The sequence below is a fragment of the Quercus lobata genome, chromosome 2, assembly GCF_001633185.2.
Source record: "Quercus lobata isolate SW786 chromosome 2, ValleyOak3.0 Primary Assembly, whole genome shotgun sequence".
In the NCBI taxonomy this organism is placed as follows: domain Eukaryota; kingdom Viridiplantae; phylum Streptophyta; class Magnoliopsida; order Fagales; family Fagaceae; genus Quercus; species Quercus lobata.
Window position 1 is genome coordinate 92,299,866 of NC_044905.1, and position 71,504 is coordinate 92,371,369.

The 71,504-nt window shown below is 33.5% G+C and overlaps 5 protein-coding genes, 1 long non-coding RNA gene and 1 pseudogene across 14 annotated transcripts; 2 read left to right on the plus strand and 5 right to left on the minus strand.

The window, feature by feature from the left end:
• Positions 1–3,920, minus strand: part of LOC115973844 — a 7,385-nt pseudogene extending 3,465 nt beyond the window's left edge.
• Positions 3,921–13,355: 9,435 nt separating this feature from the next.
• Positions 13,356–17,001, minus strand: LOC115977210 (ADP,ATP carrier protein-like). Of its 5 annotated transcripts, none has more exons than XM_031098925.1 (4): positions 16,917–17,001; positions 14,859–15,363; positions 14,324–14,713; positions 13,356–13,992 (listed from the first exon to the last, which is right to left on the minus strand). In XM_031098925.1, the coding sequence occupies exons 2-4, from the start codon at positions 15,339–15,341 to the stop codon at positions 13,606–13,608; spliced, it is 1,260 nt and encodes a 419-aa protein (XP_030954785.1). In that variant the 5' UTR covers positions 15,342–15,363; positions 16,917–17,001; the 3' UTR covers positions 13,356–13,605. The 5 variants fall into 5 exon arrangements, with proteins under 5 accessions (XP_030954785.1, XP_030954787.1, XP_030954783.1 ...); XM_031098927.1 differs by lacking the exon at positions 16,917–17,001 and adding an exon at positions 16,733–16,888; XM_031098923.1 differs by lacking the exon at positions 16,917–17,001 and adding an exon at positions 16,672–16,888.
• A 13,905-nt stretch (positions 17,002–30,906) lies between these two features.
• LOC115976112 lies at positions 30,907–32,002 on the plus strand. The gene is made up of 4 exons (XR_004088257.1): positions 30,907–30,963; positions 31,180–31,249; positions 31,746–31,787; positions 31,951–32,002. It is a non-coding gene; the product is annotated as an uncharacterized LOC115976112 (long non-coding RNA).
• A 2,647-nt stretch (positions 32,003–34,649) lies between these two features.
• LOC115973845 lies at positions 34,650–37,153 on the plus strand. Its single transcript, XM_031094086.1, has 4 exons — positions 34,650–35,303; positions 35,373–35,768; positions 35,835–36,122; positions 36,686–37,153. Exons 1-4 carry the CDS (start codon positions 34,650–34,652, stop codon positions 37,151–37,153), a joined length of 1,806 nt encoding a protein of 601 aa, XP_030949946.1.
• Positions 37,154–40,203: 3,050 nt separating this feature from the next.
• LOC115977211 (ADP,ATP carrier protein 1, mitochondrial-like) lies at positions 40,204–45,533 on the minus strand. Of its 5 annotated transcripts, none has more exons than XM_031098933.1 (4): positions 45,163–45,533; positions 41,622–42,126; positions 41,083–41,457; positions 40,204–40,819 (listed from the first exon to the last, which is right to left on the minus strand). In XM_031098933.1, the coding sequence occupies exons 2-4, from the start codon at positions 42,102–42,104 to the stop codon at positions 40,436–40,438; spliced, it is 1,242 nt and encodes a 413-aa protein (XP_030954793.1). In that variant the 5' UTR covers positions 42,105–42,126; positions 45,163–45,533; the 3' UTR covers positions 40,204–40,435. The 5 variants fall into 5 exon arrangements, with proteins under 5 accessions (XP_030954793.1, XP_030954791.1, XP_030954792.1 ...); XM_031098931.1 differs by lacking the exon at positions 45,163–45,533 and adding an exon at positions 43,418–43,672; XM_031098932.1 differs by lacking the exon at positions 45,163–45,533 and adding an exon at positions 43,246–43,411.
• An 11,086-nt stretch (positions 45,534–56,619) lies between these two features.
• On the minus strand, positions 56,620–58,780 carry LOC115973846 (class V chitinase-like). The gene is made up of 4 exons (XM_031094087.1): positions 58,753–58,780; positions 57,970–58,103; positions 57,381–57,438; positions 56,620–57,269 (listed from the first exon to the last, which is right to left on the minus strand). The coding sequence occupies exons 1-4, from the start codon at positions 58,778–58,780 to the stop codon at positions 56,620–56,622; spliced, it is 870 nt and encodes a 289-aa protein (XP_030949947.1).
• A 3,196-nt stretch (positions 58,781–61,976) lies between these two features.
• On the minus strand, positions 61,977–65,674 carry LOC115957385 (class V chitinase-like). The gene is made up of 2 exons (XM_031075616.1): positions 64,531–65,674; positions 61,977–62,190 (listed from the first exon to the last, which is right to left on the minus strand). Exons 1-2 carry the CDS (start codon positions 65,618–65,620, stop codon positions 62,168–62,170), a joined length of 1,113 nt encoding a protein of 370 aa, XP_030931476.1. The 5' UTR covers positions 65,621–65,674; the 3' UTR covers positions 61,977–62,167.
• Between the last annotated feature and the right edge of the window lie 5,830 nt (positions 65,675–71,504).

Genomic DNA, 71,504 nt, shown 5'->3' on the forward strand with positions numbered 1-71,504 from the left:
TAATTAGCAACTGGCATTTTGTGGAATAATTCTAGTGTCACATAAAGAGAGATGCTATGTCTACAACAATTTTACAACAAATCACATGTGGTTAGTTGTTATTGGTTCAAATTTAAAACTAACACTAAGATTACTTTTTTGCCCTAACAATAACAACCAGTAACAACCTGTTACTTAGGATTTGTTGTAAAAATATTGTAGACATATCATTTCTCGTCACATAAATTGTCACAACTTTTAATACAACCAGACTCATGAGGAACCCAAATACCCAACAAAGGTTGCATCAAACCTGTATGATCAGTGAACAGTGAACTTTGAACATTTGGGGTGATTTGGTTATCCTTTTCCATGAACTTGAACAGAGACGGAATGAAACATCTAAAATTTAATAATCTATTCAAAAAAAAATTAATCAACCAAAGCATGTCAAAAATTCTCAGCGCGTACAAAAGTAACCTTTAAAGAAAACCAATCAAAAGTTAAATAGTTAATTAGAGTATACCAAACATAATTTAATCAAAATTAATAATACAAAAATTATTTAATCTTGAGCTGTAGTTCATTTGATCGGTGATAGGCGAGTTTTAACTAATTCCAACCATGATATAATAATTTAGTCACTTTATAATTTTAAAATTTAGAACATAGATGATAGATGTGGAAAAACTGGGACTTCTAAGAACTGATGGGACACCACACGAAGAAGTCTTAATCTAATATTTTCATTTCACTGTCATACTATTTGAAAGCTAGAAAGCGACACAATATAATTTCACAACATTTTTGTAACACCATTGTTTTGAATTGTTGTGAGTTTCGTTAAAATCTTTTAAATTTTATTTTGACTTATGATGGGTTTACATCTCACTTGTCGTGAAAATATTGTGACATTTTTGTCATGTGGTCGAAGAACTTACTATTATATTAGACTAGTCGCAGACCCACGTGATACGTGGGAATATACAACTATTTTGTAATGTGATATAATATATAATTTATTCTCTAAAACGTACTGGAGATAGTAATTCTAAAATTATTTTTCATCTCTCCATTCCTACAAATATATCATTATATATATATATATATATATTTTTTTTTTTTCTAAGAAAAAAGATAGAAATACTATTCTTTTTTCAAGCGATCAATATTATTCAAACTTTTGTATAGTGTGTTATGGTTTTTTTTTTCTACAACAAAAATTTTTAAGTTCCAAAATTAATTATTTGAATTTCTCATTTTCTTAAGAATATTATCATGATAACCAAGCCTCATCACAAATTTACAATTGATATTACTCAAATAATTTATAGAGACATTCCAATACATAATCATCTTACTTCTAAAATATCTAAAAATTAACCCAAACCAAAACTGTAAGAGGGATAGAGAGTGCATGTGATAAATAACTCAAAAAACACACCACCAAAGTGTATTATCCAAAAGTAGATACCAAAAAAAAAAAAAAAATCAACAATCTAAAACAGATTTGCAAGAGAGAGAGAGAGAGAGAGAGCAAATTATCCAAATAACAAAATTATATAAAAGAAGATGAGTAAAAGAATATTCAAAAGAAAATGTATAGTTGTAAACACCAAATTATCTAAGTCATGCTATGTAATAGAATAACATTAAATCATTTTGTAATTTCATGGGATAACATGTAACAAACAAAGAAAATAAAATTAAAAGGATAAAAAATTAAAATATATCCAAATCATATTAACCTAAAGTAGAGTTAAACATAAAAAGTCATCAGTTTTAAAGAATTAAACATCCACCAAAATAAAGAATATATATATACAGAGAGAGAGAGAGAGAGAGAGAGAGAGAGAGAGAGAGAGAGAGAGAGAGAGAGAGTATTCACTTTTTTGTGTGAGCAAAATATGAATTGAATGAAAGAGAAAATAACAAATTTTTATAGTAAAAAAAAAAATTTGGAAGAAGAAGAGTAAAAAAAAAAAAAAAAAAAAGATGAAGGGATGAAGAAATTGTAAAATTAAGATATAGAATAGTGGGGAGATAAAAAGGTAAAAATAAGTAAATGTAGGATAACGTGTAATTGTAAAGTGACAAATTAATAAGGAGAAAAAAATTAAAAATGAGAGAAAATATTGATAATAGGTTGATGATGTGACTTAACAGGAGCGTAGCAATGCTACGCTTCAGTTTTTAGATAGATATAGATTATCCTATATGGAAAACTGTAACTAACTGCTCATCATTTTAACATGAATCCACTACCTTTTCTCCACTACTCACAATTTGTCATGTAGTTTATTGTGGCAAAAGTCCTAAAATTTGAATGATGGGGAAGCCATTGACACTTTTACATGCCTTAGCCAAAATTTGGCATTATAGCCCTATCAATGCACTGGAAACAGAATCAGGCCTAGTGAATCTTTTTTCCTCAATTAAACACAATAAGATATCCAAAATATTGGTTTTTTAATTATTCCAACTAGGATTCAAATCCTCTAGATTTTCTATGGTACTCTACCAATAGATTTTTAAAAAATTTTAACCACTCTTTTATGATTTAAAGATTTAGATTTTGTCATGTCACCATTCTACTAACAATATTCTTAAAATAATAAAATAATGTTGCAAACAAAACAATTAAGATTATTGTTAATGGAATGCTGACATGATAGAATCTAAATCATTAAATCATAAAAAAATGGTTAAGATTTAAAAAAAAAATCTATTTAGTAGAAGACTTTAAGAAATTCAGAGGATCTGAATCCTTTAAAAATGTGGGCAATTAGATTAAATTTCTAGCAAGAGAAAAATTAATTTAAAGAAATAGAATACCAAGAGAGCATCTCCTACGTACCTGCTAAAGAAAGTACCCAATTATCATCAAATGGGACCTGTCACACAACGTAACCAAGTAGCTTCTTCTCTGTGGCATAAGAAACCTTCATTCTGATAGCCTCAACATCATCAAAGCCAATCCAAGTCGATCCGACTGTGCAGTAATTTACTACATATGTAGCATTATACATTATAGCAGCCCCATAGCTCTGAACATAACTCTTGATTCGATTATACATGATGGCTCCACCACCTTTAATTGCAATGGCAGCAGGACCTGTTGCTGGAGCACCTATTCCGTTGTCATTGGGGTTCTTTAGCGTCCACGCATAGCCATAGAAAGGCAATCCCAAAACCAACTTGCTAGCAGACAAGCCTCTACCAATCCATGCACCAATACCATAATCCGTGTTAGCGTTACTCGATGGGTCATATAAGGCTGCAGAAGCACTGGTATAGTTTGACCATCCGGGCGCATGGTAGTCATAAGCAATAACATGCACCCATTCCAGGTTACTCCGAATTGAGTCCACAGGGAAAGAAACTGAATTTAAATCTGGCGAGAAATGAACAGCAGCAGTCAAAATCAAGTCTTTCTGGCTAGAATTCTTTGCCTCAGAAATCACAGCCGCACGCCAATCTTGAAATAGCAATCCCATATTGGTCATGTCGGAGCTAGTGTTCGCCGAATTCCAACCAAAGTCTAGGCCTTGAAAGCCATAAAGCCTTGCTATCTTTATTGAAGAGTCTATGAAAGATTTTCTGTAAGAAGCCTTGCTGACCATATTTGAAAGGGTGGTGTGGTTTGCCCCTGCACCACCAATGGAAAGAAGAGTGGTGACTGATGGGTTCTTTTGTCTAACAGTGTCTGTGAAGGTGAAGAAGTATTGCTCATCACCGGATGATACAGAGAGCTCGTAGGAGGAAGAGTTTACATCAGCAAAAGCGCAAATAAGGTGAGTATAGAGGGCTGAGTTTATGTCTGAAATGGGAGATCCGGTGCCAGAGAACCAGTAACCTGATTTGATCCAAGTCTGGGCTTCTGAAGGCATCAATTCTGAATAGAGAAGGATATGGAAAAGCAGAATGACAATTTTGGACATCATGTATGTGGGTACTTGATTCTCAGGAGCAAATATAAGGTGCATATAGAAAAGTCATCAAGCGGCACCATTTCCGACCGCTTGGCAAGTCGCCTAAAATTATTGTATCATCATCACCTTGCAATCACCTTGCAATTACTTGAGCAAAGAGATGATGTAACGCCATCTTTTTCTACTGCCCCACGCTGCGTATCTTTTCGCCTTTATCACAGACAGTCTCATTTTTTCTGTTTTTTTAAGAAACCTAGTGTTGTCTTGTTTTGAATTTTCCTTTCAAAGTCAACAAACATGGTGTGAAATGGCTGGAGAATATTGATCAGCAGGACCCTAGACCTGAAAATTGCATTCGGGGGGTTGTTGGGAAAAGAATTACTAGACCTGAAAATAAAGAGAGTTTCACATTTACAATATTTTAAAAATATTTTTACAATAAATTTTAGATTGAAAGTTTTTATTGGTTCTAATTTAAACATGCAATTAAACTTATTTTTTTACCTACTAGTAATAGCAAGTAGTAATTTGCTATTTAAAATTTATTGTGAAAATATTGTGAATATTAAATTTCTAAAAATTGAAGGAGTTTGGAGTTGCAAACAGCTAAGAGAAGAAATTTATCTATTCTAGTAAAACACGAAAACTTAATTGGAGATTTCAAGAAGAGAAAAAAAATAATAATAATAATTATGGGCTCATGTCCTTAGGAAGAAATATTGCACTCAACAAAGATTAAATTCTATAAATAACAACCGACTTCCTTGCTTTAGTGTGAAAAGCAATGGGTTTTAGTTAGCTCAACTAATAAAGTCTCTAATGATTGAATAAGAGATTAAGGGTTCGATCTCCACCTACACCAAAAACCGATAGATGTTTTGATCTGATAATAGAGAAAGCTGCGAAGAAAGTGTAGATCTTTTTGAGAAGGGAGTAAAATGGGTTTTGGGGTGTGATAGCAACCTCCAAATCTGGGTTGATAGCTAGGAAAATTACGGATCGTTGCATATTCTGAGGCGAAGGTTGAGTACGATGGGCCTAAGGAATTGACTGAGGTGAAGGTTGAGTTTGCGAGGGACCAAGGCCTTGGTAGGCATTTATTTTTGGCCCTTGCGCATGACAAGAACTAGACCCTTCCTAAAATAGGTTCCTCGTCTATTTCTTTTAAACAACAATAATATAAATTGTGTGATTATTAATTGGCACATGAGTTTACACAAAAAGGTGAAAGAATAAACTACTGCTTTCATAGGAAATTATAATTTTCCAAAAATTTTCAAGCAAACAACTAAAATTTTAAAATTTCTTAAAAATTAAAAAGCAACCTCTCGAATTCCTACAAATAACACACATTTAAGTTTCTGTGTTGTATGAAACATGTTAAGTTGCTATGTTCAACAAGTGAATATTTGTTGAAAATTCAAATAGTGTATAAAACAGTCTTGAACGTTTAGACCCTCAATTACAAAATAACCAATTCAAGCTTTATGATAAACAACTAGTGTGCAGAAAATGAACACAAGCTATAAACAAAATTGGTAAATAATCTAAGCCAATTAAAATCATATCCACAACAGAAAATAAAAGGCAAAGATTAAGGGAAGGAAGATGCAAACACAAGGACAACACACGATGTGTTATCGAAGAGAAAATTGAAGCCCTTGGCGTAAAATCTCTTCACCGCCCTCTAAGCGGTAAGTAATCCACTAGAAAATGTAGTTGGGATACATGAACAATAATAGACCCTCCAAGCCTAATCTACCCAGTGTACCTAAGCCCTCCAAGCTTCTTGCTCCAACAAGGTTGCACCGAACCTGTTTCTTTTCTAGCTTCCCGGACTCTGCTACTTGACCATAGCATCAACCAATGTAGATTGGTTCCTTCCTAACTGCTTCCCAGAACACCAAATAGCTCTCTCACAGTAATGGATATGGTGAGAAAAGGTTTTGGTAAAAGACCTCTCAAGGGTTTAACAATGGAGAGGAAGAGAGTTGAGGAATTTGAAGAGTCTCTTATTTGCAGATTATGGATGAATCAATCTTGTTTTATTCTAGGGTTTCTCTCTCAAAATTCTCTCTAGAAGCTTTCATTCTTTTGTGGGTATAAGGGGTATTTATACTAGGGTGAGAATGGAATGTGAAGAGTTAGGTTTTTCAAAACAGGGCTGGCTCGCAACTTAGCCTTGCAGCTTGACTGAGTCGCGAGATCCAGCCGCGAGATAACAGAACGGCCAGTTGTCCTATTTTGTCCTGTAGTGCTCCAGCTAGCATGATGCTTCAACTTCTGGCATGCCTGGCACGTGTGTATCTTCTGGCGGCTTGTAGCCACGAGTCACCCGCGAGACCCAGTCGCGAGTCTGTTTTCTTGCACACTCTTGAGCATTTCAACACTCTATCTCATTCACTATCCTTACAACAATCCCACCTAAATACAGGGTTACTAATTACTAAAATACAAGCAAATTTGGTACGGAATAAAGCCAATAAGATGGTTGATTAAATTCAACCTTACATTTGTTAATTTAATAATTTGTGAAAAATGTTTGGTCATTGACATTAATCTTGTTAATTATATGTCTCACTTAAATCAATGGAATAAAATGCTGCTTAAATGAGTCATGAAATGAGCTGTGATTGTGACTATGCAATGTGACTGCAATGAGCTGTAATATCAATTGTAATTATATGATAAGTTTTAATTATCATGATACCCTTCTTTAGAGAATGAGAAATACGAATAATAAATTTGTAACCTAAAATTTTATTTGTGCCAAAATAAATTAAAAAAATAAAATGCATAATAACAATAGTTAGAAGAATATGGACCACTTCAGAAAATAATTATATCAATAAAAAAAAAAAACACCAAAAATTATAAAATTATATATTTGTAAAAATAGAACGATAGAAATTACTTTTAAAAATTGGATAATTTTTAGAGAGCACAATTTTATCTATAATAAAATTTAGAAAATAAATTATACATTATATATACCACATCTCATAATAATTATATATTCTCACGCATCACGTTAATTTGCAACAAGATATTATAAGAATCAAAACAAGTCTACCATTGGAGAATTGTATGACATAACAACTTCATTATTATTTTATTTTTATTTTTATTTTTATTGTTATTATTACTATGAAAACTTGGTCAGATTATTAGAATGTGATGCCAAATGAAGATAGTGATTGTCTTCACATTTATTTTTGAATAGAATGGAGAGAAAAGTCTTCTAATTAAACAATCAAAATTTGATTGCTAAAGACATGCACATTTTCATATATTCATCCATTTAACTCAACCATGCAGTTATTGTAAGTAGGGTTGTGAATGAATTGAACTATTTATGAATGATTCAGGTTTGGTTCAGTCTATAAAGCATCTCCAATAGTATTGGCAAACACAAAATCCTTTCTATTTTAGGGAGTCAAATCATAAAATAGTACTTCAACAACCTCTTTGAAACTCAAAATTTTTTTGTTAATGATCAGTCAGTCTCTCTAACTGAAGTGTTGCTATTCATTAGTAAAAGAATAAAACGCAATAAAAAACACAACCAATTAAAAGCGTACGTGGAGAAGAAAAAACCAAGAGGGAAAAAAGTAAACCAAAAGGAAAAAAAAAAGTTTTGGGTTGGGCTAAATTCATTCCAAAGCACAAAGATTTTGATAAATTTCAAGACTAAGATAGATTAGATAAATATCGAGTTATATAAAATTTTTAAAAGACTTGCACAAGACTAACATATATTTGATAAATTAGAGATATAATTGGATATGAGACGGGCATCAAATTCGGAGAAGATGAGAATCAAAGATAGAGAGACAGAGAGTCTGTCATGCGACAATTGTTAGTTACATTAAATTGAAAACAATAAGACAAAAATATAGAATGACTATCATTAGTGTAATTGATTCCATAGTAAGATTGGGGTTAAGTGAGAACCAATGAATTTTAATAGAATGACTGAATGAGCATATATATCATTTCTAAGACAAAAAAGTACAACTTTCTCCATAAATAAACTTTCAACGGGCAACAACTTGAGTGTGTGTGTGTGTTCTACAAAGACCTTCACATTCAACGTGCAACCACTTGAGTGATTGTTGAATCATCAACCGAAAACATTTCTAGCTGTAAAGCCTGTAATCTGGAGTTTTTTTGTCGCCTTCATCTCTTTTCGTTGAAAAAGCTTGCTTTTTGGGATTTGTCACAACTATGGTTTCATTTTTTAGCATCGAGGAAACTTCCAACATTGATGGCTTATCAATTGCGTTTTCCAAAACGCATAAAAGAGCTATTTGCACGCATCGAATTAGTTTACACACAATGAAGTTGTATCATCTAGGGTTGGATCCATAAATTCCATGCCTTTGCCTTCTTTCCACAGCTCATATGCTTGAAATATAGAATATCAACCACCATTTTGAAATGCGGAAGTAATACACAACAAAAAAAAACAAATTCAAGATTGGTTCTAGCAATGTTTGTTAAAGTAACTTACATACTCTAGGAACTAGGAGGTTTATATTCTTGTACAAGCCATGATAACAAGCAGTCTTATGATTTCATTGATTTGTAGAAGTAGAACTCCAAAGCTATAAACATCAAATTTAGTGGAGTATACACCTTTTCGAGCATATTCAGGAGGAATATAACCACTACATTGTTGAATTATCAAACAACATTGTTAATTGCTTAACAAGAAATCATGGGCTATAAAGCTTCATTAGGCAGAGGTACTTACTATGTTCCAACAATCCGATCTGTGTTTGCTTCATGTTCATCTTTCTTGAAAATTCTAGCCATGCCAAAGTTTGAGATCTTTGGCTTCATCTCTTCATCTAGTAAAATGTTAATACTAGATTTTAAGTCTCGGTGAATTATTATCATTCTTGAGTATTCTTGGAGATATAGAAGCCCTTGAGTTACTCCTTCAATATTGTCAATACATTTTTTCCAATCCAATAGTTCCCGTCTGATAGAGTCTATGACAAATTACATAATATTGCCACATTAGTTATATAATCATATTGGGGCTAATAGAGCACTAAGATGTGAAAAATTGCATTTAAGATATCTCAAATACTGTAATTGGAAATAGGAAAGATATTAGACCAAAGAGGTTTTTGTTTGGCATGTACTCGTAGATTAGCATTTGTTCATCACTTTCAATGCAAAATCCCAAAACTTGCACAAATAATAATATAAATATAAAACTACTCATCTCTCTCCCCTTCCATCTCTCCTCTATGTCTCTCTCTTTCTTAACCACTCCCATCACCCAAACTCAAACCCAGCTCCTCCACCGCCCACCAGCCAAACCCAAATCAACCTAACCATTGAAACTACCAACAACAACCACACCACCACCATACCCCAATCAACAAACACCACCAAAACCACAAACCCAAAATAACAAACCCATCCACCACCCACCACTCACCACAAACAACAACCACACCACACCACCACCAACACGCCACAATCAACAAACACCACCAACCACAAACCCAAAACAACAAATCCATCCACCACTCCACCACTCACCACAAACAACAACCACACCACACATATACAGTTAAAAAAAACTAAAACCCAATAAAATAAATGAATAGATAAATGAAAAATCAACTGGCAGTCAAACGTTGTGTTCTCTGTGAGTGTTTTCTTAGCTTAACACAGTCAATGACAACCCACTCTCATTTCTTCATCACCAATCTTTGTATCTCACTCACAAACCCATGGTTGACAATCAATGACCGTCCAAATCACAAACCCACTATCCAAATCACAAACCCATGGTTAATCCATGACTACCCCAAAATCAGCCACCAACCGTCACCACGGTGGCCTAAGGCAAGCAAAACCATGGTAGCCCACAGCGAGCAACGGCCCCACAACCACTCACGCTATCTGAACCAAGCCACAGCCACACACATGATCTAAAGCCACCCACGACCATCCAAGGTGATCTAAACCCACCCACGATAAGCCACGAGCACCACCAGCCCACGGCAATCTGAATCTCATACTGATTTGAAGCCTACAAGCTGATCTTGAGGGAGAGGAGAAGCTTTCATTGTGAGAGGAAGAGAGGAGAGAGCATGGGAGAAAGAAAGGTGAAGAGAAAAGAGAAGAGTCTAGGAGGAAGAGAGAGAATGTGATTTAAAAATGAATTTTTTCTTTACAATCCCATGAATAGTGAGGTTGCATATATGCAATCTCACTGTAGTCAAGATGTAAAACTTTTTAGGTTTGCATACTCGAATGGAACATGAATTTAAGGATTTAGTTTCGAAAATAGCAACTGTGGGGTTTTTACAACCCCAATGCTAGTGCTTTTGGTCCAACTGCTATTTTACACTCTATATGGGCCAAAACATGCTACAGCCGGGTCGTATTTCTAAAAAATTATACAACCCAGCTACATTAAGGTTGCCTTTGGTTCAATGTAAATCGAATTCTAAGTGTAAAATGAATGTAGGGGAAAATATTTTTGGGAAAGGAAAATATTTTCAAGTGTTTGGTTGCATTCCAAAAAGTGCTTTGGAAAATATTTTCTAGTGTTTGGTTGTGTTCCTGAAAATGCTCTAAAAAACCCATTTTTATCATGTTTCTCACATTTTCTTAGGATCCAAACAAATATTATTACAGAGAATCAAAATATATAAACAATCAAAGAAAAAAAAATCAAAACAAAAAAATCAAAATCCCAAAACCAATCGTGAGAGAGGGACTTAAGTGACAAAGAGAGAGAGAGATTGGTTCGTGGGTGAGTTGGTGGTGGCGATAGCAGTGGCAACATGGACACGGTGGGTCAATCTAAAGGTGGCGGCTCGATCTAGGAGTGGGTCACTCACTGGGTGGTTCGATTTAGGAGTGGGTTTCACACACGATGGACAAATCGGCTCAGGGGTGGGTTGCTCATGGTAGTCCGATTGGCTCAAGGGTGGGTTGTTCACTGGGTCGGTGATGACAAGAAATGGATCGGCGAAGTGGGATGGGTCAGTGAGGATGAGGGATGGGTCGGTGGAGTACCCTTTCCTTGCTCAGCTTGAGAGATGGATCTTCTTGCTCGATCGGGACCCATGTCTTCTTTCTCTTTACTCTCTTCTTGCTCTCTCTCTCTCTCTCTCTCTTAGGGTGTCTGAGTCCAAAAATCATTTAAAGGTAAAATACAAGTGTAATTGGTTTTCATGCGTGAGGTTGTTTATTTTACAGTCAACTAAAATTCATTTTCAGTTTGACCGAATTTTCATGTGCACCTAAACACCCTTAGGGGTATAAAACATTTCTCTGATTTCCTTTACCACCGAAACAAACGCAGCCTAAGTTGCTAGATTTGTACCTTACTGTTCACCGATTGTGAACTTAAAATAAACAATTTTATTCACTCATATCTCTCTCACTTCCCTCCATGTCTCTCCAGTCTCTTCCCAACAGTTTCTTCTCTCTCTCTCTCTCTCTCTCTCATGAGTTTGATTCTAGTAGACAGTGGCATGGTTTGGCTTGATTTCAGTGGTTGGGGCTTGTTTGAATTTGAATCGGTGTGGGTTTTCGGTGGTGCTAAGTTGTTTTGATGTGGGTTGGTTGTTTTGGTGGTGCTAGGATGTATACGATGGCTAGGGCTTCTTTGAATCGATGTGGGTTGGTTGTCTCGATTTCGAAAATTTTAGTAGTGGTGGTTGTGGGTTTTGGGTTTTGTGGGTTCTAGGTTTCAAGATCCTTTTTTGGGGTTTACGAGTTGTGGGTTGCGATGGGACATGGCCTATGGGTTGGTGGCCTGGGTAGTGGTAGGTGTGGGTTTGATGTGCGTGAATGGTGGGATGTGTAGGTTTGGCGTGGTTCGAAATTTTGGTTGTGGGTTGTTGTGGTTTGATGGTTGTGGATGTGTGGGTTTTGGCTGTGATGTTGGTTGTGTGGGTCGAAATGTGATTGTGTGAGTTTAATGTTGGCTGTGTGGGTTGGAATGTGGCTGTGTGGGTCAGAATGTGGTTGTGTAAGTTTTATTTTTTTGTTTTTTTCTTCTTCGTATCCCAAGTTGGGGGTAACAAAATGACTGAATCCTTCTCCTATCTATTTAGGCTTGGTTAGAGCATCCACATTGCACATTGGTTATTTGGCACCACAAAAAGCTATTTTATCTATTTTACATTCTCATTTTACAAAACACCCAACATCAAAGGTTTTATTTTAGCTTTCAACGTAATAAAATAATATATCTACTACAATAAACAACCATCACAACCACAATTGCAATGAGTGGCCTTCTATTTTTCTTCCTATTTGAACACATTACACACACACACACACACACACACACACACACACACACAATTCACAAAAACTCACAAAATTTCAATTTGCAAAACCCACAAAACAACCCAACATACCAATTCTGAAAACTGAAGAGAGCTGAGAGTTATTAGCTGAAAAATAGCGCGAAAGAGAGAAAGAGGAAAAAAAATAAAATAAAAAGATGAGAGCGTGCAAGGGAGAGAGAGCGTGGAAGTGTAATAAAACAGCTTTTTTGCTTTAGCTTTAGCTTTTTTGCTTTCTCGCTATGCACTGTAGCAAGAAGCTAAAAAAATTTTAGCTATGACACCACCATTGCAGCATACTTTTAAGTATTGGTGGTGCTAAAAATAGCAATATGGCTTTTTAGCACCACCAATACTAATGCTCTTACGTGAGTTCAATTGTGTGTTTACCGTTCAGCTTAATCCAAAGCACAATATCTAATGCTTGAATTGATAGCCTTTCTGTCTTCTTTGCTTCTTTTGACCCAAAGCACAATACCATTCAGCTTGATCCAAAAATGCTTTATAGCAATAAAAGTTCTCTAATGATCTGTGTATTAATTAATCGCCGAAGTGTGGAACTATTCCTAACTCTCCTATGCAGAGCCATATGCAATGGCAGATTCTAACACCAATAAGAAATCATTGCAATTTTCAATATCATATTTTTGTCAACACCAATCAAGAAGAAACTTTCAAAATTGATAAATTTAGGTAGTGCTAGAACACTTGCAGGCAAAATCATTCCTCACGGAGGTTGTGAATCACTTCAAGTTGCCAAATGTAATGAAATCCTGCACCCAGTGACCCCAGTGAAGTTTAAAACTAGTAAACTAGTCTTAAAAGTTCAATATACTTCTTTCAAGACTCATTCTGCACTGAGTTTAAATGTGTACATCAGTGAAAGAGCACTCATCAAAAATAAAATCCCAAACATTTTAGTTAACAACAAATAATATTGCAATAGAGGGAATGCACATGCTAAAAGTTTCTCAGGTGAGCATCAATTCTCATTCACACACTCAGATGCAAGTAATCAAAAGATGTAACAGATTATTGACTAAGAAAAATATTTCGATATGAAAGACAATGTATTAGACGATCTAATGCTACTACGCTTCCAGTAGATGTATTGATTTCAAGTGGTGGTAATTTGAGTATCCAATTTTTAGAAGTCAGCACAATACAAACTCATTTGTTTACTACGGGGAAGAGGTTAAGCTGGCCAGACTCATAAACCTAAGTACTGTTTTACTCACTATAATATCATATTACAGAAGACCTTTCTCAGACTGTCAACTGAACTCTAATTGTAAAGAAAATCTAAATAATTGTTCCCCTCAGAAGAGAAATTCCTGTGTGGGCCTCCACCACCGTTGCCCCTAGTCCTTCTTACCATATGTCCATTTAATGGTGAGAATTGATGCAGATTGACCACCACCAGCCGACCCATTCCTCTTTGCAGACACACCATCAGCAGCAGAATTAGACTTCTTTATTGACAAATAATCGGGCAATCTTGTGACAAAAACAGTAAAAATTGCAGCTAAAGCTAATGTTTTGAGGATGCTTGCACCTCCACCCTTATAAAGGGACTTAACACCCTCATTCCTGATAATCTCTGCAAATGCATGCATTGAACTCTGATACTTAACAACTTCTCCAGAGGTCATCATCATCCTCCTATTTACAGTGTCCAATGGGTAAGTTGCCATCTTTTGACAAACTGCAACTCCCACTGCCATTACTGATGCAGCCAAGAAGTCATCCTGCAAAAACAGCAAGTGTAATTCAACATAATTCTGTATCATGAATGGATTGCTATTTCACACTTATCAGCAATAGCAAAACCTTTAAAAAAAATCTCTGAATTAGATGAAATGAAGATGCCACTTAGACAATTAAAATTAAAAATATTGGGAAAGCCCAATGTAACCAACAACTAAAGAGAGAGCGAAACTAATTTGTCAAGAAACACTTGGAAAAAATAAATCAAGGGTGACCTTGTTTGTAAAAAAGCAATGCATGCTGGGTATAGGGTCTATGAATGTCATCAACGCAATAGCCCCAATGACACTAAATTCTCATGTTTGCACTGACCTGTGACCGGACCCTGAGTAACATAAAGGGCCCGAAGATTACATGTATGCCAAAGTAGACCCCAGTACTTAATAAGTTTCTACAACATGAGATAGCAAATCCACGGTAGAGTCCAGAAATGCCATCTGATCTTATAGTTTTTTTGTAGACATCAATCAAACCTTTGAATTGCCTTTCTTCAATCTTATTGTTTGTCTTGATATCATTAGCTAGGCGAGTCTGGGCATAATCCAGGGGATAAACAACAAAATGAGTTGCTAAATTAGCCAAAGTTCCTCCTGCCAAGCCTCCGAGTAACCATTTCCAGTAGCCATCTTCTTTTTTGAAATTGGTTAAAGTCAGACAATAGTTGTTAAAGCCAAAGCTGATTACCTGTTGTACATATAAATACTGCGGATTTAATAAACGAGATTAGATGAGACAAGGAAGAAATAAACAACAAAAACATCTACAAATTTCTAATGGTCAAAATCAAGTTTAAGAAGCCCAGTTAATGGACAATAAGTTATGAAAGACAAAATTACTGAAAATTTACTCCAATGGAAACGTCGCTGATGATTCTAGGGATGTAGCCTCTCCAAAGGGATATGAAGCCTTCATTACTGATTGTTCTGGCGAAGCAGTTCACAATTCCTTTATAAGGCTTAGGTAGTCTACCTGACTTGATCATCTCATCTTGGCACTGGATCAGGAGTTTCACTCTCCCAATTGGAGCAGTTAGCACCCCTAAAACACCACGGATTGATCCCCAAATTAAACGAGATGGAGCAGCAGACTCATGCTTTTCCAGTGGAGCTCTTACAAGTCCTGTCAGCAGAGGTGAAGCAAGATAGGAGGCAGAGCTAGCATATGCTAGCAGCAAAGATTTGTGCAATCTGTCGATCGCATATCCACCAGCACTGGGAATGTTTTGTAAGCTTGAAGTCCAGGCTTGATGGTTAGGAAAGTGCCTGATGGAGAGGTAAGGTTGCACTCTTATCTTCTGGATTACAGATGGAAGTTGTGGCCCATCTGCCATTTTTGCAACTCAATTTGGTAACCTGCAAGGACATTAACAAATCAGACAATAAGGAAAGCAAAATAAGGACAAAGGATAACTCTTAAAATCTTAATAAAATTTCACAAAGCTAATGAAAGCATAAATGACATGCATATAATTATGCAGATATGGGTGTAATTCTCTAGTATGCTAAAGACATTTGAATGCTTTTTATAGCTTAAGACACTCTATTATGCAGTGCGTGTTGGATTCCCTAATTCCCAGACCCAAACATTGGAAACATGAATGTAAGGATTTATGGCCTTTGATACAACCATACCAAGTAGAATTTACATGCATCACATCTACGTGCAACACAACAGAACTAGCCACCGGAAGTTACAGATTACATTGAAATTCAATTTTTACCTCCAGAAAGAGGGCCAGTAAAGCAGACCCAACTAAGCTTACAAGTTCTATTGGCATAAAATCAAAACTAGACATAAATGAAGGGTCTGGAATAGAAACCACAATGCATTTGTTTCTCTCAACAAAAGAAAACAAGAAGTAAAAATATCAATACATCAGGTTCAGTAGCATATCCATTTCACATATATGAGAAAACTCCTTAAAGATTCAATAATAATATTCAGAAAGAAAAGCTTCCATAGAAGCCAAAACTGAGTCCACTTTCTGGGTCTTATTTTCCAGATTGAGATTGCACATAAATTTTTAGATACTCATAAAAACAATGCTTGCATCATGAACTGGAGGAGATATTCAAATGGGAAACAAAACAGAGACTTAAGATTTGCCTGACTATTTCTAAGACACCATTTAGTCATTTACACATTAAAATAACTAGACTACTACACTAGAAATACTTTTTTCCGCACCAAAAAAAAAAAAAAAATCATATCAATGTGGTCATACATTGGCACATTCTTTGGATATCTGTATGGGTTGGCCATTTCACTATTTGCTTACATTGACCAAAAACTTGTGAACAAAATCAGTGCCATCAAGCATCAAATTCTTGTGTTGAGGATATAACATCTTAGGGAGACTGCTTCACCTAAAAGCTTAAACTTATGGTTTTAGTCCCGGCTATATGATATTAATACCTCTACTCCCATCACCCTTTTCCCTTAAACTTAAATATTCTCTAAATCATCTTAATCTTATTTAATAATTTGTTCACCTCTACATATTAGATTTTTTAAATTTAAAAAAAAAAAAAAAAAAAAAAAAAAAGGAAAAAAAATCACAAAAAGAGGACTTTAATATCAATTTGAATTACAAATATGAGAGGGAGGAAATAATTATAAATTAAAAAATAAAATAAAAACCCAAGTCAGAAATGCTTAACAATATGAGAGTGATTTCAAGGAACCAGATAGAGCAAAAACCACATCAAAACATATTGAGACCTTCAGCTAAGCAAGGAGTGAACTAGTGTAATTTCATTCATTCAAAAATCCATTTTCTCTCATTTCAAAAACCAAAAAGTGCCTAAAACCACAGAGGCAAATTAGCATGAAAATAAGAATTTTGGGTCTCCCTAGTTATAAACACCATAGTGATTAAGAGAGAGAGAGAGAGAGAGAGAGATACTCAGTGCATAACAAGCAAGACTAGCTGTCTAGCTCAGGCTGCTCTGCTGTGAATAAGTGAATAACCGAATATCCAAGAGTGGAGGCCTAATATAACCGATGCACGAGAGTGGGCCCCAGCTCACATGTCATTCTAGTCTAGGAAAATTGATAAATACAAAAAACGTCTAAATGAAGGAATATGGTAATATTGAGAGACAAATGGAAGGGAGTTGAGAGACAAGTGCAAGCAGAAATCAATATTTATATATATATATATATATATATATATATATATTATATATATTATGAGATTAAATTCAATAACGATATTTGTATATATTAAGAGATTCAAAAAGTTAGTTATTACTTTTTCTTTTTCTGTCAAAAATACTACTAAATTAATTAACCAACAACTTAAAAATGAGGTTAAAATAATAAATTGGAAAAAGAAAGTTAGTTATTGTTTTTTTTACTGTCAAAAATACCTCTACCTAAAACTTAAAAATTGGGTTATTTTTACGTTGAAATGCCTTCCTCTTTCTTATAAACTCCTATTTTTAGGTTGATTTAAATTCCTACTTCTACTCGTTAACTCCCTACAAAATAAGATTACTCTTTTATTAATTTTAAAACTCCTCTAATCTACAAAATTCACCCCATGTATCCATTTTTTTTTTTTACTTCATCACGATGTATTTGTTTATTTTGTCCTTCTTTTTCTCTCTTTTTTTTTTTTTTTAAATTCATTACACTTCTAGGGTTATTTTTTTTGTGATTGGAAAAAGTAGATGCAAATTATTAATCTTTACCTATAAAATAGAAGAGTCTCACGTGTGCTCGGAGGCTAGTATATATTATGAGTATAAAACATCAGTTAATACTCTATCCTTACCAAATTCAGACTCATAAACTATATTTATATATAAATGTAGAGACCTCACCTAGGAGAGTGTAAGATTTTGCCATTTGCTTCATTCCTTAAAAATTCTTTTTATTTAGGCTTATAATCTAACAAAGTTTGCATTTATAAAGTAAAATATTAATTCATTGAATTAGTCAATTAAGTAAATATATTAATTATATATAGTTGTATGTTAATATTTATATTAAAGAAATTTATATGATTAATATTTCTAAAAAAAATTATATTAGAACTATTTTTATTTAGAATAATAATAATAATAATAAATTTTTAAATATGCCATTCTTCTGCGTGTAAATAGAACGTAGAGGAGCAGGTAAAGCCGTAAAAGCAGTACAAAATGGACAATGATGGTGATGGCCAGAACAGAGTGAAGGGATTCAAGTTCAACCCAACAAAACAGAAATCTTTTTAGTATTTTAGTGAAAGACTTTCTCTTTCTCTCTCTATCTCTTCTCTGTTGAATTGTCCTCTCTCTACTGTGTATTTTGTCTTTAGCTTTTTTCTTCCCAACAGAACAGAAAAGCCTTTTATTTTTAAATTATTTTGATTGATGGATGGGTATTGTTATTATAATACACCTCTCTCTCTCTCTCTCTCTTAAACTCTTTTTCAGCGTTTCTTTTTGGGTAAACTCTCTCTCTATCTTTCTTCCTCTGGTCTCTCTATGGAAGTAAAACAGTGTAAGACCCTTTTGGTTTGATAATATGCATCTCATGTCCACAACAAGTTAATAGACCCTTAACCATTTACTTAAAAAACAAAAATACTAAATACTAGTATAATAGTGTTTTGTAAGTCAAATGTACTTTCTGAGTCTATTAAATAATTGTCAGCCAAAATCAATGGGTTCTCCCTCCATATAGCAAAAATTTTATAGCACCAATGATTCTAACATAAGTATGCTTTTCATGTAGAAATTATATGGTGATAAGGTTATAAGGTTATTAAGGTTATTTTAAAAAAAAAGTTATTAAGGTTTATAAATATTACTAATAATTCCAAATAATGACTCATTTTTCAAAACAAAAAAATAATAATAATGATTTCTTAATTTTTATTTTATTTATTTCTTAATATTACCGGATTTGAAAAGAATTACATGTGTAAAAATGTCATGGTCAACAATGGAACATTCTGCTAAGTTTTTATTTTTTAATTAAAAAGTTATTAATATACAAATAAATTGTACTGCTTCTCCTAAACTATAAGTACATGGAAAATGTAATGTCTCCGTTTAATTTAAAATTTACTAATTCCTCAATTATCTTTTTGTAATAAGCACTCTATCCTTGCAGTTATTATTTTTGTTAAATTGACATAAACAAACGAATTTTTGAAAAATGAGTCTAAAGACTCACGTCAATGGCCTTAATGCCCTCCAATAACAAACAAATTTGACAAAAATTCAAAACTGACCCTCTAAGTTTCAACTTGTCATTTCAATCCTTTAAATTTCAATTTTGTCATTTCAGTCTTTTAAGTTTCAAATTTTGGCAATTAAGTCCTCTGTGACCCTTCCGTTAGTTGTTGCCATTTACTAACCAAAATGACGTCGTTTGAGCTATTTTTTTATTTCATAATTAAAAGAAAATGTAAAACTGTTATTACACAAAAAAAAAAAGAAAAAAAAAAAGAGAGGAAACAACATTGTTCCTGCTAAAAACAAAACACAAAATCCAACCCCACCCCACCGATACCTTGCCTCACCAATTTCTGAGAAAACAATTAAGGGGCTGAGGGAGAAAGAAAGAAAGAGGGAGAAAGGGAGATGGCGAGGCAAGGTATCATAGCTTAGGTCTGATTAATTCTCTTGAATGAAAGACCATAGCTTGGTGTTACAACTTAGTGTAAGTTTGGATCCACGTCTGAGTTTTACTTTTGCGTTTTGCGTTTTTTTCTTTTTTTTCTTTTTTTTTTTCTTTTCTACACGCGTTTCAGGGGACAAGCGCAACAATAGAGTACTGTTCAGTACTATTTGGCCCTTTTTTTTTACTTTTCTATCAATCAGTGGGTCCGTGCACTGTTCATGGACCCACAAATTTCATTTTTTATCAATTTTTTCATTAAAAATGGGTCCCACAGCACTATTCACACATTTAAAAATTATTTTGCTACAGTGTTTTCAGTTTTCAGTTTTCAGTTTCAGCAAAATAAGTTCTATCCAAACACACCCTTAGAGTACTCCTCAATTTCAAAGATAGTTTAAATTCATGGTGAATGATTCTTGGACTTCTCATCCATAAAGACTTCTTTGAACAAGGATTTCTTGGTGAGTTCTATAACTTCATAAACAAGTAGTTGCCTTCATCATTATTTGCTTAGCATATCCTGAAGTTATAATCTAGAGTTCAACAATTAGAAGTATGATGCATTTGAAATATCACATGAATCTGGCACCTTTTATACTTGAGCACAGGAATTTGCTACTTGTCAAAAGGCTTTTAAACTGAATAGTAAACTACAATAGCTATCTAACATAAGAGAATAACTCTTTCCCCCTCTCGACCTCTCACTCTTTCACTTTCCCTCTCTTTCTTTCTCCCTCAACCCCTTAATTGTGTTTTCTTAGAAATTGGCGAGCCAAGGTATCAGTGGGGTAGGGTTGGGTTTTATGTTTTGTTTTCAATGGGGAACAACGTCGTTCTCTTTATTTCTTATTTCTTTTTTTTTCTTTTTCTTTTTTTGTAATAATAGTTTTACATTTTCTTTTAATTACGAAATTAAAATAAAAAATAAAAAAGAGGCAAAAACGATGTCGTTCTGGTTAGTAAACGGCAACAACTAACAAAAGGGTAATTGACAACTTAATTGACAAAATTTAAAACTTAGAAGATTGAAATGACAAAACTGAAATTTAGATGACTGAAATGACAAAAGTTAAAACTTAGAGGGTCAATTTTGGATTTTTGCCAACAAATTTTATGTACAGTGATGACCTTAATATATTTAAATAAATAATAAAAAGATTACACGCCACACGTAATGGTCCTTCAAATTGTATGTCATGTTGCTTGTTATTTGAGTGTTAAGATTATTAACATGTATGTTTAGACACATTTTGATAGGAAAAAAAGAAAAGAAAAAGATGTTTCCTTTAATGTAAATTGTTCATTACAAAGACATAAGGAAAGATATTGCCATTTTTTAAACTAAAAGGAAACCTTAAAACTGATACAGGCCTTTATCAGTGTACATTAATATTAGGCGGAAGTCCTTTTATATATGTGTGTGTCTTTACCATAATTAGGGTAATATAAAAAATAAAAATAAAACTACAAGTTAGTTCAATTAAAAATATGCAAATTGTCTTTAACCTAAAGATAGTGATTGGTTGGGGTGATTTGTGGGGAGGAAAAAATAGAAGGGATTTGTGTGTTTGATTTGGGGAGGGGAATGATTTTTATGGGACTCAAGGGTTTGATGGGAAATTACCTATCTGCCATCTCCTCCCTCTTTTTCAGTGCTTTATTGCTTTATTTTCTTTTTCTTTTTCCTTTTTTAAACTTTTAATTTTTAGGTTTTTTTTTTCAAAATTTTTTAAATACTTTAAAATATTTATTAAAAAAATTATATATTAAGGGTATAAGAGTAAATTTATACCATCTACATTTGCTATCTTCTTATTTTTCTTTTTAAATAAAAGAGTTCTCCATTTTTTACACTTTTCTACCCACAATCAAACATGCATAAAAATAAATAAATAAAATATCTTTTCTATTCTTCCATTTTTCCATCCCCAATCAAACCAAGCCTTACTATAAATTTAATTACGATGATGATGCATCAAATTAAGTCCAACAAGCCCAATAAATTCAAAGACAAAGCAAAAAAGATTTTGATTGAAACCCTATTTCATTTCTCCTTTATAACACGATCAAGACTCCTCAAAACTTGATCAAGACTTATTAGCAAACTTTCTATTTCCACTTTCCACAAAAAATGTTACAACATGGTAATATTTATAGAAGCTAGTACCTAACAAACCTAGGGAGGAATAAGATCTTTTCATGTAAAAAGAAAATTTTTAAACACACATATTTTTATACTCTCTATTTGTAATTGTATCATTTTAGGGTTTTGATTAAATAAAATCTAAAGGTGTATCATGTGATGTGGTACAATATGCATTGTTAAATCGAGAAGATAAAATTTTAACAGTAAAAATTTTGAAATATTCTAGAAACCTATAGAATGACCAAAATACCTCATTAAACTTGATTATGACAAAAATATACCCGAAACCCTCAACAATTACCGGAATACCCTTAGAACCTAAAAAATGATTAAAATACCTTTAGAATCTAAAAAATGACCAAATGACCCAAAACCTAAAAAAAAAAAAAAAAAATGTCCAAAATCACCCTAAAACATTATTTTAAAAAAAAAAAAAGAAAGAAAGATCAAAATAACCAAAAAACCTAAAACAATGACCAAAAATACCCCATAACACTTGAAAATGACCAAAATATCTTTGAAACCCTTTAAAATTACTCTAAGGCCCTTAGAACCTAAAAAATAACTCAATGACACTTAAACCTAAAAAATGACCGAAATAACCTCGTAACCTAAAAATTACTTAAATACACTTAGAACCTTAAAAATGACCGTATTTTTGTCACATTCGGTGGTACCCTTACTTTTTTCTCACATTTGATAGTTTCATCGTTACATTAGGCAATACTAACATCACATCTGATTGTACTTTTGTTACATTTGGTGGTATCGTTATTCTTTTCTCACATTTGATAGTTCTAATGTCACATTGGGTAGTACCAAATCACATATGATCATACTTTTGTTATATTCAATAATTCTATTATTTTAAAACAAAAAAAAAAAAAAAAAAAAAAAAACAATAGTTCTATTATTTTTTAGTCACATTAGGCAATATCAATAGCACATATACTTTTATTAATTCATAACAATCTTGGTAATAATTAAAAGGTTAATAATGAATTTTCGCAAAATAGTTATAAACTTGAGAATTACAAAAATACCTGAAAATTAAGGATTTCAAAAAATAGTCCTAAAAATATATAAAATGACTAAAATACATTTTTAAAATTTCAAAATTAATATAAAAAAAAAATCACTGAAAATGAACAAAGTAGTGCTAAAAATACCTAGAATGATTACAATACTAAATATTTTGAAAATGACCATAATAGCATCAAAACCACTCAAATTGGCCATGTTATAGTGATATCTTGGATTTTTTTTTTTTTAGTGATGGTAAAGATATTTTGGTCATGTTAGAGATTTTCAAGACAATTTGGTGATTATTGACATCTCATGAGTATTTTAATCAAACACATCTCAACTTTTTTGGTGTCTTTATGGTGTTAAATTTTCTCGATAAAAAAAAGGTGACCCAAAGCAAACGTTATATGTTAGGAAACATTTGCTCCTCTAAATGATTCCAAAGAAGCTATATATTTAGATCATACAATGATGTAAATGTGAACTCTAAAGAAAAAAAAAATTGAAACCTAAAACAATTTAGGCCTTAGTGTGTTTTCTCGAAGAACTTAAAATTGAAACCTAAAACAAATTTAGGCCTTAGAGCATGTCCTTGAGGAACTTGATATCCCAAATATGAAGGGAAAGAGAGTGTAAAATTTAGATGCAAATAAATTATGCATTCTAATTAAAATAGCTAATGACATTCTTGTTAGGAAATAACAAAATGAAGCAACCAAGCAAAAGCAAAAACACACCTAACCAGCAGCAAGCTATAACTACATTTCAAAATAATTTTAGATTTCAAAGTCTGCCAAAATGCAATGTTATCAATAGTTAACAATTACATTCAATTGTTTTCAGTAAACATGAGCACTCATAGCCAACCTCACACGGGCAACATCACAAATCTAATTGTCAACTACATTGCATGTGTGCATACAACACATACTTTTGTAATCATGATTCATGAATGATACAAATTCAATCTCCCTTTCAATAAAAGAAAAAAATTCACTAAATTGTAGCATTTTCCAAAAAATTCAATCATCAATGAATACAAATCACTGTCATTTGAGTGACCGAAAACAATCATGTAATGGAATATTTCTATCATTTTCTATTATTTTGGAACATTATTCATTTTCTTTTAAAAGCACTAGATTTGATGTCAACTTGTATCGCAAATGTTCCGACCAGTTCTCCTACAAAAAGTGGACACTATTGATAAAGAAGCAGTTAAAGCAAATTATGTGAAAACTATAAAACAAGTGAATATATAATGAATTGCGTAAATCTTACTAATAAATTAAAAATGATCCAAGTGGTCTTTTAGGAGGGCTAACTTGGAGAGCATCTTGCTCTTCAATGTTCTTCACTCTCCCCATACTCCTATCGCAATATAGCATGAAATAAAAACAAGATAAGCAATAACATACATTAAAAAGTAAATAAATTTCACAGTTGAAAGATCCTAGAAATGTTTTCTCACTCTAAAGCATTTGTTGCCCTACAAGTTATACCACTCCATCTTTAAATCTCCTTTTACTAAACTTAAACTCCAAGTACTCTATTTTAGACTTGCTTAACCTAAAACATTTAGATTCTAAATCCTCCCTCCAGATTTGCAACAAAGGACAGTTCAGGGGAAGTTTATGTCCCCTTTAACCCATAAGGTTTTAGATATGGTAATTGGTGAACCTATGTACCACTAACACTTGTAGTTTGTGGCCTTGTGGATTTATTTTTTGCTCTGGCATTATTGGTTCAACCTATCAAAAAGTGAAAAGCTTCTTCCATTTCACTCATTGCTGAGAAAATATATTGGGAGTTACTAGGAGGCAAGCCTACCTACATGTGTGAGCAGAGAAGTCTCACACATAGAAACACAGGGCATAATAGTAATGACAGAGAAAGAAAGAGAGAGAGAAACTGGAGTTTGTGAGGAGAGTGTCTTTCTTGTCTCCACTAGCAGACAAGTGAGTTTGGCCTAAATGCCATGCATGGTTGAAACATATCATCACCTTTAAAAAAAAAGTTTCAAATATCTTACATTTTCTTCACCCTCATTTCATGAGAAAATATGTGTGAGAAAAGAGAGACTGCAACCCCACCAACCCAAATTTCCAAGATGGTTTCTATTATTTGTCAAACAATGAGGGGGGGGAAAAGTTAACAAAAGAAGAAAATTCAAGTTCTAGACAGCAATAAGAACATTCAATCTAATTAAACAAAGGAGGAACATAAGGGCCAAAGAAGAAGAAAAAAAATAAAGGAGGAAGTTAATTAATAAAGCAATTCAAATATTCCCTTGAATTAGAGTAACACTTAAGAAAGTGTGTTCGCTTTTTAAATTAAAGAAAAGGCCAATATGGCCTGCAAAAGCTTTCTTAAAATCTCAGTTATGAGTAGAAATATGGGTGTCTTTTTGTCCACCTCTTTAATCAAGTCTCTCAAAGACCAAGACAGTAGCAGCCTGACCCTGGAACTCATATATTTACACACTATGCAAATTTTCACTGCAACAACACACATGGGAAGGAGGGACAATGTTATAATTAGAGGTAAAGCAAGCACTACAATAAAAAATCCAAGGAAGTATAGTATAGAGCTATCTAGCTATAGCTTTAGCTTTAGCTTTTGACCTCCTCTCAGTCTATTGGTCTAAATTGGGAGAGAAAAAGTCCTAGGATCTAGTGAGTAAAGAAGAATAAGAAGTGCAATGGTTTAAGGCGTAAGGGAATCTGTTGGTGGGGTTGTTGGCTATTTTGCCTATTTGCTTACCTTGGGAGGTTTCAGAAATTAATGCAATTCATTCTTTGCAGGTTATTATGAGAGACTCATTTCAAGATATGGAGGACAGCGATTCTAAGGCATTGAAGTTCATTCAGTAGAATGATACTGAGATGTAGGGGATAGATGAACTCAGTTCAGTGGCATGTGAAATGGTTAGATTGATTGAAACAGTTACAGTTCCAATTGTAAGGGTTGATTCAGCCAGTCTCATCAATGGATGGAATGTAAAAATCGTGCTATTTGCTTAGTAAATAGGATTGTGCTAATTTAAGTCAAAACCCTATAAAACAAATACTTCCATAGGCTGGTGAAGAAAAGAAGAGTAAATAATATGGGCAATGTTTATTTCATATTGACACATACCAATTGTAGCCCATAGCTGTCATGATTTCAGTGCAAGAAGTGTGTACATAGTTGTGTGTAATAACTAATAACTGGTTTGCACTAATATTTACCCAAATAACATAATATCAAGACTCAAGCAGGCATATGGGCAATGCATTAGAGTGACTAGGGACAAGTTGCTACAAAAGTCCCGGTGAATCAACTTAAGCCTGGTCTCAAGTTGATAATCACTTCACTTCAAAGTGCTATATGGCATAATGGCAGTGAGGTTTTTTCTTTTACTAAGAAAAAAAAAAGGGAGAGAGGTAATGTGTGCCTTGAAATTGGACATGAGCAGGTCTATGACATGAGCAACTAAATTTACCTAGTGAGACAATCATAAAAAAATTTAAAAAAAATTTAAAAAATTTAAAAAAAAAAAAAAAAAAAAAAAAAAAAAAAACCTTGCCATTGAGTAAGCACTAGCATAAAAAGTAGCAGTCCGTTTCATTCTAGTTAGCCATCCAAAAATGCTATAGACTGATTCAACATGTCAATATAAAATAACAGGATGTTTCTAAAAATTTCGTTATATTGATCTACAATCTCTTAATTTTTTTTTTTTTTTGATAAATCAGGTACAAAAATCCCAATTCTGTACTAGCCAAAATGCAACACAACAACTCTCAAACTCTAAAACTAGAAAACACTCAAAACAAAATTCAAAATTTGATTCCAAGATGCTGCAACAGCTACATAATTACAACTTAGTTGTACACCACATAGAAAAGAAATGAAATAGAAACAAAGAAATAGTAACTCTATACCTATGTCCTCCCTAGGACATAAAAGAAAAAATTTATTTCTTTATAAAAATCCTTCCCCCTTAAACACATAGTTGTTGCCTTTTTCCTCTATTAACCAATAAAATAAAATAAAATACAAATAAATACAAATAAAATTTCAACACCACACTAACAAGAACCCACACCCCCTAATGAGCAGAACACAAAGCCACAAGTTTTGTAAAAACTGGATCCCTAAAAAGCATTTCAACAAGCACTTTCTTTGCCACTTATATGAAAGAACAATATTTTTTTTTTTTTTTTTTTTTGGAGAAACTATGAAAGAACAAAATTAGTACCTCACCAACATAGAAATTTGCCAACGTTACAGTGAAATGAAATTTCAAAGAGAAATTCCAAAATTTTCTCAAAAATCAAAAAAGCAAAAAGGGCACAAAACAATGAAAGAGAAATTAGGATTTTGTTTGATTTTTACCTTAAACAAAATCAAAACAAGTTGATCCCTTAAAAAACCCTCAGCGGTGAGTAAATGAGGACGCTGATGGGATGAAGTGAAGTTGATGGACATGGGAGAAGAAGCAATCTGAGGTTTTTTTTAAGAGAAGGAAAAAGAGGGAGCACACGAGAGAGGAACACCCTTTCCAAATAACAGTAAGATTCTAAAAATTTCATTAGTTGCCCAATTTGGAAAGAATGTGTAAAACTAGCATCTCAAGTTTTTAAAACTCGAGATTTAATTAGAACTCGAGTTTCTAAAGCTCGAGTTCAGTGTTTTTCTGATACCCTTAGCTGGACAAAATTACCACATGGAACCACGTAGAAATCGAGTTTATAAGACTCGAAATCTGCACAATATATCAATCTAACGCTTTTAAACGCTTTGTCTCAGTTCAAACACTCTCTCACTGCTCTGTCTCTTAGTTCAAACACTCAACTCTCTCAAACACTCTCTCTCAGTCTCTCAAACACTCTCACTCAAACACCCAAATCAGTCATCCTCAACCCCTTGGCGTACAACAAAAATCACCCTCACCCCTCTCTGTTTTTCCTCACTGTGGTGGGCCTTTTTGTGGTTAAAGTGGGTTGGGCTGCCTCCTGTGGTATTGGGCCCGAGTATTCTGAGTAAGAGAGTTGAAACCGGTCCAACTGCAACTTAATTTGGTCCAGCTTGTGCGCAAACTATGTCTCGTCTGTCAGGAGCACGCTTACGACAGGCAGAACGTGGTGTTTATCCTCTGTTTCTGCCGCAGGAGTAACTTTTCCCCAGTTTCTGTCGTAAAAGGAACTTTTTTCCAGTTTCTGCCACAAAATGAACTTTTCTCCAGTTTCTGCCGCAAGACTGAATTTTTTGCTATGTAGCAACACTTTCTACTGTGCGATAAAGCTTCCTACTGTGCGATAAAGCTTCCTGTTGTGCAATAAAGCTTCTTGCTGTGCAGTAAAGCTTTCTATTGTGCATTAAAGCCTTCTACCGTAAAGCCTTCTGCTATGCAATAAAGCTATCTACTATGCATTAAAGCTGTCTGTTGTGCTTTAAAGCTATCTACTGTGCTTTAAAGCCTTCTGCCGTGCAGTAAAACCTTTTGCAATGTGAATGACTACTCTTCGTTTTTACTGCAGAAATACTTTTCTACTTCCTGCACATAAACAAATCTAAAACCTAAAGAAAATACCCATCAAACAAATGTTAGTTTAAATGGGTTAGCATATTCTCAAATATATACATACATATATGAGTATATATACTTATACGTATTCACATATACATTTATAAAATATATTTTGCAGAACATGAGAAACAAGATATATGTATATATATACTTATGGTAGGATAATGATTAGTTTGTGTCAATAGTGAAACACATAATAACAAATAAAGAAGAAAGCTTCCGCAGAAAAGGTTTAGCTAGTATAATAGTTAACACAGTACATATAATAAAAAGGTGCTACAATAGAATAACAAGTAAAAAAAGTAAAAATACCACAGCAAGACAATTGATGCAGCAGACGTGATAAAAAACGTGCTACGACAGAATAACTAAATACAACAGATATAATTTATAATGAGAGAAATCAAATATATTTACAATCAAAATCAAGTATTGAATCTTCCCATAGGATAAGTAAACCAAGAAAGAACCCAAACTCCAACTTGTACAACCTTGTCATAGGCTTTTGCCATCAAAGTTGTGCATTTTGGAGAATAGGCCTAAATGGCTACTAGCTATTACTTTTGGGAACATCAAAGAGTGGGTTTGCTAAGAGGAAGGGAAAATATGGTCTATTGATGCATGCCCCTATTCCTGCCATATTTTCTCTCTTTCTTTTACCACTTTCTTTCTTTCTCTCCGTTCTTTCTTTACTCTTAGTTTTTTATTACTCTCTTGCCGTGTGTTGTTCCCCATTTGTGGTCTTTCCTTTTCCTGGGTCCCTCTCTCTGGGCGCTTACTACTCTCTTACCATGGGTTTTCCTTCCTTAAGTGCTTCCCTCCATTGGGTCTCTCTCTTTCCCTGTTTTTCCTTTTCTTCCTCTGTTTTTTCCTCCTCCATTTCCTCCTTTTTTCTGCCTGGTTACCTTCCTTTTATAGCCAACTAATTCAATGGGATTTCTCCCTTTTACCCCTAGGGCTTCACCAACTATTTTTGGTTTGTTGTGGGCATCCTTTCAAGATTACCCACTTATCCATTGGTTACCCAGACCACTGTCATTGTTCAGTTCATGTCTGTTGCACCACTACCCATTTCACGACAAAATTCCCTTTTGGTTGTTCCTGTTGTATACATCTACCTCACTACCTAGCTCTATGGCATGCATCAGATGGTCCCAACCATTTATTACTTCTTTTGGGTAAGATACTATCCCAGCAAGATATATTCCCCAAACGAAGTCACGGTAGGAAACCAAATATAGACCCCATTTTCCCCCCACCACCAAACCACGCCCTCTGAATCCCCTTGACCGTGGGCCCACCTCCCTTGTATTGGCTGGGTATAGGTTGGTGGTGCCCTGACCCTTCTGTGCTTGCTCTACTATCTTTTGTGTTTGCCTCCCACACCGTTTCTGCCATAGCAGATTAGCTTTATTTTGGTTTGCTCCGTGTTTTGTCTTATTTCTTCACGTGTTTCCTGCTACGTTTGTCATTTTCCTTTGGTTTGGCTTTTCTTTCCTTCACGTGATTCCTGCTGCTGATATTTCCCGCCGTTCCTTGTTTCTTTTCATCGTGCTTCTTCATATCAGTTTTCACACTTATCCTTTATACAAAAGAATTTGGGCCTTTGTGGGCCAGATAATGTTGACTGGATCAAAAGGGTCTTGGGCCCAATTTGTCTTTGTCTGCCGAAGCCATTCTATCAAGGAACTGTATTATGCGGCAGATCTGTATTCTGCAGCAGATTTGCATTTTGCTATAGATTGTTTTCCCTTGCATTTCTTTCTTTGGACCTCTCTTGCTCTTTGGTCTTCTTGGTGGGCCTTTGGGCGTTACTTTTCATTGGGCTTTCTTCCTCATGGGCTTTTGGATATAGATTTGCAAAAAATTAGGCATCAACACTCACAATCGGCTTCGGACTTGAAAATCCCATACCTTGAAAATACATTTTCCTCACAATCAGCTTCACCCTCACCCCTACAAATGGAAGTTCAGATTTTTTTCAAGTTTGAAGGTGTGTTTTTCTTATAAAAATTTGGGCTTTTTAAAGAAACATTCCATGTGGGTTTAGCCCAAGTGTTTGTGTTTGATAATTTCCCTTGTTAGTGCTTTAGTTTTTCTTGTTAGACGGATTTGTTTTGTTACTTGTATGATTTGGGTTGCTGGCATGTTCTGTTTTTGTCTCTCTTTTTTGTTGGTTTCTAGGTAATAATGCTTGATATGTGTTTACTTGTTGGGATTTATGTTAGTAAAATCTTTGTTATGGGGTGGTTGCAAATGTTGCAAAACTCTCTGAATCTTTGCATATGTCTTTACTTATAGTTTGAGTAGAAATTATGCAAATTTCTTCATTGGGCTCAAAATTAGAGAAATTTGTGCTTTTGTTTGTGCTCTTATTTTTGTTTTTTGTTCTTGGGTTATAATTACAAAAAAATTTGAAAAAAATTGAGGCTTTTGAGTTTTGATACCTTATTTTGTTGTGATTTTTTTACAGTTGATGAATAGATATTTTGTTTATGTTATGTTAAAATCTTACTACAATAGCGGGAGGTGGTTAGACAAGAAACTTGGGAGGCCTTTATTGCTGACATGCTGTTTTTTGCAAAGGTGTTTATCTGTCATTGCCATTTCCTGATTTTGCTTGGTTCTTATAATATATGCAAGCATGACTGTTAGTTATCCAATCATTGATCAGATGTGAATACTTAAACCTGTATTTGTACCAAATGCATGCTTCTGCAGGAGGAATGTATAGTTTTTAAGTATATTCTCAATGTCGTACTTCTTGTCTCTTATTTGTAATCTTAGTTGCATTTTCTTCAGGTTTTTCTTGTCGCTCTTGCTTTGGTAATTGATTACCACCTGGCTTTTTGGTACTTGGGGGCATTTTTTGGTAGGTACCTTTTTTCACGTCTTTTGCTTTTGCACATTAACTGGAGAAAATTTGTTGACATTCTAATAACCGGGTTGCTTTGTTCTATTTAAATGTAAGGTTTGGCCTCATAGTTTTACCTAAGTTTGTAAAAGTTATTTGAATTTATTATGATAGCAGTCTCTCCCGTGTTTCTTTATGATATGAATCTTCTCTCATTTGATAGTATGCCTTTGATAACAATATGATATTATAGAATATTCATCTAATTGTCAATGAACTCTAGCTCAAATTGCATATCCTCGCCTTGAAAGAGTAAAGTGGAGGGTGAGGTCATGAGTTCAATATCTTCCAGGTGCATGTCTAACCAATAAAATAAAAAAGAGTTTCTTCATTTAATTGTAATGAACAAACATAGCTGAACATAATTAGCTGTTTGATGAGTCAAATTTTCTTGGGTATATAGGATTGATCATTTTGATCAAAATGCTTATCTGGTGTGGTGTTCTCTTTGCAGTGATATATATTCTAACCCAACAGCCTGCCTACCAAGGACTAGGTAACAAATGAATATAGATTTTTCATTTGTTATTACTATTATTATTATTACTCTAGGGCAAACTTCTTGTTGATAAGATGCACTTGATAAATTCATGAATGCTTGTCTTTACAATTCAATAAACCTAAAATATTTTTTTTTTTATTTTTAATCAATTCTTTAGGTACTTCAAGTAAACTAACACCATTGCAGTTGGAAGCCTTGCTAACAAAGGGACACATATTAAGATTCTGGCTGGTTGGTTCTAAATACTTTTTTCTCAGAATTCATAATGTTTAACAATTTCGACTGTGTTTTCATCCTACTAAATGGGCAGAACTTGTAACTTTCAAAAAAATGTTGGCATCTTCGTTTGGAGTGATTCCTACTCTTTGTGATTGATTTCTCCTATCAGCTATTTCTATCTACAACCATACATCACCAAAAGAGGCTAGGCTACATCACCTTATTTCTGAGGTTAATTGCAACTTTCTACCCTAAACAACGAGGTCAATTGCAATGTTCATCCTAAACTATAAATTTTTGTAATTTACACTTATTCTGATACTCAAACTCTTTAACCCACACCTATAGACAACTAATACCCAACTACAATAACAATCAAATCAAAAACCCTTACCTGAGATATGAAATTGTGAGAGGGAAGAGCAATGAGAGAGGCAGTGTGGTGAGTGAGAGTTAGTGAGGCTAAGTGTATGGGTGAGAGTTAGTGAGGATGCTCTGTTTTTGGGTGAGAGGTTGTGTCTGTGTTTACAAAATTTTGTAGGCTGCGTGTTTATAAAAAAATTTTCAGCAAAACTCGAGTCTATAAAACTCGAGTTCTATTCAAATTTTAATTAAAAACTCTTCTTAAATATCGAGTCTTAAAAGACTCGGTTTTTGCTATGTAAAAATCGAGTCTTTAAGACTCGAGATCTACCATTTTAAGCCAACTCAGCAATTCAAAGCAAGCCAACTCAGCAATTCAAAGCAAGTGAAAAGCGAGTTTGTAAAACTTGATTTTTAATTAGATCTCGAGTTTCTAAAACTCGAGATGTTAGTTTTCTTAGATCTTTGAAACGTTGCCTAACTTACTACATAGAAGCCCCTCACCAGTCTACTCTGCAAATTCCCTCCACGAGAGAGGATACAAAATTGAGAGAGAATCACTTGTTTTTCATTTTTTTTTTTTTTTTTTTTGGCTTTATATACTAACCTAGTCTCCTAGTAACGGGTTTCACACTAAACTTAAATCAACGGTCACAATTAAAATACCACCAATTAATGGTATAGATTTGGGTGGGTACTGTACACAGCCACAGGGACCAACATCAAACTCACACATGATGTTGATCCAAAGAAGCTTTATAGCAATAAAAGTTCTCTAATGATCTGTGTATTAATTAATCGTCGAAGTGTGGAACTAGTCCTAACTCTCCTAAGCAGAGCCATATGCAATGGCAGATTCTCATGCCAATAAGAAATCATTGCAATTTTCAATATCACATTTTTGTCAACGCCAATCAAGAAGAAACTTTCAAAATTGATAAATTTAGGTAGTGCTAGAACACTTACAGGCAAAATCATTCCTCACAGAGGTTGTGAATCACTTCAAGTTGCCAAATCTAATGAAATCCTACACCCAGTGACCCAAATGAAGTTTAAAACTAGTAAACTAGTCTTAAAGTTCAATATGCTTCTTTCAAGACTCATTCTGCACCGAGTTTAAATGTGTAAATCAGTGAAAGAGCACTCATCAAAAATAAAATTGCACAAATTTAGTTAATAACAAATAATATTGCTATAGAGGGAATGCACATGCTAAAAGTTTCTCAGGTGAGCATCAATTCTCATTCACACACTCAGATGCAAGTACTCAAAAGATGAAACAGATCATTGACTAAGAAAAATATTTCGATATGAAAGACAATGTATTAGATGATCTAATGCTATTAAGCTTCCAGTAGATGTATTGATTTCAAGTGGTGGTAATTTGAGTATCTAATTTTTAGAAGTCAACACAACAAAAACTCGTTTACTACGGGGAAGTGGTTAAGCCTAGACTCATATATCAGAGTAAAGATGAGAAGATGAAGCTATCAGATCATAAGCAAGGTGAAGATATCAAATCAGATGCAAGAGCAGAGAATAAAGCCTTAAGCACAGAGCAATGAAACTAAAACGACAGTGTTTTTGCATTAGAGCTTTTGTATATACGACATGTAGTTTAATTGTTAATTAGAAGCTTTTAAGTGTTGACACATGAGATAGTTTGTAGCTAGCACGTGTGAAGGTGGTTCCAAGTTTGTTTAGGTAGTTACTGTTCACGCTTGTATATATATACAGTTTGCACTCATTGATTCTAATTAATGAAAATACAGTTTTTCCATCTTTTGGTTTTGTGATATGGTATCAGAGCAGATTCCCAAATTCCTCTAGGGTTTTGTTTTCCTTTTCAGTGCTGTATTTTTAGTTTCCTTTTCTCAATTTTCTCGAGAAAATCCCCCCTGTTCTTGAGAAATTTTCCTTTCCTGAGAATTGTTTGCTTTTCTTGAGAATTGTTTTGTTTCCTTTAGAATTCTTTTGCCAATAATGTCTTCTGCTGCGACGAATGGTACTACAGAATCTGAGAATCCATCTCCTTCTTCTCCATAAGATTCACTAGTGGATGACTCTCTGTTCTTGCATCACGCAGAAAATCCAAGTCTAGTTCTTGTTACACAGCCTTTAACAGGTGGAGAGAACTACTCAGCTTAGGCTCATGCTGTGAGAAACGCTTTGCTCACCAAGAACAAATTAGGGTTCATTGATGGGACTTTGACTCTCTCATCACCATTTGTGTCTACTCCTTTAAATGTGCAAGCTTGGATCAGATGTGACAACATGGTTGGTACATGGCTAACCAATTCAGTCTCACCAAAACTCCAAGCAAGCATCATCTATGAAGACACTGCCTTGGAAATCTGGAATGACTTGAAGAATCATTTTGCTCAGACTAACAGGCCTAGAGTCTTCAATCTTCAAAAGCAAATCACAGAACTTCATCAAGGTGAGATGTCCATCACTGATTTCTTTAAACAGTTGAAGGTGTTTTGGGATCAATTACAGAACCTTAGCCCTTTTCCTACTTGTACTTTTGGCAAATGTCTTTGCAATATTAACAAGAGGCTCACTAATTTGCAAGTAAAAGAGTCTATGATGAAATTTTTAATGGGATTGAATGATTCTTTTTCCCAAGTTAGGACTCAAGTCTTGCTTATGGATCCAATCCCTTCTCTTAGTAAGGTTTACTCTTTGATAATTCAAGAAGAGACACAAAGAACAGCTTCTAATGCATCTGTTGTTAAAGTGGATTCTACTGTTTTAGTTGCTAAATTGTCCAATGATCATCATAGTACTAATTCTAGTGGCAAGGGCAAGGACAGGCTAGTTTGCACTCACTGTGGCAAGATTGGTCACACAGTGGATAAATGCTATAAGTTGCATGGTTTTCCACCAGGGTTTAAGTTCAAGAATAAGTCTTCTATGGCTCATCAAGTCTCTTTAGAATTCTTGCCCTTTGCTTTTCCAATGCATCACCAGAATTCTACCTTTACACCTGAATAGTGTCAGCAGCTTCTTGCCTTGTTTGGTGCTTCAAGTTCATCTCCTGCAGTACCATCTCAAGTCAAACAAGCTTCCATGGCCAATGTAGCTTCTTCTTCCACTTCTGCCAGTGTGCTAATGTCAGGTATTGATCTTTCCCACAGTGTTTTCTCTGCACAAGTGATCGATAGAAGGGCTTATGATAGATGTACTTGGGTGTTGGATATTGGAGCTACTGATCATTTTGTCTGTTCAATTGATTTGTTAACTTCAATTACTGCTACTATGCAGTCCTTGGTTCAATTGCCAAATGGGGGATCAGCACAAGTCACTCACATTGGCACCGTTACTCTTTCTTCTTCTCTCATCCTCACTAATGTTCCTTGTGTTCCATCTTTTAGTTTTAATTTGCTATCTGTTAGTTCCCTTACCCTTTCTCAACCTTATTGCCTTGTTTTTCTTTCCACTTATTGTTTTATCTAGGACATTTTATCTTGGAAAACAATTGGGGTGGGCAAAGCAGTTGATGGTTTATACTTGCTACCATGTGACAGTTTTCAACATACTCCTGCTTCCTCACTTGCTGATTACTTGGTCAATCACAAGTTCAATGCAGTCTTACCTCCTTTCTCTGCAACTAGTTCCACCAATACCTCTTCTCAATCTACATATCTTTGGCATGCAAGATTAGGTCATCCTTTTGACCTTAAACTTAGAGTTTTAAGTCATGCTATTCCTTCTTTGTACTCTTCTTGTAATAAGGATTGTCAAGTTTGTCCTATGGCCAAACTTAAAAGACTGCCTTTTCCTTTTAATTATAAAATTAGTTCTTGTGCTTTTGATTTGATTCATATGGATGTTTGGGGTTCTTATTCAATTCCTACTTTGGATGGTTTTAAATACTTCTTGACTATTGTTGATGATGCAACCTAAGCCACTTGGCTATTTTTGATGAAATCTAAGTCTGATGTTAGGCCTTTGTTTCTTTCTTTTTACACTATGGTTGCTGCTCAGTTTGGTCAAAATATAAAGTCCATAAGAACTAACAATGCCAAGGAGTTTGATATGTCAGATTTTCTAAATTCTCATGGTATCATCCACCAACACAGCTGTGTTTACACTCCACAACAAAATTTTGTTGTGGAGAGAAAGCACTTTTTGTTGTGGAGAGAAAGCACTAGCATCTACTTTCCATTGCAAGGGCTTTACAAATTCAGTCTCAAGTTCCTCTTCAATTCTGGGGTGATTGTGTCTTGACTGCTACCTATCTCATTAATAGACTTCCATCCCCTTTGTTGCATGATAAAACACCTTTTGAGCTTTTATTTCATAAGGCACCAGATTATACTCATCTCAAAGTCTTTGGTTGCTTATGCTTTGCTTCTACCATTGCTCACAATAGAAATAAGTTTTCTTCAAGAGCAAGAAGGTGTATATTCCTTGGTTATGCTCTTAATGTCAAAGGGTATAAACTTTTTGATCTTGACACTCATTTTGTTTTTGTTTCAAGAAATGTTATGTTTCATGAGTCTGTATTTCCTTACTCTTCATCTTCAAGTGGTTCTACTTCCTCAACATCCTTGCCTTTACCTTGTGCTCCTTCTGTTCCTATCTTGCTTGATGATCCTATTTTGTCCAAGCCTGCTTCTTCTGCTCTTTCTCATGGCTCTGTTTTTCAACTTCATCATAACATTGATGATGATTTTCTTGATGAGGTGCCAGTAGAACCTCCTGAACCTATTGCTAATCCTATTCCACTTAGAAGGTCTTCTAGGTCCCTCAAAAAGCCTTCTTTTTTGTAGGAGTTCCATTGCAATCAAGTATCTTCTGTCATGCCTATTTCTTCACCTCAGTCAGGTACTTCTCATCCTCTTTCTTCTTATCTCTCATATCAACATCTCTCTCCTTCATATAAGACTTTCTGTTGTGCCATTTCCTCTCTTGTTGAACCTACTTTCTATTACCAAGCTATGTCTGATCCCAAATGGCAAGTAGCCATGGTTGCTAAAATAGCAGCTCTTGAAGCTAATAACACATGGACATTGACACCTTTGCCTACTAGTAAGAAGCCCTGTTAGGAAATTTAGATCCCGGTTGATAGAATTAACAAGTTATAAATCCAAGTTGTTAATTAGATTTATTATCAATAAAACTTGTTAAAACAAACAAACATCAATATCATGTCAAAATCATGCAGCAGAAAAATAAATAAGACAATATATGATGACCCAGGAAAACTAATGAAACAAACTAGTTTTACAGTAAAAAACCTGGGGGAAAACCTTCCCAAAAAGCAATTCACTATAGTAAAGAGAAGTTTCAAATCTAGTACAAAACATTTGTCCCTAGACTTTACAATCCCCGTAGATGAACTCACAGCAGAAACCTTCTACTACTTCAGAACCTTTGAACTCTTCAATATATGAACGCCACCCTTTGATGCACGAATCCCAGTACGTGACTAACTCACCAACTTGAAGAAGATTGTTGGCTGCAAAGTTCTTCACTTCATCAACAATGAAGATCAAGAAGCACTTGGTTACAAAACCCTAAGGCGCAAAAGACGCAGTAGCTTCTTTTAGAGAGAATAAGGCATCGGTCACATTTTTGCATATGTTCTCCTTGTATTCTCTTATGTGACAGCCTCTAAAATAAGGCTTATATAGGTCTAGGGTTGTGAAAAAAGAAACCCTATACAAATACAAAAACTTGGGCCGAAAATCAGATCTAGAAACCTGAATTCCCGTAATCTCGATCGATCGAGAGGTGTCGAGCTTTAAACTTCAACAAATACAGCTATCGAGAAACTATCGAGGAGCTGTCGAGGAGACAGGAGCTTTCTCAATCGATCCACCAGCTATCGAGAGGTGTCAAGATTGCAATAACAATCAATTGAAGAGCTCGATAGATAGCCTAGCTGTCGAGAGCTGTTGAGCAGTTGTCAAGCAGGTGTCGAGCTATCTGTCCAGCTTTAATGAACAACTTTTCTACACTTGTTTCTTGGTCCAATCTTCATGACTTTAATACTAGACTTGAACAACATGTTTCTTGAAGTATTAAATACATCCTAGATCTATCCAATTACAAGTGCGTTTTGTCAAAGGATAAGCCAATTACATAAAATAGTGACATATGTTCCTAACAAGTGAAACACATATGTCCTAACAAGCCCATTGGCTACAAGTGGATTTATAAAATTAAATATAAGGCAAATGGCTCTATTAAGAGGTACAAAGCTAGGTTAGTGGCTAAGGGCTTTACCCAAAAGGAGGGAATAGACTATTTTGAAAAATTCTCACCAGTAGCTAAGATGGTTTCTGTCAAAGTTCTTCTTACCGTGGCTGCCATCAAAGGGTGGTCTCTTAGTCAATTGGATGTTAACAATGCTTTTCTACATGGGGCTTTGGATGAAGAGGTGTATATAGCTCTTCCACAAGGGTTTCACAGCCAAGGGGAGGTTGTTTGTAAGCTCAACAAGTCCCTTTATGGTCTCGAGTAAGCTTCTAGGCAATAGTTTGCCAAGTTTTCAAGCACACTAATTCAGCTTGGCTTCATTCAGTCCAAAGCTGATTATTCTTTGTTAAGGAAATGTGGTGATATTTTCATGGTTCTATTGGTGTATATAGATGATGTCTTGATAGCCTGCAATGACAAGGCTGAAGTTGACAGGTTTAAGATCATGCTAGATGATAAGTTCAAGTTAAAAGATTTGAGGGATTTAAAGTTTTTCCTTGGTTTGGAGGTTGCTAGATCAGACAAAGGAATTGCTCTTTGTCAAAGGAAGTACACTCTTGAGTTGCTTAATGATGCTAGATTGTTAGGATGTAAGTTTGCTAAAACTCCTATGAAGCAAAATCAAAAGTTAAGCAAGTTTGAGGGAGAAGAGCTCAAGGATCCTAGCCACTATAGAAGGCTAGTAGGCAAGCTCTTGTACTTAACAATCACAAGACCTAACATTACATTTGCTGTCCACAAGCTTAGCCAGTTTATGTCCAAACCAAGAAGGCCACACCTAGATGCAGCACATAGAGTATTGCAGTATTTGAAGAGTGAACTAGGCAAGGGGCTTATGTTTTCTGCTACCACAGATTTGCATTTAAAAGGGTTTGCAGATGCAGATTGAGCTGCATGCCCTGATACTAGGAGGTTTGTGACTAGGTATAGCATTTTCCTTGGGGATTCTTTGGTGTCTTGGAAGTCCAAGAAGCATTCCACAGTCTCAAGGTCTTCAACAGAAGCTGAGTACAGATCCATGGTAGTTGAAACCTATGAAATAGTGTGGATTTTATATTTCCTCAAGGATATTGGAGTGCATCATGAAAGAGAGGCCTTGTTGTTTTGTGACAGTCAGGCAGCCCTTCATATTGGTTCTAATCCTTTATGGTCTTCCATGAGAGGACAAAGCACATAGAAATAGATTTTCATGTGGTTAGAGATAAGGTTTTAGAAAAGGTAATCGAATTGAATCATGCTAGAACTAATTGTCAGTTGGCTGATATGCTCACTAAGGCTTTGGGTTATAATCAATTCTCAAATCTTACTTGTAAGATGGGAATGATTAATATACATAAACTAGCTGCTCTTAAGGGGGAGTATCAAAGTAAAGATGAGAAGATGAAGCTATCAGATCAGAAGCAAGGTGAAGATATCAGATCAGATGCAAGAGCAGAGAACAAAGCCTTAAGCACAAAGCAGTAAAACTAAAACGACAGTGTTTCTGCATTAGAGCTTTTGTATATACGACTTGTAGTTTAATTTGTTAATTAGAAGCTTTTAAGTGTTGACACGTGAGATAGTTTGTAGCTAGCACGTGTGAAGGTGGTTCCAAGTCTATTTTGGTAGTTACTGTTCATGCTTGTAAATATACAGCTTGTACTCATTGATTCTAATTAATGAAAATAAAGTTTTTCCATCTTGTGGTTTCGTGATATCATAAACCTAAGTACTATTGTTTTACTCCCTATAATATTATATTACAGAAGACCTTTCTCAGACTGTCAACTGAACTCTAATCGTAAAGAAAATCTAAATCATTGTTCCCCTCAGAAGAGAAATTTCTGTGTGGGCTTCCATCACCGTTGCCCCTAGTCCTTTCCATAAGTCCATTTAATGGCGAGAGTTGATGCAGATTGACCACCACCAGCCGATCCATTCCTCTTTGCAGACACACTATCAGCAGCAGAATTAGACTTCGTTGTGTACAAAAAATTCTGCATTCTTGTGACAAAAACAGTCAAAATAACAGATAAAGTTATTTTTTCGAGGATGCATGCACCTCCACCCTTATAAAGGGACTTAACACCCTCATTCCTGATAATCTCTGCAAATGCATGTATTGAACTCTGATACTTAACAACTTCTCCAGAGGTCATCATCATCCTCCTTTGTACAGTGTCCAATGGGTAAGTTGCCATCTTTTGACAAACTGCAACTCCCACTGCCATTACTGATGCAGCCAAGAAGTCATCCTGCAAAAACAGCAAGTGTAATTCAACATAATTCTGTATCATGAATGGATTGTTACTTAGACAATTAAAATTAAAAATATTGGGAAAGCCAAATGTAACCAAAAACAAAAGAGAGAGCGAAAGGAATTTGTCAAGAAACACCTGGAAAAAATAAATCAAGGGTGACCTTGTTTGTAAAAAAGCAATGCATGCTGGGTATAGAGGCTATGAATGTCATCAAGGAAATAGCCCCAATGACACTAAATTCTCATGTTTGCACTGACCTGTGACCGGACCCTGAGTAACATAAACGGCCTGAAGAAAACATGTATGCCAAAGTAGACCCCATTACTTAATAAGCTTTTACAACATGAGATAGCAAATCCACGGTACAGTCCAGCAATGCCATCTGATCTTATAGTTTTTTTGTAGACATCAATCAAACCTTTGAATTGCCTTTCTTCAATCTTATTGCTTGTCTTGATATCATTGGCTAGGCGAGTCTGGGCATAATCCAGGGGATAAACAACAAAATGAGTTGCTAAATTGGCAAAAAGTCCTCCTGCCAAGCCTCCGAGTAACCACTTCCAGTAGCCATCTTTGTCTTTCTTGAAATTGGTTAAAGTCAGAAAATAGTTGTCAAGGCCAAAGCGTATTACCTGTTGTACATATAAATACTGAGGATTTAATAAACAAGATTAAGATGAGACAAACAAGAAATAAACAACAAAAACATCTACAAATTTCTAATGGTCAAAATCAAGTTTAAGAAGCCCAGTTAATGGACAATAAGTTATAAAAGAAAAAATTGCTGAAAGTTTACTCTGAAGGAAACGTCGCTGATGACACCAGGGATGTAGCCTCTCCAAAGGGATATGAAGCCTTCATTACTGATTGTTCTGCCGAAGCAGTTCACAATTCCTTTATAAGGCTTAGGTAGTCTACCTGACTTGATCATCTCATCTTGGCACTGGATCAGGAGTTTCACTCTCCCAATTGGAGCAATTAGCACCCCAAAAAGAACATGGAATGATCCATAAACTAACCTAGTTCGAGAGGCAGACTCAGGCTTTTCCAGTGGAGCTCTTACAAATACTGGAAGCAGAGGTGAAGCAAGATAGGAGGCAGAGCCAGCATTTGCTGGGAGCAATGTTTTGTGCAATCTGTCGATCGCATATCCACCAGCACTGGGAATGTTTTGCAAGCTTGAAGTCCAGGCTTGATGGTTAGGAAAGTGCGTGATGGAGAGGTAAGGTTGCACTCTTATCTTCTGGATTACAGATGGAAGTTGTGGCCCATCTGCCATTTTTGCAACTCAATTTGGTAACCTGCAAGGACATTAACAAATCAGGCAATAAGGATAGCAAAATAAGGACAAAGGATAACTCTTAAAATCTCAATAAAATTTCACAAAGCTAATGAAAGCATAAATGACATGCATATAATTATGCAGATATGGGTGTAATTCCAGCTCCAGAAAGAGGGCTGGTAAAGCAGACCCAACTAAGCTTACAAGTTCTATAGGCATAAAATCAAAACTAGACATATATGAAGGGTCTGGAATAGAAACCACAATGCATTCGTTTCTCTCAACAAGAGGAAATAAGAAGTAAAAATATCAATACATCAGGTTCAGTAGCATATCCATTTCACATATATGAGAAAACTCCTTAAAGATTCAATAATAATATTCAGAAAGTAAAGTTTCCATTGAAGCCAAAACTGAGTCCACTTTCTGGGTCTTATTTTCCAGACTGAGGTTGCACATAAATTTTTAGATACTCATAAAAATAATGCTTGCATCATGAACTGGAGGAGATATTCAAATGGGGAAACAAAACAGAGACTTAAGATTTGCTTGACTATTTCTAAGACACCATACTACTACACTAGAAATACTTTTTCCACACACACACACACACACACACACACAAAAAAAATTCATATCAATGTGGTCATACATTGGCACACTCTTTGGATATCTGTATGGGTTGGCCAATTCACTATTTGCTTACCTTGACCAAAAACTTGTGAACAAAATGAGTGCCATCAAGCATCAAATTCTTTTGTGTTGAGGATATAACATCTTAGGGAAACTGCTTCACCTAAAAGCTTAAACTTTTGGTTTTAGTCCCAACTATATGATATTAATACCTCTACTCCCATCTCCCTTTTCCCTTAACCTTAAATATTCTCTAAATCATCTTAATCTTATTTAATAATTTGTTCACCTCTACATATTAGATTTTTTTAATTTTTTTTTAAAAAGGGAATAAATCACAAAAAGAGGACTTTCATATTAAATTGAATTACAAATATGAGAGGGAGGAAATAATTATAAATTAAAAAAATAAAAAATAAAAAAACAAAGTCAGAAATGCTTGAGAATATGAGAGTGATTTCAAGGAACCAGATAGAGCAAAAACCACATCAAAACATATTGAGACCTTCAGCTAAGCAAGGAGTGAACTAGTTAAATTTCATTCATTCAAAAATCCATTTTCTCTCATTTCAAAAACCAAAAAGTGCCTAAAACCATAGAGGAAAATTAGCATGAAAATAAGAATTTTGGGTCTCCCAAGTTATAAACACCATAGTGATTAAGAGAGAGAGAGATACTTTGTGCATAACAAGCAAGACTAGCTGTCTAGCTCAGGCTGCTCTGCTGTGAATAACTGAATATCCAAGTCTGGTGAGAAATGCATCTTGCATGTAGCACATGAGTCATCCATCACATGTAGTGGAGTGGAGGCCTAATATAACCGATTCACAAGAGTGGGTCTCAGCTCACATGTCATTCTAGTCTGGGAAAATTGATAAATACAAAACGCGTCTAAATGAAGGAATATGGTAATATTGAGAGACAAATGCAATGGAGTTGAGAGACAAGTGCAAGCAGAAATCAATATTCGATATATCTTCTATATATATTAAGAGAATTTAGAAAGTTAGTTATAGTTTTTTTCTATCAAAAATACCCCTAAATTAATTAACCAACAACTAAAAAATGGGGTTAAAATAATAAATTGGCAAAAGAAAGTTAGTTATTGCTTTTTTTACTATCAAAAATACCACTATCTAAAACTTAAAAATTGGGTTAAAATAGTAAATTGACAAAAATAATAAATACATACTACGTTGAAATGTCTTCATGCTTTTAATAAACTCCTACTTTTACGTTGATTTAAATTTCTACTTCTACTTACTAACTCTTTATAAAATATGATCACTCTTTTGTTATTTTTAAAACTCCTCCAATCTACAAAACTCACCCCACGTTTTTTTTTTTTTTTTTTACTTCGTCAAGATGTATTTGTTTCTTCTGTCCCCCTTTTTTTTCAATTTTTTTTTTAATTTCAATACTCTAATCTCATGTTTTTATTTTTCCAAATCTCTTCTTTTTTATTAAAAAAAAAAAAAAAGACTCCTACTATAAAACCAGTACTATAACTTCTATCCATCCTTATCATCCTAACATCCTCACTAAAAAGCAGTTATTACTATGCAATTTCTCAAGCTTTTATTTTTATTTTTCACTTTCTCACTCATGATCTCCTTATTATTACTAACCTCCACGTTTGTTAGTCAATTTTATATTTATCTTCTATACTACTAATTAAAGGGTTTCTCCTGTTTGGATCAGATTTTTATTCCAAAATACCTCTATTTCCCTATTTTTAAGTAAAGACAAAACTAAAGGATATTTGGTTTCTAACTCTTGCAAAAACATCAAATTTTTTTTCTTTTTTACAATTTCAAACAAAAAAAAAATCCTAAATTTTAGGATTTTAGAATCCTATACTATTATAGACTATCACGTTTTTTCAAATTAATAAAAAAAAAAAAAAAAGCCTGAATTTCTTTAGAGTCTATCTCCTCCTCTCCTCTTTACATTCATTGCTGGAGTAAGCTTGAATTTGCTCTCTCCGGTGACTACTAACAACCAGCCACACTCTTAAGCAGTCCAAGCCCGCTCTTCACCACAGAGGAAGAAAGTAAAAAACTGGAAATCTAGCTCATTCTTATGAACCGATCAAACTCTAAATAAGAAATTCAATAACCTGTTGTGTTCCACTAAGACATAAAACACTTTTGAGTTGAAATGCTTTTTGCCAATCACAAACAAGGGCTTCAAGAATTGGCTTCAGTGTTCCAATACAAAGCCAGTCAACCGCCTATTCACATTTAATCCAAGCAATTAAACCCCCAACCACCTATTCACATTTCACTGTGAAATTTTACCAGGAAAAGCAAATCCTTAGATAGAGGGATCTCATATTCAAAGATTCAAAGCTTAAAACCTCAAAAAGCTCAAAGCTTAGTAACAATAATAACTCTCAAAATTTTCATCCAAACTGAAATACCTTTTTTATCCAAAAGAACATGGGAAATCAGATTTCTGCTTCTGCAGCCGAAGAAATTCCCGTTCCAATTTTAAACCCAAGTTCCAAAACTCATGAATCGAGAAATACTCTAAGGCAAAAATTTGGGAGGTTATAGTTACCGATAGTGAAAATTTTGAAGTGTAAAGCTGAGAAAAATGGAAGAAGAAACAAAATGGAAAGGGCTTTGGATTTTGGGGTTGGAGGGAAGAGAGAGAGAAGGAAGTTAAACGAAGAGCTAATAGTGAAAGTTGGGGGCGAAGAGCTTCATTGGACGGAGGCTTGAACGGTATGGCTGGTCTTTTGTAGTCACCAGAGAGAACAAATTCAAGCTTACTCCGGCGATGAATGTAAAGAGGAGAGGAGGAGAGAGACTTTAAAGAATTGGGGGGGGGGGGGGGGGTTTGTTTTTAATAGTTTTTGTGTTTTAAGAGTGTATTTTTTTTTTTTTAATGATAATTTAAACTTAAAATCCTAAATCGTACGTGTTAATCTATCTTTTTACTAGTAGATGTGGACTATGCTACATCAGCATTTTATTTTAGTCATTTAACACGTCACTAATTTTTATATAAAAAATAACGATAAGAATTAAATTAACACAACACTAAAATATTAGGGATCAAATTGACACAATTAAAAAGTTAAGGACTAAATTGAAATATGATGTAAAGGATAAGGACCAAATATGTATTTTTATCCTAAATTCCTACTTCTACGTTGAAATGTCTTCCTGCTTTTGATAAACTCCTACTTTTACATTGATTTAAATTTCTACTTTTACTCACTAACTCCTTATAAAATAAGATCACTCTTTTGTTAGTTTTAAAACTCTTCCAATCTACAAAACTCACCCCACATATCCTTTTCTTTTCTTTTCTTTTCTTTTTACTTCGTCTCGATGTATTTGTTTATTCTGTCCCCCTTTTTTTTCATTTTTTTTTTTAATTTCATTACTAAAATTTCACATTTTTATTTTCCCAAATCTCTTCTTTTTTATTAGAAAAAAAAAAAAAAAAAAAAAAAAAAAAAAAAAAAGACTCCTACTATAAAACTAGTACTATAACTTCTATCCATTCTTATCATCCCAATATCCCCACTAAAAAGTAGTTACTACTATTTAATTTCTCAAGATTTTATTTTTATTTTTCACTTTCTCACTCACGATCTCCTTAATATCACTAACCTTCACGTTTGTTAGTTAGTTTTATATTTATCTTCTATATTACTAATTAAGGGATTTCTCCTGTTTGGATCGGATTTTTTATTCCAAAATACTCCTATTTTCCTAGGTTTAAGTAAAGACAAAACTAAAGAATATTTGGTAAAACTACATCTTTTAACTCTTGCAAAAACATCAAATTTTTTTCTTTTTTACAATTTCAAAAAAAAAAATTAATTAAATTTTAGGATTTTAGAATCCTATGCTATGATAGACTATCATGGTTTTTCAAATTTTTTTTTTTTAAACACACGTTTTAGGTATTTCCACCTCCCCCCAAAAGTTAGCCTATTAGTATTTTTTTTAGGTAGTGCCTATTAGTATTTCAAAGCAGTTATCTTCATGATTTTATAATTTTTTTTCTTATGATAGACTACTAACTAGCACGGTTTTTCAATTTTTTTTTTTTTTTTAAAAAACACACGTTTTAGGTCCCCCTAAAAGTTAGCCTATTAGTTTTTTTTTTTTTTTTTTTTTTATGGAACTGTTTATTAGTATTTAGAAGTATTTATCTCCATGATTCTATAATTTTATTTTTAAAGAAAAAAGGAAGAAGAAAAACCCATGTTTTGGTTTTTTCTCCTAAAAGTTAGTCTATTATTTAGAAGCAATTTTATCCATGACTTTATAATTTTATCTTTAAAGGTAACTTACCCCAAGTAACATTTTTTTTTTTTTTCAAAATTGGCATATAATTGCTTACAGAATCCTCATGAACTGTTGGCATTTTTTTTTCCTTCACGTTTTATTTTGTATTTTGCAACTATATTCTAACACAATTGATTCTTTATCTTTATATATTGAGAGATTGAGGAAGTTAGTTATTGTTTTTTTGGGTCAAAAATACCCCTAAATTAATTAACCAACAACTTAAAAATAAGGTTAAAATAGTAAATTGGCAAAAGAAAATTAATTATTACTTTTTTTATTGTAAAAAATAACGATACCTAAAACTTAAAAATGGGGTTAAAATAGTAAATTGACAAAAATAATAAATTCCTACTTCTACGTTGAAATATCTTCCTACTTCTAATAAACTCCTACTTTTACGTTGATTTAAATTCCTACTTCTATTCTCTAACTCCCTACAAAATAGGATCACTCTTTTGTTAGTTTTAAAACTCCTCAAATCTACAAAACTCACCCCACGTATTCATTTTTTTTTTTTTAAATTTCATTACTCTAATCTAACGTTTTTATTTTCCCAAATCTCTTCTTTTTTATTTATTTATTTATTTTATAAAAGACTCCTACTATAAAATCAGTACTATAACTTTTATCCATCCTTATCATTCCAACATCCCCACTAAAAAGCGGTTACTACTATGTAATTTCTCACGCTTTTATATTTATTTTTCACTTTCTCACTCACGATCTTCTTATTATCACTAACCTCCATGTTTGTTATTCACCTTTATATTTATCTTCTATACTACTATTTAAGGGGTTTCTCCTATTTGGACCGGATTTTTTTTTGTTTTGTTTTAAAATACCCCTATTTTCCTAAGTTTAAGTCAAGACAAAACTAAAGAATATTTGGTAAAACTACGTCTTTTAACTCTTGCAAAAACATCAAATTTTTTTCTTTTTTACAATTTCAAACCAAAAAAAAAAAAAATCCTAAATTTTAGGATTTTAGAATCCTATGCTATGATAGATTATCACGGTTTTTCAAAATTTTTTTTAAAAAAAAAAAAACACGTTTTAAAAACAATTATCTTCATGGTTTTATAATTTTTTTTTTCCTATGATAGACTACTAACTAGCATGGTTTTTCAACATTTAAAAAAAAAAAAAAAAAAAAACACGTTTCTCTAAATTATTTTGATTGATGGATGGGTATTATCTATATATATATATATAACCGAAACCTTTGAAATTTCCACAATTTTCCACATCATCATTTTAATTTAAAAAAATTTTAATTTTTAAAACTAAATAGTGAGAGAGTCCTAACAGGAGTCTCTTATATATATATATATATATATATATATATAAGAGACGAAATCTTTGAAAACCCTAAAACAATCTCCTTTGTCCGTCTCCACTAAGAGAGAAAACCCTAAGGTTCAATTTCTTTGGTACGCTTGCTATTGCTTTTTCTCTTTTTTGTGAATTAGTTTTTTTTTTTTCTTTTGTTTTGTATGGAGTAGTACTTTACAATATATAGTGTGTTTGTATAGAGCGTTTGCTGCGCTGCGTTGCGTTTTCTACGTTTTCTCCTTTTTTTTTTTTTTTTTTTAGTTCACGCGTTTTCCTTCTCACAAGCGGTTACTGTTCATGTACTGTACATGAACAGTAGCCGCAACATTTGACCAATTTTAAGTGAACAGTGCATTCGTGCACTGTTCACGGACCCACAAATTTATTTTTTATCAACTTTTTCATTAAAAATGGGTCCCACGGTACTATTCACACATTTAAAAATTATTTTGCTACAGTGTTTTAAGTTTTCAGTTTTCAGTTTCAGCAAAATAAGTTCTATCCAAACAGACCCATAGTATAACTACAAGTATTGTAGTAAGTTTGCTAACTTTTTGTGTGGTTCAAAGATGCTATATTCTATATTATTTTAGATTATATAACCTTAGGCTTTACCTTATGGAGACGTCTGTACAAGTTTTCAATTCCTTTTGTGTGGATATTTTCTCACAACTGTGGAGTAAGGTATATGCACTATATGTTATTTTATGTTTTCTCTTATGGTGTCATGCTTCTTTGTTTATTAATTAAAGATTATATTGGAAGCCTATATTATTTGCACCTTCAAAGTGTTCGACAATATTTGAACCAAATTTTTCATCAATTAGGAAGAATTGGATAAAAAAAACTTAGAAAAGCTTTCCATCCTTACTGAAATTGTCTCGCAATAATGACTTTTTTTTTTTTTTAATAATTTGTAGGTTCTGAATGTTTTGATTTTTAATTTTATTGTCTTTTGAAAGTTTGACCATCTAAATTTTTGGGTTCAATTTTTTGCAATATTTGAAACAGTTTAGCAAATTTCAACTGTTATAACTATGGATTATTCTCTTAAAAGTAACCTATCTTTCTCTTATATTTCTCTATTTGGTAGTCATATATATTTTGTTTTGTTTCAATAATTTCTAGGTAGTGCCAGTAAATTTTTTGATTATTTTCCCCTTTTGAACGTTTTAACATCAGAACTTTTTAGTTATTTTTTTTTCAATATCTAAATTTGGCTTATTCATCAAATTGTAACTCAAAAAGATAGGAACAATTCACGCAATAGTATAGTTTCATAATCAATTTAAAATTTTATAAAATTATTTTAGTCTATTATAAATATGCACGGGTTTCCAACTAGTTATTATAATACACCTTGGTAGTCATATATATTTTGTTTTGTTTCAATAATTTCTAGGTAGTGCCAGTAAATTTTTTGATTATTTTCCCCTTTCGAACGTTTTAACATCAGAACTTTTTAGTTATTTTTTTTTCAATATCTAAATTTGGCTTATTCATCAAATTGTAACTCAAAAAGATAGGAACAATTCACGCAATAGTATAGTTTCATAATCAATTTAAAATTTTATAAAATTATTTTAGTCTATTATAAATATGCACGGGTTTCCAACTAGTTATTATAATACACCTCTCTCTCTCTCTCTCTCTCTCTCTCTCTCTCTCTCACAAACCCTTTTTCAGTGTTTCTTTTTGGGTAAACTCTCTCTCTGTCTTTCTCTCTCTTGTCTCTATATATGGAAGTAAAACTATGCAAGTCCCTTTTGGTTTGATAATATACATCTCATGTCCACAACAAGTTGATAAACCCTTAACCCATTTACTTAAAAAAGCAAAAATACTAAATACTAGTAATGGTGCTTTGTAAGTCAAATGTACTTTCTGAGTCTATTAAATAATAGTCAGCCAAAATCAATGGGTCCTCTCTCCATATAGCTAAAATTTTATAGCACCAATGATTCTATCATTAGTATGCTTTTCATGTAGAAATTATATGGTGATAAGGGTTATAAGGTTATTAAGGTTTATAAATATTACTAATAATTCCAAATAATGACTCATTTTTCAAAAAAAAAAAATTTATTATTATTACTTAATTTTTATTTTATTTATTTCTTAATATTACCGGATTTGGAAAGAATTACATGTGTAAAAATGTCATGGTCAACAATAGAACATTTTGCTACGTTTTTATTTCTTAATTAAAAAGTTATTAATATATAGATAAATTGTACTGTTCCTCCTAAACTATAAGTACATGGAAAATGTAATGTCTTCGTTTAATTTAAAATTTACTAATTCCTCAATTATCTTTGTTGGGGGCGGTTTTTTGCGCATAGCCACGTGCCTTTGGAGGTGTGACTTTGTTAGGCCCGGATTTGTTTTGGGGAGGTCAACCCGGAACTCGACATTGGGCCGCATAGACCAATGGCTTCCAATGTATTTTTAAGCCTACAAAATAGATGCAATCCAAAGTCTTAGAATCATGATAATGGTATAAATAAATAAATAATATGCTTAGCATAATAGCTTTGGTTAAATGGTGAGTTGATAAGTTATTATTATGTTTATTAAGTGATGTCCAATATTAGAAAGTGTTTAATTAGGTGTTCAATGTCCAACAATGGGATGAGTCCAATAGTCCATGTCTATTTGCGGTTCATGGTTCATGTTCAACATGATAAGGTATGTCCAGCAATAGTCCATATCCAAATAATATATGTCCAAGGGTGATTCATGTCCAAATAATATGTGTGCAACAGTGGTAGATTGATTTATTAATATATACATTCATTAATAAAGTATTAGTGAATCTATGATTATTAGATGGTGAGATAATATTAAAGTAATTCGCATTCAGCGGTAAAATGATAATGAATTACCATATACTTAATAATGTAATTTCAAAGATGGAGAAGACATTGACTTATCTTTTATGTTGACTTCAGCTGTATAGCAGCACTTCATTCTTTATATGATTTGTGGCTCTGGCCGTTTAGCATTAATGAGCTGATAACCTTCATATTCTTCATATTTTGTAGCTCCAGCCGTATAACATCAGTGGGCTTTAACATTTCAGCGACATGAGAAAAGGAGTCCAATAGCATAATAACATTAGTCAAGTGATATAATGACAATGAATAAAATATATTTAATAATATAAATTTGAAGACAAAATATAATGACTTATCTTCATGTTTTGCAGCTCCAGCCGTATCACATCAATGGACTTAACATTTCAACAGCATGATAAAGTGAATTCTTTCATGGTGACTTCATGTTTGAAAGGGAAAAATGGGTGCGAGTGGAGGGAGAGAGCATATGTCCAGCCACGTGCATAGATTGGTTAAGAGTGTTTGATATGTTTTAAGATTTGTGGAGATGGTAAGAAATATATAGATTTTGTGAGATATGGTGTTTGTAATATGTATAGGAATTATATGAGATACTTTGTTGGATATGGATCTTGTATATGTATACTATGAGTGCGTTTGGGAAGCACGTTTTGCGCTTCCCAGACACACGTTTGCGTTTCAGATTTTTTTTTTTTTTTTTCCCCAGCCGTAACTTTTTGACTTTTTTTCTGTGAACAGTGCTCTCGTGCACTGTTCATGGGTCCCACAAACTACACTTTTCAGCAACTTTTTCATTAAAAAGGGTCCCACGGTACTATTCACACATTTAAAAATTATTTTGCTACAGTATTTTTCAGTTTTCAATTTCAGTTTTCAGTTTTTAGTTGTATCCAAACGGACCCTATGTGAGACATGGAGTTTAAAGATATATGAGGAGTATGTATGGGTATTTTGTAAGGAATGTGTTTGTAAAATATATGGAAGTGTGAGATAGATGATATGAAGGTTAAATATGGTAAATAGATGAGATTATAGCTGCTGCTGGAGTGGTTTTTGTGTTATGTCATGGGTTGTGTTGCTTTCTAAGAAGGGAGATTTTGTATGAGAAATAAAGAATGAGATGGATATGTGTTTTTGGGCAGCAAAATGATGAAGTTTCAGAGTATTAAAGTGTGGAAGAGATGGATAATGTGTAATAGTGTGGTGTAAGAGGTGTGATGTAATGGTGCTATCTAGGAAGAGATATTTTTGTAAGGGAGATGGAAAAGTATAGAAGAGTTTAGAGACATATGTAGCAAAATGAAGTTTCAGAATCTTGGGGATCAGATAGAAAGAGATCAGAGAGGGGGGTCCTTTAGTCTGTAGCTTGGTCCTCTTTATATAGAGCCAAGCTATGTAACTAAATCAGAACTAGTTGAAGGGAAACTTAGCAAATTAAGAAAAATCTTTGACAAAGTAAATGGTCTTTTGTTTTTTGGCCAAAAGAAGAAGGCTAGGGACCTTAAGGTTGATGGAGTTGCTGTCACAGCTATCAATCATAGCTGTCACAACTAGCTGATGACATCTTTTTCTTGGAGGACAATACTTGGCATTAAATTGATGATTTGGCTAAAGATGGTAAGATAATTTTTATGGAATCCTTTTGTTTCTGGTACCATAGCTGCTGGGATTGGATATTTATGGATGAATGACATCATTTTAGGACATGTGTTAACCTGTTGGAACTTCTGCAGCTTCTGCTAGGGCTGTCACAGCTTTTGCAGAAGCTATTTGCAGCTTCCGTTGGAGCTGTTTCAACTTATACAGAAGTTGTTGCAGCTTCCGCTGGAGCCATTTTTGATATTTTCGGCGAAGTTTTCTCTTTTGGAAAATTATATGCTTAGTCCATATATAATTTTGGTAAGTAATAAACTAGTTGGTTGATATTTGATGAAGTTTTAGAGATGTAATTATGGTCTTTTTGTATCTCAACCAAATCTTGGAGAGTAAGGAGAGCATTTTAATGCTAGATATGAGATATTAATATATATTTAGCCATGTAATAATATAATTGATATGAAATACTATAATTACATTTTTAAACTTATATTATATGATGAACATTAATTTTTATGTAAAGAGCATGAGGACTTTTATCATTTTAAGTGTTATGTGATATGAGAGGCTTATCAGATGTTACCTATTGCACACTAACCCATCAGAGTTCAGGGAATTGGGGAAGACATGCCAAGCAACATGCTTTCCTTTATCAACTTTAAACCACTAAATTTTTACTAAACATACTTCTTGGCCTTCCAAACCACGACTCCCAAAATTCCCCCGACGAGACTCATGATCCAAAAAATGAGATGATGTGCTATGAGCTTGAACCATGGGCTTTGATACCTTTTTTTGTAAATATAGGCTCTTTTGGGCTTTAAAAGAGGTTTTCCCAAAATCCATAATAATGTTGACGTGGTGCGGGTCGCCAATGAAATGAAGCCATATGATGTGAAAAATTTGTCCTCAACAATCTTTTTGTAATAAGCACTTTATCCTTGCAGTTATTATTTTTGTTAAATTAACATAAATAAATGAATTTTTGAAAATGTGTCTAAACTCTCGTTAATGACCTTAATGCCCTCCAATAACAAACAAATTTGGCAAAAATTCAAAACTAACCCTCTAAGTTTCAACTTTTGTCATTTTAGTTTTAAATTTCAGTTTTGTCATTTCAGTCATTTAAGTTTCAAATTTTAGCAATTAAGTCACCTATTACCCTTCTGTTAGTTGTTACCGTTTACTAACCAAAACAATGTCGTTTTGGGCTATTTCTTTATTTCGTAATTAAAAGAAAATGTAAAACTGTTATTACCAAAAAAAAAAAAAAAAGAAGAGGAAACAACATCGTTCCTCACTAAAAACAAAACACAAAACCTAACCCCACCCCATCGATACCCTGCCTCATCGACTTCTAAGAAAACAATTAAGGGGCCGAGAAAGAAAGAAAGAAAGAGGTAGAAAGGGAGAAGGAGATGGCGAGGCAAGGTATCATAGCCTAGGTCTGATTGATTCTCTTGAATGAAAGACCATAACTTGGTGTTACAACTTAGAGTACTCCTCAATTTCAAAGATAGCTTAAATTCACGGTGAATGATTCTTGGACTTCTCATCCAGCAAGACTTCTTTGAACAAGGATTGCTTAGTGAGTTCTATAACTTCATAAACAAGTAGTTACCTTCATCGTTACTTGCTTAGCATATCCTAAAGTTATAATCTAGAGTTTGACAATTAGAAGTATGACACATGAATATCACATGAATCTGGCACCTTCTATACTTAAGCACAAGAATTTAATACTTGTCAAAAGGCTTTTAAACTGAATACTAAACTACAATAGTTATCTAACAGAAGAGAATAACCCTTTCCTCCTCTCAATCTCTCACTCTTTCACTTTCCCTCTCTTTCTTTCTCCCTCAACCCCTTAATTGCATTTTCTTAGAAATTGGCGAGCCAAGGTATCAATGGGGTTGGGTTTTATGGGATTTTTTTTTTTTTTTTTTTTCAACAGGGAACAACATTGACATTATCCTTATTTCTTTTTTTCTTCTTTTTTTTTTTTTTTTGGTTGTAATAACAGTTTTATATTTTCTTTTACGTACAAAATTTAAAAATAAAAAATAAATAAAAAAAGAGCCAAAAACGACGACATTTTGGTTAGTAAACGGCAACAACTAATGGAAGGGTAATGGAGAACTAAATCGACAAATTTTAAAACTTAGAGGACTAAAATGACAAAAGTTAAAACATAGAGGATCAATTTTGGATTTTTGCCAACAAATTTTATGTACAGTGATGGCCTTAATATATTTAAATAAACAATAAAAAGATTACACACCACAAGTAATGGTCCTTCAAATTGTATGTCATGTTGCTTGTTATTTGAGAGTGTTAAGATTATTAACATGTATGTTTAGACACATTTTGATAGGAAAAAAAGAAAAGAAAAAGATATTCCCTTTAATGTAAATTGTTCATTACAAAGACATAAGGAAAGATATTGCCATTTTTTAAACTAAAAGGAAACCTTAAAACTGACACGGGCCTTTATTAGTGTACATAGTATTGGATGAAAGTCCTATGGTGTGTGTGTGTGTGTGTGTGTTTACCATAATTAGGGTAATAAAAAAATAACGCAAAAATCCAAAACTGACCCTCTAACTTTTAGTTTTTCTTTTCTTTTCAATCCTCTAACTTTCAATTTTGTCATTTCAGTTCTCTAACCTTCAATTTTTGTAAATGCAAGATTCCGTTAAACCCTAGTTATGTCCTGCCGTTAATTGAGCTAAAACAACGTTGTTTTGGCCCCTTTTTTTTTAAATAAATTTTGGAATTAAAAGAAAATTAAAAAAAAAAAAACATTTAATCCACAATTCCATCAACGATTAAGATTCACAACACGTCATCATCTCCATCTACCCACTTCACTTGCTCTTCCTTCAAAGACCTACCTGACCTCTGATTAGTTGGTTCAGTTCACCTTTGCCTCATGCTCTCAATATGATCCATCCTAACCATTGTAGGTAGCAAATTTGTCCAATAACTTTTCTAAACACAAATATTTTTAGGATTTTACTAACGCACAATAGTATACCATTTTTTGGAAAAGTTTTATTGGGAATTGAAAATGTTTTGATAGCTTTTTTAATTCCCGATAAAGTTTTAATAGCTTTTTCAGTGCCCTAAGAGCATATAATAGTATCCCATTTTTTGAAAAAAATTTATCGAGAATTGAAATAGTTGACAATTTTATCGGGATTTTACTAACATGTCCCCATACTTTTATACTCTATATTTGTAATTGTGTCATTTCAGGGTTTAAATTAAATAAAATCTAAAAGTGTATCATGTGATGTGGTACTATATGCATTGTTAAATCGAGAAGATAAAGTCTTAACAGTAAAATACTCTTTATATTGACTACAATTTAACTCTCTACAACCACTTTAATAACAAGCCAGCGTGGTGTGATGTCAAATATCATAAAAGATTTGAGTGTGTCTTCCTCATCACTAATTGGTTTTGAGGTGAAATAACATAGCTCACGATCTGACAAATAGTATCAAAGTCAAGGTCATAGGTTCGAGTCACTAACATAACATATGTTCATAATTACTCACCTGTTTTAGAGAGAGTCCAATTGTCATCAAGGCCAACTCGCCATGCAAAGTAACCAAGCAATCCCTTACTCTTGGCATACAGGACCTTAGCCAGAACACTTTTAACATGGTCATAACCAACCCAAGTTGTCCCATTGTAGCAATAATCTGAGGCAAACGTGTAGTTGAACGCTGCTATGGCACCGCCTTGACCTATGATCCTGTTCCTGATATGCGATTAACCTAATGCTCCATTTGCCGTTATATCAGGACCATTAGCTGGTGCTAAAAATCCATGGTTATTAGCATCTTTAAGCTTCCATGCATAGCCATAGTATGGCAAACCAAATACAATTTTTCTGGCCGGAAAACCAGTCTGAATCCAAGAACTAATCCCAGAATCTCCGCTAACCTCACTGAATGGATTGTATAATGCAGCTGGAGCTTCGGTCAGATTTGGTTTCCAAGTTGGTGCACCGAAATCAAAAGCCATTACATTGATCCAATCCAAGTTGTTTTCCATAGCCTCAGCCGGATAACTCAATGAACAAAATACCGATGAGTAGTAGACCGCCGCAGTTAGAAGCAACTGTGGCTTGTTAGAGTTCTTGGACTCTTTTTCCACGGCTTCTCGCCACTCCTTGAAGAGTAAACCAAGGTTGGTCATGTCTGTGGTTGTGGATGGGAATTCCCAGTGTAAGTCAAGGCCATGGAAGTTATAAGAACTGCCTATTGTTATTGAAGAATCAATGAATGTTTTTCGGGTACCGGCATTGCTAGCCATTGAAGACAAGGCTGAATCATCGGCGATTCCTCCAGCTATGGATAGGAGGGTCTTAAGTGAAGGGTTTTTTTGCTGCAAGGTTTGTGTGAAAACAGAGAAGTGGGCTGTTTTTTAGTTAGATATGTTGTGTTGGAAGGTGTTGGGATCAACAAATGCTTGGGCACACAACAGGTGGGTGTAAAAGGTGGAGCCTATGTCGGAGATTGGATATGCACTGTCAAAAAACCAATACGAAGATTTAACGACATTCTTCTCATCATCTGAGAAGCAGACCTGTAGAAGGAAAAGAAGGATGGAAGTGAATAATGAAATGGCCATTTCAAAGCCGTTGAAGGGATGAGTCTCTGTGTTCTTATTTCAATATGAGACTAGAGCTTGATCAACGACTATATTTATGCAATTTGCTTGTATGGTATTGTTTTTTTTTTTTTTTTCTTTGTCTGAGTTGTAAGATATTGGGTTTAAATAAAGTTAGAGATTGAGACAGTTGAGCAACTGATCTTTCGGTAAAAATCTCTGCAAGAGTGCAATTCTATGTATATATATATATATATATATATATATATATATATTAAAATGTGAGGAGAAAATATATATTTTTGTATTTCTTTTCTGATTTGTTAACAAGATATGTGCGGTTTGACCATAACGCCTATATCTATGTACGGCTCTACCTAATGTTTTCAGCGTGGAGATCATATCTTTGGGGTTTTATCATGCAAATCCTTGTGATAACCATAAATGGAAACTCTCAATTAACCATCTCCCTCACTGTGTCATAACTAATGCAAATTAAGATCTTACTGATATGTCACAACTCCTCACTCTAGTGTGAAACACCTTCAGTCCATGGATGTCACAACTCCTCACTCTAGCCGTAATCCTCAGGAACTCTCCTTGAACTGGTACAATTAGAGATGAGCAGCCACACTTGAAAACTGAAAAAATAAATAAAATTAGAGTGATGTTAATAATACTACAATTTTTACTATAAAAACCTCAGAAACCGATATGTCACTAATTATAAAAAAATATAATTTAAACATTTATGTTATTTAACTAGCACCAATCATATTTTTGAAAATTAGTTTGCAACTTTTTTTATAATAAATTTAGAATTTTCTCTAAAGTTACTTTCACTAAAATTTTATTACGAAAAGTTTGTAGACTGACTTGAAAATTAATGTAATTGCTACCAAATTAAAAATTGACACATTGGTATGTAAAATTTCTATGGTAATAATTTTAATATCTCTAATATCGGTAAAAAAAAATAAAAATAAAAACATTGCAAACTTCATAATTTTTGTGAGGGGTTTTACGTTAATTAGTGTCCAATTGGGATTTTTTTTTTTTTTTTTTTTTATTTATTTGCATAATATGAAATAAAAAAATTAAAAAAAAAAACAAAAATTAGCTTATTAAAAAAATTGAAATTTAGATTATTTGAAAGAAAGCTAAGACAAAAGGCAAAAAAGGAAAAAAGAAACGTTAATTGGTAAACACACACTAATTTTTACTTGTTCCAATGAAATGGATCAGAGACTTGTTTTACTTGTGCCATTTTTCGGCTACTCTACTAAATACCTCTAGCAAGGGAGTTTGTAACAGTCATAAATTAATTGTTAGGTTTTTTTAGTATTGGTTCCTTTCATTTCATTTGCATTTAATTAATTTTAAGTTTATTGATGTAATTTATTTGTTGTAAAAGTGGGTTGAATCTAAGTTAGAAATTTCTCAAAGATGACAAATTTTCAATATGCCCAAGAGGAAGGTTTTATACTCTTTTGCTCCGAAATGAATTTTTAAGTGAAACTTGTTTTATTGGAAAGTAGACATATAATGCTCCAAAAATTATAGAAATTTGACTCAATATAAATTTGAAATGAAGGTTAAAACCATATAAGACTAAATCAGGTTTTCAAGAAGACTTGGATTGACCAAAGATTGGTTTGGGATTGGCGGAGAGACTTGCGGCAACAAGTAACGTTGAAAGCACAACACAAGAGTATACTATTGCAAGTAGGGTTGTCCATGTGACGGTCCAGGTTGGGTTTGAACTCTACTCAAGCTCAAATTGATTTTAGCGGGTGGTAGGATAGTGGACCCACCACCAAACGTGAGCACCATAGGGTCGGATTGAAAGATTCTTCGCTTTGATTGAGTCATTTTCAATCAAAACTGAGAGAGACAACGGCAAATGAGATCTCACCGAATTTGGTCCATATCCCAACGAATCTTGATGAGATCTTAATGAATCTAACCCAAATCTCGACGGATCTCAATGAGATCTCACCAAATCCCAACGCATTTGAGATTGCAATAGTGAGGAAGGAAGAGAATGGCAATTACCGACGAGATTTATCGATCGATTAGGTTTCCATCATGTTTCAAACCTCTAAAAAGAAGATAATGTTTTACTCATCACCCAAAATCAAAAGTCTTGAGGTAAATTGGTTTATAGGGATAACTAATTTTTTTTTTTTTTAAGGATAAAACACATGTACAATTCCTTAGGTTCTACCTCTTAAGTTTTCAATTAAATTCAACTATGTAATTATTTCTGTAAGTTTTTAGACCCCTTAAACAATTGATTAAACCTAGGTAATTAGCCAAGTTGTTACTTAGTCCAATTAAACAAGTCTAGGTTATCACAATCAAACAATCATATCATGCATAGCAGCAGAAAATAAATAAGACAATGATATGATCACCCAGGAAAACCAAACCGGTAAAAAACTTGGGGAGGATTTAACCTAGCTATCCTCAAGGTAAAAAGCAAATCCACTAGAAAGAATCGAAGTTTATACAATAAGACTTACAAGCCCTCACGCTCGACTTCTTATTGCTACCAAGCAGTAGAACTTACTGACACGATCACGTGCAAACTCCGAATCCACTGACTCCTTCTTTCTTTGGCCTTTGCAAAACACAAATACCCCCGTTTGTGACTTTGAATGTCTTTGCTTATATATATATAAGCAAAGACATTTAATTTTTTTATTAATCTCATAAGTTTTTGTCACATAAGTTTTTGTGATCTCACATGCATTTCACACGTTATTCTTTTATGATACATATTTTAACTAATTTTAAATTCTATTCTATATTTAAACTTTCTATAGTTTTCAAAAAAAAAAAAAAAAACTTTCCATTAGAATCTTGTCACATCATTTTTTTTTTATTAAAAAAATATATAGTATATATAACAAATGGTTCTATATAAAAATACAATAATAATAAATTTCAATTAATAATTATCATGATTATCAAATTACATTTTTAGACGATGAATAAAAGAGATAATAATAAAAAATTCATTAGTCTTATAGCTTAACTGATTCGCATCTCCTGATGTTTATAATGGAGACATCCACAATTTAGATTCCCTTTCCCCCTAACTATTAAATTATAAAGAAAAAAAAAAGATGGGGAATTATATACTAACTACTAATTGGGTTATGTACTCTTTTCCCATCTCCTTTATAAATAAATAAATATATATATATATATAAAAGATAGGAAAATATTGCAGGATTTCTCCTATGTCTAAGAAGACCTCAAAATATTGGACCAATAGAAATTTAACTCAATTAAAAACCTAAATTTTTTCTCTCAAAAGGAAATTGTAATTGTATCAAACTATCATTAAGGGTCAATTTTTCCTACCAACTTGAGGTTTTAATCTTTGTAAATTAATCTCTCACACGATATATTTTATTATTAACTAAGGTTGTAATAATACCTTTGATTATTTTTATTTTATTTTTTACTCCTTAAAATTTAGTTTACTCTTGTTATATTGTATATAGTGTTTCTTTTATTTGTAACAGCATGATGTGTTAGCTTGAAACAGTAGGAAGTGTCAATTAGTTACAAGAGTTACAACACTCTTGAGAATGGGTAGAATAAATATAATTATGCATTGCATATTAAATGCATGAAATTGGGTCTCTCACTATATAATTATGTAAAACTTAGCAAATAAACACATCATGTCTTTTAACATATATGAAATTCATATACATAGATGCAGCATATAGCTTCTTGTTGCAACTAATCATAATTCTTCTAAGTCCCCTTAGTCTATATAATCAAACCTTAGTATAAATGGAAAGTTTCCTTTGAACTCCCTTTTGTAATTGGTGTGATCTTATCTCTATCTCCTCTTTTTCTATTTAGATTTTTGTTTATGAGAAAAGTGATGGGCGAAGCTCCTCCCTCCAAGGCTGTCAAAATCATGATAAAGATTGTTCCAAGATTGTTTGGAGTCTAGAATGCCAATTGTAAATCTCACCTAAAAATCCAATTTTCTTTGGACTGCCCAAAGCCCAATGAGCTCCAACAAAAAACAATAGCCCAATAGGCCCTTATAAGTCTGAAATTGTCAAAATTATCCCTTTACGAAATGGACTGCCCAAAGCCCAATGAGCTCCAACAAAAAACAATAGCCCAATAGGCCCTTATAAGTCTGAAATTGTCAAAATTATCCCTTTACGAAATAAAAAATAAATATAAAAACTCTCTCTCTCTCTCTCTCTCTCTCTCTCTCTCTTGCTTAGTCTTCATATGAACCAAACTAATCTTTAATATGGCTAAAATCTCTTCTTAATGGAGGTTTGAAATATTATTCATTAGCCTTTTTACACATAAATTTTCATAATGTGTTTTTGAAATTTTGCCAAATTGATAACTTTTTATTGGAGTAATATCACTTTCATATAAACCATCATTGACACAACTTTATTGTGTACAAATCACAACATATGTTAGTAATTGTTAAAAAAAATGTTTTGACAAATTTTGGATCACTGTTTTTCTCTTATTTTTTGATAATTCAAGATTACAATGGAGGAGGATAATTTGAACTTTAAATTTCTTAAAAACATCATAGTATACCAACGAGTTGAACTACAAGGGCTCAACTTATTATTGTTACAAATTTATTGTTATACAAAACATGCTATCATATCATGGCCTTTTACATCGAATCTTCTATATTCTATGCTCCCCATGCACTTGAAGCTGTGACAAGAGTAAGAATTACAAGTTAGAGGTAAGAACATCCTGTCATCTACTTACTATATAACAAACATGCACTAGATCCTTTTTTTCTCTTTTTTGCTGAGAATAAACTCTAGATCCTAGAATATCTTTTCTTTGTGGCTAATGAGTAATGATTACCTTCTCCTGTCGTCAAATAACTTTCACTTATTAAAGACTTCAGTAAACTATATAATTCCTCTATAGTTTGATGCGGTTTTAAATTAAATCCTAATTTTTAAAAAAATAAAAATCATTAAAATCATAAACTTTTTAAATTGTTTCAATTTGCACCCTCCAGAAGTTATTATGAACTAAGGAATTGAACACATAAGTTGTGAGTTGTGGCTAAAATCTACTTAAACCAAAAAACTTAAATCATTACATATGAAATTATAAGACTTTTGTGCACTATTTGAGAGTTGTGAAATTATGCAAAAAACAATCGTTTAGTTATTATTTCCAAAATATTCAAAATTAAGTTACATATATTATGTTCAAATTAGATCATAACATACTAAAAAAATGCGTTTAAAATAATAAAACATCAAACAAATTATGGTAATAGATAATAAATGTTGCATCCGGAAAAGTATGGTTTTAGACACTTAATGCTGCATTTAAAAAAATTTCATTATTAAAGTTTATGTTGTATATCCAAGAGTAAAACCATTTTAGATATATATCACAGTCAAGTTTTTTAAGACATTTTTCTTTCTCTCCGTGCGTATGTTAAATATACTTAATATTCTATAAATAAATAAAACTTTCACCAAATTCACAATTTTGCTTTTTGGATTGGCTAATGTGTTCCTTGGGTCCAAAAAGTTGAAACAAATGGGCACTAAATTGTACAACACACAAGTGTTGCCATATAGCACCGTAAGTAGATTAAATTTATTAATATAATTTGGTTGAAGTGAAACTGTTTTGCCAACATTTCAAGAAGTTTAGAAAACTACATCAATTAACAAAAAATTATATAAAAATTTAGGAGAAATTTTATTATTTATTTTAATCATATAATTTTTTTTTTAACAAAAGAAAAAGGTCTTATACATAGTGTTAGCACTGTCGCCAAACCTAAGTGTCATACGTAATACGATTTATAGTTAAAATTACTAATATAATTTGCTCTAAATAAAACTCCATTAATTAACCACAGTTTCAAGAAATTTAAAATGGGTGCATTATCTAATTTAATAATGTATTATGTTTTTATATTGTTTTTATGAAACTTTGGTCTTTCACAATATGCTTTTTTCCACATTACTTAAAGTAATTTTCTTTATTTAATTTCAATCATATTATTATTATTTTTATTTTATTTTATTTTATTCTTGCTTAGATATGAGTTTTGATTAATTAGTGCATTGCACAAACATAATACTATTTAAAGTTTAAACAATAGAAGAACAAAAAAAAGTTTAAACAATAGAAATCCAAACAAGAATAGTAATTATCAAAGTGTTGGACTTTCTTACTTAAATAAGTATTTTTATTTAGGTGGAAAGAAAAATTATTCCTTGTCAAATAAAGTAATTTAGTCATTATTTTCCACCAAAGAAAAAGTGTTAGTGACTTTTCTATAGGCAGTATGTAAAGGATTGAGGGATTTTGGCCCAAGAGACCCGCCCATATTGTTCTTTTGGATTAAAAGATACCCATGTGTGTGAGTTAATAAAGTTTACTTGAGTGAGAAACAACACCATCGGATGTGTTTGAGATTTTGGAACTGAGCATATAAGTTTGCAATGGTGATAATCAGTTATGTGATTATAATCAACTAAAGGAAAGAATCCCTTCAAAAAAAAAAAAAAAAAAGGCACGTTAATTGACATGTCAACGTGCAGACAACTATAAGTTGAGACTTTTTTTTTTTTTTTTTGTCTTTTCTTTTGTTTGTTTGTTTTTTTAGAAGAAGTTCAGATTTCAGACTTCAAAAACAGCGACCCAAAACTATGTTAACCAAATACTGCTTCTTCTTTTTAAGGACATTTATATGTTTATATTGTACTTCTAATGTAAAGTTGGACATAGAAAAAATGATAAATATTATACATATTTGTAAAAAATGGAAAATGATAAATACTGCTTCCTCTCATTTTTTATTTTTTTTTTTATTTCCATGTATTGAAACGCTAAAGAGCTATCAGCTATGATTGCAACCTATATAGCTATTAAAACTCGATTAGGGGAAACATTCTCATACATATATGCATCACAAAAATCAGCCAGATTTTCATGTGCTCGAGCCTTGACATTCTTTAAATATTGCACGAATTGAAGCAAATATAAATTATTAAACAAACTCATACTAACCTGTTTGAGCAAGGATCGAATTTAGGTCCGCACCAACGTGCCATGCAAAGTAACCAAGCAATCCCTTTCCCTTAGCATATGTAACCTTGGTAGACGTACTATTCGTATCATCATAACCAATCCATGTCGTCCCAGAATAACAATAGTTTGTAACAATGGAGGAATTGTACACTGCTGTGAAATTTTTGAGACCCTTGATTTGGCTATATGTTATGGACCCGTCAGAGGATATAGCGGTAGCTGTCCCATTAGCAGGTGCAAATATTCCATGGTCATTAGCATTTACTAAACTCCATGCGTATCCATAAAATGGAATTCCATATACCACTTTTTTGGCTGGCACAGCCTGAATCCAAGCCTTGATCCCATTATCTCCACTAATTTGGCTTCTTGTAATATTGTACAACCCAGCAGGAGGTCCAGTCATACTTGGTGCCCAACTGGGTCCATAAAAATCATAGGCCATGATGTTGATCCAATCCAAGCTGTTTGAAATAGCTTGAAAAGGATAATTCAAGCCTCCATAGTAGCTTGAAGTGTAAAACACAGCTGCAGATAAAAGCAACGCTGTCTTGTTAGAGGTCTTAGACTCGTTGGCCACTGCAGCTCTCCACTCGTTGAGGAGATAGCCAAAGTTGCTCATTTCAGTGGCTGAAGATGGGTACTCCCAGTCAAGGTCAAGGCCATAAAAGTTGTAAGACCTGGCTAGCTTTATAGAGGAATCTATGAATGATTTACGGGTACTGTTTCGGCTAGCCATTGATGCAAAAGTTGAGGCATTAGCATTTCCTCCACCGATGGATAAGAGGGTTTTAACTGAAGGGTTTTTCTGTTGCACAGTGGCGGTGAAGTTTGCGAAAGGAGCTGAGTGTGAGGAAGAAACTGTGACTTGGTATGTGGTTGGGTTGAGATCGGCAAAGGCACAAAATAGATGGGTGAAGAGTGTGGAATTAATGCTGGAAGCCAGGTATCCACTCTCGGGAAACCAGTATGTGGCTTTCACCACAGTTGTCGTTTGTGCTGAAGAGAAGTGGAATTGGTGAAAGAAAAGGAGAGTGAAAAATGCATATGGAAGGGTTTTGGAAGCCATTGAAGGAAAGTATAGGTAGTGTTAGATTGCTTGCAAGCTAGCTAGGAGATATTGCTTTGAGCTTTAAAATAAGAGTGGACATGTATTTATAGCCTTTTTCTTTGCCTTTTCTTTTTATCTCTTATTAGTTTGTTTTAATTCTGAGTATTTGATTGATTGGTTCTTGGATCATGATATGCAAATTGCGTACAAGATAGTGTGTTTGAACTTTGAACATTCCTCATGAACTGTTTAAATGAAGACCTCTGACTTCTTAGAGAGGTTATTGCAGCTAGTTGATGATGCCGGGTCGGCGTGATCTAAATATATAATCTATATAATTCAGTTTTTGACTACCTATAATTATATGTTTATATTTATATTGTACTATCTATCAATGTAAGATTCTAATTAAGATTTACATGGTAGACTCCAAATGAACTTTTTCTATAAAAAAAAATAAAAAATAAAAAAACATTGTCGATAATATAATTGTGTATAACATTGTACACATTTGTAAAAAGATAGACTAAGAGTATCAATTTTTTTTTTCTTTATCTAATCTTTCATCGATCTGAAACCAAAATTTGAAATTAGAATACATCACATATATTCTATAGCCCATGCCACCTATGATATATATATATATATATATATGAAATTTCAATACATCAAATTTCATCTTATTCACAAACTATATGATCTCAAGAAACTTTTGACTCAATCAAGTCCATATAATTTTGAAATCAATCTACTTCATAAATAAATAAGTCAATAACAGCAAGGATATTTTCAGTTTTGTACCACTTGGTTGTGACCACGCTAGTGAGTGGAGCTCCAAATTTGGCTGATCAAATTAAACACATGCACAGAGAGTCAACTTTGAACAAAGGGATTCTATAAAGCCAATGCCTACCCAACAAGTGCAATATGGTCCCAACCAGCCCTCCTACAAAGTGGACGCGGTAACTTTAATGTGACAGTACTATATCGATCTGAATTTCTGATATTTGCTATTTGTAGAGAGGCTATAAAAGAACCCTACTGCGTGCCTTATCTGCTATCAAGGTCAAGGCTCCAATTGAATACACCTTTGAGTGCAGAACAGAAGCTAATTAAGGTTTCTCTCATACCTTAAAATAGACGGGGAAATATTATCTCACAGATTATAAGTCAGTCATGAGCTGCCTAACTGGTCCATTTTGTTTATAGCACAAGACATTGAGACTGAGTAAATTATAAATATTGTTACACGCAACTTAATTCATACACTTTTATCCACGGGCAAGGCTTGTGTCCAGTGAAAATATTCACTGGACACGGCAAGATTTGGACACGTGTCCAAGATCTAACATACCCTTTATACACAATTGAAAAAATATTAAAGTGTGTAAAAGCATATGCATTAAAGTGTGTAATAAACACACACTTTAATGAGTAATAAGAGGTAAATTCAAATCATAGCCCAACTAATTAATAGGCTTCCACTTGTAAGCTTTCGTGGTTGATTCCATGTCCAACCTCCCTTTGTTGGGTTCTTAGTGATGTACATATAGATTGTCTTGTTCCTTTTCTTTTCTATTTCTTTTTTTGAATAAAGTTTAGTTATAAAATTGATTGTAGCCATAGGTACAACTTTACTCAATAAAAATTATTACATATTTTGAAAATCTAACAGTTAAATTGCATGTTTTTTACTCTTTTAATACATATGTCAAATTTTATATTAAACAGATATTATTTACCATATGATCTATAACCTTATATTTTATGCATAATTTTAAATTATAAAAACTTACAATTTAAATAATTTATTTATGGCATAGCTATTGATCTTTAATTTTCTAAAAATTTTGCAAGTATGGAGTTTATAAAAAAAATATGTAACCTAATAGTGGATTTGTCAAAATTCACCTCTAATAAAAAGATATTGAGTAAGATTGTAATTTTAGACTACAACTAATTTTGTAACTAAACTCTATCTTTTTTTTTTTTTTTTATGATTTAGTAAATTAAAGGTTCCCCCCCCCTCTCTTTTTAGTTGAAAAATATATATATATATATATATATATTTTTTTTTTTTCTGATTTAGTAAATTATAAGGTCCCCCCCCCCTTTTTTAGATGAAAAAAGTATATAAATATATAAATATATATATATATATATATATTTATTTATATATTCTTTTTGGATTTGATATAAAGGCCCTCACCTGTAAATATATCTTTACGAGCCTCTAAAATTTTTTTTATACCATGACCAGTTGACCACCCAATTGGTCCAATGCATGTGACCCACTATCAGGAATCATGTTGCAATTTAACCCAAAATCAAAATTAGCCCTACCCAACTTAAGATAAATTGGCCTACTTAATTAAGAGCCCAAAAAACCTAGTACAAGATGAGCTTGAAGTGAGAGGAGCTGGTCCAATACTTTGAATAACGTAAATTACATAATTGATGACACCTTACCGCCTAGGTACTTATTTGGTTTTATATTTATTGTTTACAATAATTATCACACAATGACACAAAGAAGATATATATCGTTTACAAAAAGTACGAATGAGGAAATTTGTACCAAATTCTTCTCATAAAGAGAACAATGCAATGGTATTAACTTATAAGCCTCTTATAGTTGGTGCCAATTTGGATACAAGATCAGTACTGATGATTTTTTTTCTATAGAAAAATAATTTTGAAATTACTTTCCTTCTAGTTCTTCATTTTTTTTTCCCCTTAATTTATGATAAGTATAAAACCTCATACCTCATTGGGTACAATTTGATTTTAATTGACCAGTAAACTGGAGCTGATATGATGTAAATACATGTCTAAAACATATCATGTACAGGTCCGCATCATGTTGAATCCAATGCATAGGAGCATTGGACCTAAGTCTTACCCTATCTCACCTTGCCATTTTCCTTATAATAATCTCATATGTTACCGCTTGTATTTCACGAACTTTTTTCTACTAGGATTTGAGACTCTTTTGTGATGATTCGTATGTAAAGGTAGAATTAATCTGATTTTGCATACCATATGCTTAAAACTGAGTCTCGCATTAAGCAAAAATTAGCAAATAACAGCATATCATGTCATATAACATGTAATGGTGATATAGTGGTACTGGTTGTTGACACAGATTTATAATTTCCCTTATTCATCTCATTTTGCTTGCACGCAGCCAACTTTTGCTTATTGATCTAATATGAGCCAAGCATCATTCGTTAAACTACTCATTCGCCTTTATTGCACATAACATGCTAACGTAATTGATATTGGCCTTATTGTGAATAATATAGCCTTTTACATCCGTTACTCTAAATTTTATCCTCTCCATGCACTTGAAGCTGCGACAAGGGTAGTACCGGATAATTAAACGTTAGAATTAAGAATTTAAAAAAAAAAAAAAAAAAAAAAAAAAAAACCTATGTAAACCAAATATGTTGGCGTTTAAAAAAAATATATCATTGATTGAAATTAAAGAGAAATATGTTTGCAAGTTGCAATCAAACATAGCTATCTTAAAGCCATTAGGAGATACAATCTACCTGCATCTAAATCAGCCAGATTTTTATATGCTTGGGTCTTTTTTTTTTTTTTTTTGAGGAAGACACGTAACATACTTTTATTCAAATAAGCCTAATAAATCGGCTTGAAATACATCATGAAAATGTGAAGGAATATCCTCCATCCAAACTAACAAATCCGGAATGCCAGCGGCATGTCTCGCCAGATTATGAGCTAAAACATTACAATCCCTCTTAACATGAGAGTAATGTAATTCTTCAAAATGTCTAGATAAATGTTTGGCCTCTTCAATGAGCAATCCCATTGGTGTTAGCAACCTTCCTTCCCCCATTAATCCTTTGATAACAGACAAAGAGTCACCCTCAAGTACTACCCTTTTTACCCCCACGTCCAAAGCAAAAACCAGAGCCCATGCCGCTGCCGTTGCCTCAACATCCTCACTGCCTAGCTCCTGGTGTACCGGTTTTGAGCATGAGGCAATTATAGAGCCCTGATGATCTCTTATAACTACACCAATGCCAGACTTCTTTTCATGTTTGAAGACGGCGCCATCGAAATTTATTTTGAAAAGCTCCGATGGTGGTGGCCTCCAAAAATTTCTGGTATTGCGATTCTGCTGCACTGGAGTAGTCACAGGAAGTTGCCGAGCATGATATTCAGCTAGCCAAGACTTTGAAATCTGAGGAATTTGGTGAAGTGAGTCCGCCGGTTGGTTGAGACGAACCCGGTTCCGCTGGTTCCAGATTGTCCAAGCCGTTACAGCAAAGACCTCTGTTTGATGGTTGTTTGCAATTAACCACGACAGCAGCTCCTTGAAGGTCACGAACTGAACATCACACCTGAACGTCCAAAGCTCCAAGTCCGACCACACCATATCTAGTTCTGGGCAGGACCACATAGCATGCAATGCATCTTCATCATGGCCGTGACATCTGACACAGACGGAGTCCGTTGTAATAGTTCGACGGAATAGTGCCTTCTTTGTCGGCATAGCTTCATGGCATGCACGCCACAGCAGAGTTTTCACCTTGGGGGGAACTCGGAGTGACCATATTCCATTCCACAGCTTCTTCTCTTCGTTTATGGATACTTGTGGTTCAGCAGGCAGCTCCTCTTCCATTTTTAAGAATTTGTAACCGGTCTTGCAACTATAGTGACCATTGCTTGAGTGAGGCCAATATAGGATATCTTCGGAAGCTCCACTACTTAAGGGAATGGTCTTGATTAGCTCTGCCTCCTCTGTACAGAACAGACCGTGTAGCATCTCATCATCCCACCTCCTCCTACTTGGGTCTATAAGAATATCCACTCTAGAGTTTTCAAAATCTGTCAAAGGAGAAGAAGTTGCTTGTGGTGGATGTTTTCTTGGCAGCCAATGATCTTGCCAAATTCGGATTTTTTTTCCATCACCGACTCTCCATCTAGCTCCCCTTCGAATGACATCCCTCCCTACAAGTATACTCCTCCAAGCATAAGACCCCATCCTTGACTCCTTGGCCTCCATAATGGTTGAATTTGGAAAAAACCGTGCCTTGAACACTTTGTAGAAAAGGGAGTTATGATTATGCAAGAGCCTCCAAGCTTGCTTTACTAATAGAGAGTCATTGAATTTTGCTAAGTCTCTAAAGCCCATGCCACCCATTCCTTTGGCTTTAGTCAACTCATCCCACTTGACCCAATGTATCTTCCTTCGATCTCCTCGTTGTCCCCACCAAAATTTTTTAATCATGGTCTCAATTTCATTGCATAGACCGATTGGAATTTTGAAACATCCCATGGTGTATGTGGGGATGGCTTGGATAACGGATTTTATCAATACCTCCCTATCGGCCTGTGAAAGTAATTTCCCTTCCCATCCTTGAAGTTTTCTCCACACACGCTCCTTAATGTAATTGAAACTTGCTTTTTTCCTTTTCCCCACAAAGGATGGTAGACCCAAGTACTTCTCATATTGCATAATTTCTGGTACACCCCACGCCTCTTTAATTTGCTCCTTTAAAACTTCATTGGTTGATTTGCTGAAAAACAATGCTGTCTTGCTTCTATTTATTTTTTGGCCAGAAGCAACTTCATAGGCATTTAAAATCTCCAATACTTTGCCACACTCCTCCATTGTTGCCCTGCAAAAAAGAAGACTATCATCTGCAAAAAGCAGATGTGTTAGTTTTGGGCCTCTTCTACAGAGGGAAAAACCATGAATATCCCCATTCCCTTCTGCTTTTTTGAGCAACCCGTTCAACCCTTCAGTGCATAGCAAAAAGAGGAAAGGGGAAATAGGGTCGCCTTGCCTAATGCCCCTTGTAGGGTGAATCATTCCACAAGGTTCTCCATTCACCAACACCGAGTATGTAACAGTTTTAACACACAA

Excerpts from the sequence above, each read along its gene's own strand:
- LOC115957385 (XM_031075616.1), bottom strand. The coding sequence starts at position 65,620 with ATGGCTTCCAAAACCCTTCCATATGCATTTTTCACTCTCCTTTTCTTT. Across the intron at positions 62,191-64,530 it reads TTCGATCCTTGCTCAAACAG|CTTCAAGTGCATGGGGAGCA; the intron begins GTTAGTATGAGT and ends CTCTTGTCACAG.
- LOC115977210 (XM_031098925.1), bottom strand. The coding sequence starts at position 15,341 with ATGGCAGATGGGCCACAACTTCCATCTGTAATCCAGAAGATAAGAGTG. Across the intron at positions 14,714-14,858 it reads TCAGCGACGTTTCCATTGGA|TATTTATATGTACAACAGGT; the intron begins GTAAATTTTCAG and ends TTAAATCCGCAG. Across the intron at positions 13,993-14,323 it reads TACTCAGGGTCCGGTCACAG|GATGACTTCTTGGCTGCATC; the intron begins GTCAGTGCAAAC and ends CTGTTTTTGCAG.
- LOC115977211 (XM_031098933.1), bottom strand. The coding sequence starts at position 42,104 with ATGGCAGATGGGCCACAACTTCCATCTGTAATCCAGAAGATAAGAGTG. Across the intron at positions 41,458-41,621 it reads TCAGCGACGTTTCCTTCAGA|GTAATACGCTTTGGCCTTGA; the intron begins GTAAACTTTCAG and ends TATGTACAACAG. Across the intron at positions 40,820-41,082 it reads TACTCAGGGTCCGGTCACAG|GATGACTTCTTGGCTGCATC; the intron begins GTCAGTGCAAAC and ends CTGTTTTTGCAG.
- LOC115973845 (XM_031094086.1), top strand. The coding sequence starts at position 34,650 with ATGGTTGGTACATGGCTAACCAATTCAGTCTCACCAAAACTCCAAGCA. Across the intron at positions 35,304-35,372 it reads AGTCTTCTATGGCTCATCAA|TGTCAGCAGCTTCTTGCCTT; the intron begins GTCTCTTTAGAA and ends ACACCTGAATAG. Across the intron at positions 35,769-35,834 it reads TTAGTTTTAATTTGCTATCT|GACATTTTATCTTGGAAAAC; the intron begins GTTAGTTCCCTT and ends TGTTTTATCTAG.
- LOC115973846 (XM_031094087.1), bottom strand. The coding sequence starts at position 58,780 with ATGACTGTTACAAACTCCCTTGCTAGAG. Across the intron at positions 58,104-58,752 it reads TACAAACTCCCTTGCTAGAG|TTTTCAAGTGTGGCTGCTCA; the intron begins GTATTTAGTAGA and ends TTATTTTTTCAG. Across the intron at positions 57,439-57,969 it reads TGAGGAGTTGTGACATATCA|GTCTGCTTCTCAGATGATGA; the intron begins GTAAGATCTTAA and ends TTCCTTCTACAG.